This window comes from Netta rufina (assembly GCF_964035555.1).
Source record: "Netta rufina genome assembly, chromosome: 2".
Lineage (NCBI taxonomy): Eukaryota > Metazoa > Chordata > Aves > Anseriformes > Anatidae > Netta > Netta rufina.
In genome coordinates, this window is record NC_140124.1 from 5,226,231 (window position 1) to 5,281,931 (window position 55,701).

A 55,701-nucleotide genomic window follows, 5' to 3' on the forward strand; every position below is an offset into this window, starting at 1 on the left:
TAGAGATGACACATTCCTGCTTGTATCTGTGGTGGATCTGCTTTCTGTTGAGATCAAAGGTAAAAAGGGCTGCTCAGCCAAAGCAGGAGACAACCCAACAAACCAGCTTTGGCTGCTTATTGAACTGTTTCACTTAAAAGTGTTGCAATCATGGTGTCTCAGCACAAGAGCATGCCAGTTGGACGTGACAAGGCACGTTCTCATTGTCTCACACCATATAGTCTTCAATCCCAATGAGGGATGCAGACCTGATGCTTTTCATTGCAAGGTGCCAGCTACAGCCCAGGTTGAAATGAGCTTTTGAAGGATTTTGCTCACTTTCTAATGCATCAGGGATAATTCTGGCCTGAACTTTGGACATAAAAGGCCATATAGTTTTAAAGGAAAGTGCAATTAAGGAAAAATCACCCTTTCTGCTGAATATCAAAAATATCAAAAATAGAGGCATTTCTTCTTGACTAGGAAACTGGTTGCTTTCAGATCAAAATCAGCACTTTAATTCCGAACTAGGATGTAGCACTGAAGGTCAGGCCATATTTTGGTTGTTCACGTGTTGCTGATACTCTCAGGGTGCTTCTGTGTTCCTTGAAATTTTTGATTGTAAAAGCAGTATTTGGATGCTTAAAAAGTGAAGTTTTAGTGTCAATTTAAGTGCAGTGGGATGTCCCATCTGCTCCAGAAGGTTGCCAATCCCCAGTAGATCTTGTGTCAATGTCTGCCACTCCCTGGCAAACATATTATGTATCCTTGGGCATCTTACATGACCGGCACCTAAATGTAGACAATTGTAGGCAAAGCTTTCCTAGAAATAAAAGCTTCCTTTAGACATTTCCTTGCCTAGAACAGTAAGGAAGATCTCCTGTTAGAAATAACCCTTGCAATGTTAAGAGATCATATAACTAGCTCCTAGAATAGCTTGCCTAGAGACATTTTATAATGGAAATGCAGGTACTAAGTTTGACAGAGAAGTTATCAGGTGCAGTTTACAGCAGGGCATAATGGGGAGACCAGCAGTCATTCCAGGACCTCCCCACTGGGGCAATTTGTTGCCCTTGTCTTGGTGCTGTAGTTGAAGACCAGTTAGATGGCAGCAACTGAAGGTAAATGGAAACAAGCCTTGCTTGCCTCATGATTTCCTGGGTGCAGTTAAGGATGGTACTGAATCTGTCCTGCTTGCCTGGGCAGAAATGAAGATGCTGAATTTGTAGACAGGGAACATTTTTCTGGCTGATGAATCCAGCTACCTTCTCTTTTTCTGTGACTGCAAGGCTCACTTGGAAAAGTGTATGCAAGCCAGCTGGTTTGGATGGGCTGGTTCTGTCTTTCCCTACCAGCAAAAATGAGATAACACCCTGGGAAAGCAAGGTGCTAACACAGCTGTACATGTTTCTGTACATGTGGGCAAGACCCTGCATGCCCACAGGACACCACCACCTCTCACTGTCCCACTGGGATGCATTTTCGTTCTTTTCTACTGTGTTGCCCTGACCGTACTCCAGCAACCACTATTTCCAGTGAGATTCTTCCCAGTCTGCCAGCGCCAAAGCACAGTTTGGAGCTAACCTGGGCAGCAAGAATAGAAAATGAAGCCAGAAATCCAAGCCTCTTCCTTTTCATTTCCACTGCCAGGGCCAGATTGCAGCACCCATGAGCCTACAGATGACAGCAGTCACTGACCTCTCTCCAGCAGCATGGCCTATGTCTTGTGCTTGCACTCCAATTCTTCGCAGCAGGAGAAACTGTGTTGCCTATGACCAATTTACTTACATCTCATCCAACCCTTTCAAGGGTTCTGGAGATAGCTCTGGTGGTCCCATATTCATGATGTCCCAAAGTGAGCGCTTGCCTTGAGATGATCTTTTCAGATTAGGACATGATGTTCTTGTTCAGGCCTAACTCAGCAGGTCTTCTGGGTCATTTGTGTGTGCCTGAGTTCCTGAGGATAGAAGGATATCAATACATTTAAGCCCACATCTTTCACCATCCCAAAACACCGCAAGCCAGGAAAGATACAGTTTGGGGTTTGGCCTAAATTAGTAAGTTTCAGGGAGGTGAAAATAACTCAATGCAAAGGTAAAATTTAAAAAGCACTTCTCCCGAGTTTCAGCTTAGAAACTTCCTTCTCACCTGGCCTGACATCCCTATAAGCTTCATTCCTGGTGCTCTTGAGTGCCTGTTTCTAGCCCCTAACATGTCTACCAAGAGGGGACACTGGATTAAACAGGTTACGTTAAATGTGAGCTGTTTGGATCTGAGCCTGTCAGGATTTACATCTACTTCAAAACCGTTTTTGCTTATGCTCTTATTAAAGCAGAATCAAGAACTAAGGACAAATCCAGATGAAAAATCCTAAATGTAGAAGTGTTTGGGTTTCTTTTCCTCCTGAATTAGACAGCAGATCTTCATTGTATCTTACTGTACTAGAGGTGCATGGTGCGTCTTTTCCATCTTCTGCTCCAAACATGCAGATCTCATCCCATTGTTTACCAGGGCAGGGTCTTGCTCAGCACATTTTCAAATTACAGATGTCTAGAGTACAGACAGGCATGGAGGAATAATTTGTATTTTTCCCTTTAATTAATCCAGCCAATACACAAATCAAAGGAGCAAAGGAACATCTGCAAACACATCATGTCTGAAAGCTTGCTAGCAGGAGGCTGAGAAAAATCTTACCAGGTAAGAGAAATGTTTTCAAATTACTTGTGCAAAAAAATTCAAGGTGAGGAGGGAAAGCCTGGTAAAGGATCAAGACACTGGGATAGCAAGAGACATGTCCAAGCCATGGTTTTCTAAGAGCCGAGGCTTGACTGAATGAGCCTGGCCAGATGAGTCACAAAGGGGTAAAAAGTAGTGCTGTGATCTTATGCAGGTGCTCCAAAGGGTAGGGAGAATAGAAGGAACAGACATAAATGTTCTCCTCTTCCAAGGTTGCTTTGCATCTATAGAAATCCTGGCTGATGGAAAGGATTTTCAGGAAGGAAAAGGAGACTCTTCAAAAGAAAGTCAAGCCCAGAAGTGAATCAGAGGAAGAAAGAAACACATTTCATACTAATAAACGTCAACCAGTGGGTTATTCTCAGGATTGTAAATAAGCTGTTGTGGAGTTCTGCCATGCCGTACTAGATCAGTTCCAGGACAGAAGAGGCTCACACAAAGCTAGCCCATGCATGTCTGTGCAATTTCTTTCCAGAATCAGCAGTGTAGTTATGGGGTGTGGACATATCCCTAGTGACGTCCCTGAAGTGTAGAAGGACAATATTAAGCATCAGTTGAATCTTGTTGTATCTGAAAAGGCTTTAAGACCTGACAGATCAACTCTGGTCCATCCCTGGAAGTCTTTAAAAGACGTTTAGATGTAGAGCTTAGGGATATGGTTTAGTGGGGACTGTTAGTGTTAGGTCAGAGGTTGGACTCGATGATCTTGAGGTCTCTTCCAACCTAGAAAAATTCTGTGATTCTGTGATTCTGTGATCTCCATGTAGATGATGTGCAATGAAATTGATTCATTTATCAATCCTAGCAATGAGAAGAGCCTTTCATGACCACACAAAAGACTATTCCTTTGGGGAACAAAGGCATATTTGGAAGCAGATGGCAGAATTTGGGTGGTAAATTTATCTATTATCTTTCATAGACTCCTTGCAAATAATCAACGGACCCCCAGCTATTAATGAAAAACAGAATGAAGCCCACTAATTTTAACATATTACAGGGTAAACCCTTTGGGGTTAAATGGAATAACTTGTGACAAAAGAAGGTCACACTCCAGTCAAGTAAACCTCTTTGAGCCCAGGGACATGTGAATGTGGAATATGAGCCCCTTGTTCTGCTCTGCTTGAGAGTCCAGTGTCACCCCAGCACTGCACACTCAGCTGGATCCCTGCATAGAGGCGTAGCCCATTTTCAGCTTAATTAGAGAGTGATGTATCTGCCCAGACACTGTCAGAAAGGAATGACTGACTCCTTTGTGTATGCATTTTCCACATGCTTCTCCTACATGCTGGGTGTGTCTGGTTTGTAAAACCCCATGTGGCTTGAGTGAAATTACAGCGCAAGTATTCCGGCAGAAGGCTAGCAATAGCCACTGACATGTGTTAGTGAAGGACAGACTTGTAGATACATGAGAGAGGTGTGGGAAACAGACAAAAAAGCTCAAAGTCAAGAAAGGTGTAAACAGGAAGCAAGTGAAAGGGCTGACTCACGTCGGGAGACAGCCACAAAATAACATCACGCAAGATGTTACGGGAGAAAATTATGGAAAGAATATCCAGGTGGAACTGCCTGGAAGAGAATTGGAGATGAGCTAAGTACAGCCAGCAAGGCAAGACCTGTAAGAAATGGATGGTCTTTAAACTAACTGGGGCATCTGAGGAAAAACAAACAAACAGAAGGACAGGGAAGCAGTACAATGAAAGAAGCCAGCTTTCAGAAGCTGAGCGGTTTGGCATTTTTCACCTGAAACTGAAAGGTTATTTTTCCATCCTCTGTGTCTGCAAGATTCACTTTGTTTTTAAAGTCAAGCTATTGCTGCTGGTTTTAGTTCATCTTCAAGATACACAAGGTAACATGCACAGGAGACCTGCATTCCAGTGATACCTGTCTGATGGTGTTTGGCTCTGCAATAATTATGGGATAATTTATAGTTATATAGTTTTGCCAGGGTAGAGAATAAACACACAGTTACCCAATACGAATATATCAGACTGAGACAGAAGTATTTTTACCTGCTCAGTAAAGAACAGAGATTAGGTACAGTATTTTTAAAGGCTTTCTTGGATACATGGAAACCTTAACAAGACCACTGGAGGGCAGCAATGTCCAAGTGAATCATTCATCAGAGTAGTTCAGGAACTGTTCTGTAAGACCCCAAACCCAAGAAGACCTTAATAAACGAATAGAAATAATTGGATTTTTATATATATATATATATATTTTTTGTTGTTTACAGTATGAAAAATGGGGCAATTCTTCCCGTGCAAAAGGTAGTGCTGCAATATCATTTCTCATACTTTCCCATATCTAAAAAATTCCACCCGAAGCCTGTCTGACTTGTTTTGTTTTCAGAAAATCCTGGAAACATCCAAACGGTTGATCTTTTAAGGGTTCTGGTGGAATAACAAGAACATGTGGGGACCACCTGGGGAGTTTGAACAAAATAAATATAAAAAAGCAATATCATCCTGACAAGACACCAAGACTACTTTTAAGGGTGGAATAATCCAGTACTTATGGTTCCTCAAAGGTCTATGATTTAGGCGCTGTCTACCTTAGAAGGAGGTATGGTGCAACGGAGGCAGAACCACGGTGCAAAAAAGTTGGTGCTCAGGAGATGATATCCACTCTATATCTATTTGCAGATGTTTTACTTAAGGTTAGCTTTAGCCTGGCCCTGTAGATTAAGCACTATTTAGCTGATAAGCACATGAGGTGAACAACTGGAGAACTTCAGTTTCAGGTTGGTTTCCTCCTAGAGAAATGCTGTTGTGCTCCATGCTGCACACAGAAGCATATAAACCAGAAGTTTTCTGGTGGACAAAGGTTTTGACATGAGCCAGCAGTGCTCTCTTGAAGCCCAGAAGGCCAACTACATACATCCTGGGCTGCATCAAAAGAGATGTGACCAGCAGGTTGACGGAGGTGATTGTCCTCTTCTACTCTACTCTCGTGAGGTCCCACCTGGAGTACTGTGTCCAGGTTTTGGGCCCCCAGCACAAGAAGGATGTGGAGTTGTTAGAGTGAGTCCAGAGTAGGGCTACAAAGATGGTCAGAGGGCTGGAGCACCTCTGCTATGTAGAAAGGCTGAGAGAGCTGGGGATGTTCAGCCTGGGGTAGAGAAGGCTCCAGGGAGACCTCATTGAGACCTTTCATTACATAAAGGGGTCTCATAAAAAAGATGGAGAAGGACTATTTACTCAGATAGATAATGATAGGACAAAGAGGAATGGTCTGAAACTAAGAGGATAGATTTACATTAGACATTAAGAGGAAATTCTTCACTGTAAGGGTGGCACCGGTTGCCCAGAGAAGCTGTGGTGCCCCATCCCTGGAGGAGTTCAGGGCCACGCTGAACAGGGTCTTGGCCAACCTGGTCTAGTGGGTGGCACCCCTGCCTATGGCAGGGGGCTTGGAGTTAGATGATCTTTAACATCCCTTCCAACCCAAGCCATTCTTGGATTCTGTGATTCTATGATATGAAATGAGTACCTCAGGAGTCTCTTCCAAAACATCAGCATTACATCCAATCCTATGTGATACAGAGGGAAAACACTAGATAAAATGTCTGGTAGAAGTCACGCATGGCAGTTACAGAAAGTGTCTATATTTGGACAAGTCACATTTATAAATGTAGCCTAAAGCTTCTTTTTGATTGTGCTTTTAATATTTTATACAAGCACAAGTCTCTCTTCAGCCTTTGGAAGTTAAGCATCTTGTAACAGTGATAAGTAGAATGATATATATGCAAATTGTTCTTAATTTTTAAAGTATTCATATGGAAACATAAATATATATGTGAATGAAACAGCTTTACAACAGGAACAGTGGCATGTCTTTTTTAATGTTATATGAGTAAATGATGACGGCTTAAAAACAGAGATCTAATAAAAAATGCACCAGTATCATATAGGAAGATACTATGTATAGCTCTGGACCAGACTGTAGGAACTCCCTTCTGATCTTGTGTTTGACTACTGGGCAGACAGAGCTCACCTTCACTTCCAGATTCCATGGTGGATTTCTGGACTGCAGCTGGAAAAAAGCATCCAGCTTCGAAAAGTGAGATGATCTGCTTGGCAATTTTACTGAAAGACAGTAAAGATGAAAGTACAGAAAGCTTTTTCCACGGTCAGTTTTCATGCACATGTATATACTATTTTAAACAAAAACATCTGCTTTACTGCCACTGCTCTGAGGCTTTCTGCAAGGCTAGGAATGAATTCCTTAAGAAATGCTGGATTTTATTAACATTCCAGCTAGCAAACAGATGTTACAATTAATTGTAATAGCACATGACAAGAAAGCTTGGAATTCTGATATGGAAACATGTCAAAATGTGGATGCTCCAACCTACTTTTAAAGGCAAGCACACACCTACGTGCCTTCACAGCCACCAGAAACAAAGATGTGAACTTTTCCTATGTGAAAACACACGTACCTGGTCTTACCATTGTCAGATTACAATTTTTCTAACTTTCCTTAACCTTTGGAACAGGATATCACAGACTTGCTGAGTTTTCCCTTGGGAAAGTTTCTGTTTTCACAGGGAAACTAAAAACACGACATTCCTCAGAGTCTAATTTGATGTCGTATTCCAGTGGTGAAATGCAGATTGTGTTTAAGTGACGAACTACAGCGTGTGACACTTACCGTGTAGTCACAAACCCATGTGTCTCATGCCGACAAACACCATTTTGGGGCTTGCAGCTGATGCTTCTTGCTTATCTGCTCATGGAGAAGAAGGGTTGGAAAACTGTAATTATTTTTTGGGATGGTTATTTCCCGTGCAGTGCCATCAGAGGGCAGTAACACACAAGCACAGTGCCTATCATTCCCTCCATGTCCAACCCTTGCAAACCCCCTTGGCAGGAGCTACCAGCATAGTGAGGGAGAAGCCCCACGACCCACCAGCTGGCTCCTTCCCTCTCAGCAAGATGCAGGGGGAAAGAAGAAAAATATATATATATATAAAAGAAAGCAGGCAAGACAAACACAAAAAGCTGTGCAAGGATGGTTTCTAAGGAAAATATCACCCACTCCAGCAGCTGTTGTTAGCAACCGGTGTACACAGCCGCGGTGCTATAGCAGGTCGAGAGGGAAGATTGATAGTTTTTCGGGTTGATAATGAACTACACAGCTTTTCTCCCCTCACAGCCCAGCCGCAGGGACAAAGACTGCCTCTTCAGGCGGCTGGGGAAGCTTTAGGAAAAGGAAAGGCTTTGCCTCATTTCCTTGGCTGCAAAACTCGGGATTTGTACCGGGGCCTGCTGATGGTGGAGGGGCAATGTGAAAAGCTCATAACAACTCAGAAGGTTCAAATCAACATTTTGTTTCTATTTTATTATTATTATGAATGTATACCACTCCGTTGCTTTAAAAGAGGGCAGAAACTACCCATTCTGTCAGGGCAGAAGGACTGTATGGGTGCCTCACAGAGACACAAGCTGCCGCCCTCAACCAGCCGCTCCTGTTACCGTGACAATTTACACAAACAGAGCTGCTGTGGCGGCAGGAATGGCGTTGTGTGAGGGGTGAGGAAGAGCCAGGGCTGGGTTAATCCCTGGTATTGGGGTCCAGGGCTCCCCCCAGCACCCTCCACTCCACCCCATGAGGTGGGCCTGGCCCTTGCACCCCGTCAGGTCGTTGGGCAACGGGCGGCCAGAGGCTGAGGGCAGCCAGGGGGATCCTGGCACCATGGCTGGGCACAGCTTCCCCAACTGCTCACAGGTAAGGGCACAGGGCATACAACCCTTTCTTTCATTCTCCCCATCTTTCCCCAGCAGTTTTCCACCACTTTTCCTCCTCCCTCCTTCAGTCCCAGTTGGTTGCACGCATGCGCTGGAGCTCGGTGGTGCAGTATGAAATCCCTAAATCTCCACTGCCCATGAGGGAATAAGTGTGTGTGTGTCTACATGAGGTTCTGCAGGCCTACGTAATTACTTAATCACTGCGTAATTACTTAATCATTACTTAATCACTGTTCTCTTTCATAATCCCTGTCTCCCTCCCATGATATTCTCTGTTCCTATCTCAGGCCTTGAGCGTTAATCGCCTAATTTCCTTTCCTCAGGACATCTCCCCCCTGTTGGCCAGCACCTTTAAGGATCTGTACACTGGAGATGTTATAGGGTCAGACATAGTGGCAAACTGGATCAAGTCCCGAGGAGGAGAGGATGTTTATCATGAGGCTTTCACAGAGGAGCTACAGAAGGTACAAGTAAAAACCAAGCCAGAGTTAGGAGCTCTGTTTGGGTTTCATTGCTACCTCTTAATTCCTAGGTCTTCCATAAAATAAAAGAAGGCAAATATGAATGCATAAGCAAACAGATTTGTTTCACCTGAAAGTGCATGTCTCTTACTTGTATGTTACATCTAAACTAATCACCCAAGGCTCTCTATATCCTCAGAAAAGAAAAAAAAAAAAAAAAAGGCAACTTTAAGGGGGCACAGTCTGTCTGATCCATTTTAGGTACCTTTTTTGGTACAGGGTGGAATTGTACCTGTATTCCATTGATGGTGGAAGGATACTAGAATGAGCAGGCAGGAGGAAGCATCTCATTTTAGCTGAATGCATCCTGCCCTTTCTATTAAAAACAAGCAAACAAACAAGCGAAAAAAAGACAAATGGTTAAACCTTGTGATGTGATAGGCTACTGGTGTTGTGAAACCAATGCTTCTCAGTTTTACTTGGTGTTCATCTTGTACGTCCTTGTGCCTCCACTGCTATTCTTTCTTTAAAAACTTTTTTGAGGCTGGTTCTTTCTTTCTGATGTGTGCATTTACCACATGAACAGTGATCCAAAATACCTAGGGAGAAGTAAATTATCACTGCTGGCATGTATTTGGGGACCTTCCTAATAACTAGGAGGGAACATTCACTTTAAACTTAATCCTACACTTTTAAGGCAAAATGTGTTACAGTAGCTAGTGTTCCACAGAAGGTAAAAGAGACATTTCTCTCCTCCTGAGAGGGTGTCATTATATTTCACGCATTTTTGTTGATATATGGGTAGCTGGATAGTGCTTCTCACCCAGCACAAGTTAAATGATGGAAGTGAAGGTGTTTTAGCAAGCCTATTTATTGATGTAAATTAATGATGTTTTATTAAGCTATTTACCTCTCATAGGCAAATATTTATCTGTAAGGCAATCTTTAATAATTTGTGACAGCTTAAACTACAGTCATTTCATCCTTGCCTGTAACAGCTTGTAGCAGAGTATAATTGCCGACTTACAGAAGCTGATAGAGTAGAAGAGAACATCATTCAAGCCCAGGCTCGAGCAAGAGCTGAAGAAGAAAGGGCTCTAAATGTGCTGAAGGTAGATGCTGGGGAAGAATTCCACAAAATGGGATTACCACCAGGTGAGAATTCAGGAAACCCTGTACGGGGTCTCTCCTCAGTACATGCCTATAGTTCTGGGAGACTAACACAATGTTGGTCTGAATCGCTGGTAGGTCTGACACTATATTCAGTGAAGTTTTAGTTTGGCTTTACATCAACAGAGCAACTTTGATAGATTTCGTGCAGACCTTCAAGAATGGTAACATCTGCTTAACATTGAAAGAAACAAAACAACCAAGTCATTTTCAAGGTATTAGACTTGCTATTAATTGCTTTCCCACCTAGCTTTATAACAAACATATGCACTTTGCTGTGTAGCAGCAACTAACAAAGATCAGATGTTTCTCTGATGACTGCATAGCTGAGTTTGAACTGAATTTAAAATTGTGGAGATAGATGCCCATGTCCTGGGATTAAAATACCAGACAGTTTATCTATCCAAAAATATTACCTGACAGTGATGGGTTAAAAAGAGAACATAACTTTGAGTTGATCAAGATCGTTGTATCTTAAGCTTTTGCACTTATCTTTGATTTTCTGTTTTACTGTTGTAGTGGCATCCTCTTTTAGGTGGATTGTGGATAATGAACTTCTTAGAAAAAATCATTTAACCTGCCCTGATGATTACATCACTGATAAATTACCTGTTACTAGAGCACCAAAAGGTAACTTTTACAGCAGAAAATAATTAGACTTTTTAGAACAGTCACATTTAGTCACAAAGTCCGTGATTTAGATTGTTTATCAATAGTAATTAAAAAGAAAGCCATAAATCTAGAATCTTGGAGTTTCCTCTAAGGTGGTAATTTCATTGTCCAAGTGTAAAAGCATGGGGCTGGATTGCACATCTTGTTTATGTGAATTTTCTGGCTATCATAGGTCCATCATATAGATCTTTTTGTAAATCAGACAGGACATTCTAAATCCCACTCGTAGGATTAATACAGCTTTCTGGCAGTAATATAACTTTCTATATAGCTTGTTTGACTAATACTTACAAAAGTTTTGCTATTACTTTTCTTCAGTTTTGCAAAATAAACTATAAATATAAATGAAATTCTAGAGGATGTAAAGTGTGATTTTTACCTTTGATGAGACTAAAACAAGTTCTTATGCTTAGAATAAATGCTTTTAACTCATGTTTTTCTGTTACAGAATTATATTTTTCTTTGACTTACAGGGAAAACAGAACCTGGTTACATGAAGGAGACATTTAGTTTTAAACAGCGAATTTCTTCAGACTTGCAGGACCAGATGACTACGCAAATTGCACACCTCCAGAAAATATCTGGTAGCCTGTCAAATGTGTCTTTATCCACATTAACTCTACTTTCAACGCCAGATTCTAGCCACCAGACCAAAAAGACAAGTAAGGTAAGTTTTACAGATTTGCTGGTTTTAGTCTGTCAGAACTGCGGGGCCTGTTGTTAATTCTAAAACAAAGGGTGAATCTGACTGTATTACTAATTTGGCTGCAGTGTTTTTCTTTGGTCTGTTAAGAGAAATGCAATATTTTCATATGAATTTTCAATGCTGTATAGCTTCAGTTAGTCATGTACAGATAGCTTTTTCATCATCCTCAAAGCTGCAGTGTTTAATTTTGCACCGTGGTCTCTGTTTTTCAAAGAAATCTAATGCCTCACAGGAGGCAGCCTGGAAAAGCAGTAAGTGCAAAGCAGAGGGAGAAAGAGAATGTGCTTATCTTGCCAAACTTGAGAAAAGACAGAACTATCTGAAGAACCCCCGCTTTTTCCCACCAAATACTCTTCATGGAGGCAAATCTCTTGTCATTTCCCAAGAAAAGATGGAAAAAATCATAGCGGAAGCTAATAAAGGGTAAGCAGTATATGTAATTCTTTGCTTCTGAACTAGAGCCCACAAAGAGCTCCACTATAGAACTACTATGGATTTACACATAGGTATTTTGAGCTAAATGTCTGTATGGCCTCCTGAAATTGAGTATGTCTGTATGACATTTTGATTTTTGCTAAAGGATACGCTTTGAAATTTGTTATTTTGTCAGTATGTAAAGAGCCAGGCAGTAAGAAAATGTCTTTCCTTTTTTTTTTTTCTCCTTTCTTTCAGTGATACCTCATTTGTTCCTGTGTTTCATGTCAATCCACCTATTGTTTTATTTTCTGATTATGAAGTTGGACACGTGTATGAGGTGAGAATTTCTTTGCAGGGATTCAATTTTGCCACTGGAAACAGTACATCCTGCCGTGATTTCACCCAATCTTTTGGTTTTCCACAATTTAACAGAAGTCTGAGTTTCTTTTTTATATTGATTTAATGACCCTTTAGTTTCCTTCAAGATACTCTTTCACACATACCACTGACACTCTAATCAATGCAAACTAAAGGGAACCTTTTTCAATATCTACTTGGTTTTGCTAGTATTTCATTAAGACTTTACACAAACTGAGAAGAATGAACAGTTTCAGCAACTTTGGTATTCCTAATTTTGATTTTTAGGCCTGTCTTCATGTTAAATTAGCACCTACTAGCAAAGTACTAGGGAATAGCAAACATGATGATAAACAGTAATAAATACAATATACTATTATATTTCCTTCTTAAATGAAGATGACTGTAGAGATACAGAACGTCACTTCAACATGTCACCATGTAAGACTTATTCCTCCCTCTACTTCAGCATTTTCCATTGGACCAGGTAAGTGTTTTTTTTTTTTTTTTCTTTTACTGCCTTTAAGATAGTAACACCTAAAAGATCTAATTTATCTGCTTGAACTAATATTTTTCAGAGACTTTTTGCTTTGTTCTGGTCTCCGTAGTGCTCTGGGTAGCAGATTACAACAATTACAACAATTTCTTCAGTAAAAGAAACTGAAGGTCGTTGAAACTGAAGGTTGTTTTACATCTCTAAAACTATTCATATGCAACTCATAACCAGTTTCCAATGGCGTAATGAGGAATTCAAGAAGACTAACATTACAGATGCTAGTCTTCTTAGTATACTAACTATGACTAGACTATGTTAGTAGATGTAACATTATTGATGTCAGACTGATACGTATCTGTGGAATACCTAGACTGAGTCTTACCCAGAACTGAGCTAGGAACAGACTTCCTATTGAAATCAGCGTGGGGAGAGGGCAAGAAATAACAAACTAGCAAGGAAGATTAGGTTTGAGGATATTTAGAAGTTAGATGTGCACATGTAAATCATATTTTGTAGCAGAGGAAAACTGGGTTACATCTCCAGGTTTCTCTCCTGTAGTTTTCTGTAGTTATGAGAAACACATTTCAGACACAAAAAATCTTTTGAGTTCAGTGAAGGATAGGCATATACACAGATTGCACTGGCAGGCCCTTTGTGGTTTTTTATCAGCTTGACCGAAGGCAATACATGGTGAGAGTTTACAGGCACCTTTCCAGATGGAGCTATGATCATAAAAATCTATGTCAACTTTGTGAGGTTTCAATTTTTTAATTACTTGCATTTTTTTTTTCCAAGGAAAATTTCCAGGAAAGGGAGGAATGATTGCTCCTGGGATGTCATGCCAGTATGTAGTCCAATTTATTCCTGAATATCTAGCAGATTATGAAGATTATATATTAGTGGAGACTCAAGTATCAGAACCGCTTCAGATCCAGATCCAAGCAAAAAGACCAGCTCCAGTGCTAACATGTGAGCAATATCCAATTCTTAAGTTTCTCTTACGTTAAATGGATTTTTTTTTTAACTTGACGCTCTCTAATTTTATGTTACAAAACAAACATGGAGAAATGTGGCAGTGCATTTTCTACATTTTGATGCCAATCTCATTTTCACTCCTAATAGATTTGTTAGCTATTAAAGTGTAATCTCCTCAAATTTTTCCTCTATTATTTGCATATGATGCATGGAGCTCTTTATTTTCACTGTGTTAGAGGAATGAACAGGAACTACTTTTCTAGGTTTGTATCTCATCAATTACTAAACGACTAACTGTAAATATTAATCTTAAATATTAAGGAATTATGATTTAGTTGTAAATATTTGCTGCTATTGATTAATATAGATTCATGCTACATTCATTATATATTGATATAATCTATCTGCAGAATTCACCTCTTGAATATTTAGCCTCAGCTGTAGCAATCAGGACTACTTTTGCACAAACTTGCTTTCATTTAAAATTCATCTTTTGGAAAAATTGTCTTACTTAACTGTCATTATTCAATGGAGTTCTTAAGTAGGAAGCACCATTCAACTGTAAGATGAATGCAGAAATATGCAACTCACATAGTTTGATATTCAAATGGAAAGAATTCAAGGCTTTTAGGATGACAGGACCTAGCATGTTTATTTGCAGCAGTGTTGTCATAAAAAAAAAAAAACACGGTTATTTAAGAACTAACTGGCTTTGCCAGCTGCTAACCTTCACTGGATTTGTAGCTGATTTTCTTTGTTGCTCATTGCAGTGCCTCGTGTTATAGACTGTGGTTCTTGCCTTGTTGGGGGAATTAAAGTAACACTGATTTTGTGCAGAAATGAGGGATTTAGCACTGGGAAGTTCTGTATAATGCCAAAAAAAGCCTGGCCACCTCCTAATTTCATGGTGAGTGATCGCTGGACATGGTATAGATGCCCTGATGTGAAGAGTTTTTGAAGTAATTGTGGTTAACTAGTACAGAATTCATGAGACCTTGCTGGATGCATCTGTACTGACCCATTCCCTCAGAGATTTACATTTATCCTTCAGTCCAGTCTCCCCAACTGTCTGTACTTCCTGCATGTGCTCTGGCTTACCTGTGGAAGGAGTTGCCTATTTATTACACATAAAAGAAGCAAAGTTTAAATTGGTTCTAGCACACTTGAGCTGGTTTCCTCCCCTTCCCTGCCAAAGCCATCAAATACTAACCTTGCTGCACCCGCAGACCCTAGAAATCCACTGCAGTACTGCTCTTTCTTCAGCCTGCCATCATAGAACAGGGTATAAGTGGTAGGGACAAAGATGAAATGTGACTGGTAGATTGCTCTTATGTGTTGGAGGAAAAGCTATTGGAATAGCTTACATGCTAGGTTGTTCCTCCTGAAATATTTCAGATCCCATTCAGTCATAAACATACAGAGACAGACACAGCTCCTGTGCTCAGGCATAGCTGTTGCACCTGTGAAGGTGAGCATTAGGGCACCTGACATGATCATTTATCTCTGGAGACAGCACCTTCCCTCTTTCAGCTTTCACCAAGGTAATTATAAAGCACAGAGCACTTCTTCTAACTAAGCCGTATAAATAAGCCACATGCTTTTGAGGTGTGATAAAACAATTATGGGAAGGTGTAGAACAGTGATATTTTAGTATGCCGCCTGTTTTAGGTAATCCTGTGTTATGAAAACAGTAAGCCAATAGGCTGATTGATTTAATTTAATAATAATTTTTATTTTATTTTTATTTTTTAAATCTTAGGCTGTTGCCACTGTTGGCTTTGTGACGCAAGATCCGTTTGGGATCTATCCTGCTGTTTTTGAGCTAGCTCCAGGGCAGAGTACAACAGTAGAGGTTAGTAACTACTGCTATAGAAAGTATTTGTACTTTACCAAGTACATTAGCAAAACAACATCAGTTTAGGAAGTCCTGGCTGGACCCTACAAATTTGAGTTTCTGTGAAGAAAAGAGCTCAAGTCCTTTTGTAGAATGATTTGGGAAGAAATGCAGCTATAAGCCTTACTGAAGGGTCTTTCATTGTAGCTTCCAAGTTCTACTTACCTAGCAGAGACCAGTCACATTTTACCCATGCAAAGAATCCTGTTAGAAAAAATAGAAATCTGAGAAGACAAGAGTCCTTATTTCATTCCAGCTGGGGCACCAAGTCCAACAAACTTTTCCTTTGTGAGTTTTATTGGAAAGAGACATTTTGGGAAGCAAATTATAACAGTATAGAGCAGCAGGTACAAATCCTTATTTCTGTTCTGCTGTTTACTGAAAAAGATCCTGCAGTAGGTGTGCAGTACTGGCTGCAACCACTGCTTTCTCTGATCTGGGCTGCATTTTATCACAGCATCACGATGGGGAGAGGAAGAATGATACTGGGAGCACAGCCAGCCTCCAACCTGTTTTTTTTCTCTGCAGTAACTCCTAGCTGCCACCAAATCAATGAATCACGCAGGTGTGAGTAAAGGAGAAGAGTTTCCCTTTCTCTCTTCCCAGCTGCGTTACTTCAGGAGGGTCACCCATTTGTGGGAGAGAAAGAGGAGGTGGATTTAGCACAGGTTGGGCTTGCAGGCAGTAATGGAGAGCAGGCAGGAGAATCATGGTGCACGTTACTGGAGCCAAAGGTTGCACAGTTTGGGCCCTGAATCATTTTTGTTGTAATGGAGCTTGGGGAAGGCACGCAGCATCTGACCCTGCTCATACTGCTGCAGCTTTACAGGCAGCAGTGGTGTTGCTCAAGAAGTGACTGAGGACAGACCTGATCCTGAGGGTGCAATTTGTCTGACTAACCTAGAGAACTGTCCCCAGCTCCAGTGACTACAAAGGCAGCTTGTGGTGACCAGCCAAGTGCACTCATGTAGGTTTAGTCACCCAGAAAGCACCTGTTTCTTTCTGGGCTATGTTAAGGGAATATGACTCTGTTCCTTGTAAATGTAAGATTACTTAATTTTCATTCTTGTAAATGTAACATTATTTAATTATTAACCATTAGAACTGTCCTTTAGTGAACACTTATGGATTGAAGTTTATGACTTCCTGGAGAAAAATCAGTTACAAACGTTATTATTTTGCTTCTCTCTTTCAGGTAGTGTTTTTTCCTTCCTCTCCAGAAGTCTCACAGCAGATATACACCATTGTTTGTGACAATTGCCAGGTCAATGATGTTACAGTCACAGGTTTGTTCCTAAGACTTTCCAGCGATCATGTTTCTAACACTGCAGATACTCAGTTAATGTGAGTGGTGGTTGAGGCGCATTTGGGTATGAAGCAGATTTGGGACATATCTTGGATTAGGGTATTCAAGAGAGGCAGGCAGTCTTTAGGTTATCTAATTAAAGAAGTTGAAATTATTGTAATTGTTAGTGCTTGTCCTGTATTGTGAGTACTATGACATGAGGCTTAATGTGAAATTCATACAAGCACTTTATTACACGTATTTCATTTGGGAATTTTTAAGAGCACTTTTGCTGCTTATTTTTTATTTTCATTATACTGCTCAACATGTCTGGAAGCCACAGCATCAACCATTGCAAACATTCTGCTGGCTTCAGTGAAACAATGCTAATGTAGGTGGGCTGAAGTTGTGGCCCTGAAAGCCAAATCTGTTAAATTCTTAAAGAGGGGATCTCTGCTGATATGTATTGATAATCAATGAACATCAGGAAAATACTGTGCTGTTAACACAGTGGAGCTCTGAAACCTGAGGAAACACCAGACATAATCAGTAATCACCATTGCTGGTCTTTGGTGTTAAAGAGCAATATGAACAAAGTTAATAACAAGGTGGAAAACAGTAATACCTACTTATTTCTTCAAGGGGTTGGCCAGCTGATAGCTCTGGAGCTTTTGCACGTTACGGGTGGAGAAAGCAGCCCTGCACCTGGTGAAGTTACTGATGTCACAGCACAGCACCTCATACGATTTGACCCCCAAAACCCACACACCACTGAGGAGAAGAATTTGGTTATAAGAAACTCCACGTACGTAGCTACTATTAGTAGGGTAATGCTCTGAAGTTTAAACACACTGCTAGGGACCTTAATTGTAACACCATACTCTCTCAGACTGGCAAAATCTTCATGCTCTTGTTAAGCTTTGTGCAGAAGCTTTATGCTTCTTTTTGCTCTGTTGTTTAGTAATTAGGGTTCAAGGATTATGCTTGGAAGAACAGGATGGTTGCAGAAAGTGTTTAACAGGGTCAACTAGCTGGGATTTACCTCATCTAACTTTACATGTCTACAAGGTATATTTGTACAGCTGAGCTAAGTGCCTTATATACCTTTCCTTTCATAGTGAAGGGAGATAGATGGTTTTTAGGGTACAATTCTGACCTGACTGTAGGCATCTCCTACAGAATAGGACATAATGCATCCTGGACTATACTGGATCTCCCCTGATTAAAAGGGAGCTCAGTGTTACTAGCTCAGCTTTAAACTTTCACATGATTCCCACTATTGTTCCATAAAAGATTAGAATATAAATTCTATTTGAAGTCAAGGAATATGTCCCTCCATAATTATCTTGTACTGAACATGGTGGAATCCTGATTTTGATCAAACTCACTTAGACAATAATAGAATTATACTAATTTGCACAGTTGCAGTAGTTACAAGCTGCAGACCCCCAAAACAGTGAGGAGATCAGTGCTGTATCTAGATACATGCAAGTAAATTGCTACAGTGAATTTCTGGAAGTTTGTTATCAGTCTGGCCTGCAAACCACAGATGCACAATGCCACAACAGAATGTTGTTTGGGTGTAGGAAAGTGGGAGTCAGTGAACTGCGCTATCATCGTGACAGCAGTCCACGTGCTTCTGGTGTCAGCATAAGGGTGAAGCAGAACTGGGCAGGCTGAGACTGAACTTCATGGAAACAGTCAAGAGAAAACTTTATAAAGCTAGGGAAAGTGATACAAGACATTGTCCTTGTTCAGGTTTATGTCATTAATTTCACTTTGAAACTCCAGTGTCCTTTCTCCATTTTCTAAGGCAAAGTTTTTGAGGTCAAAATGAACAAAGTTTTAAAACCCATGAACAGATTCCATGGAATACTTCTGCTGAAGCAACCCAGTTTAGCAACATTTTCTGGATTACAAATAGTATTGCAGAGCCACTGCTATCATCCTAGCTGGAGCCACTGTTTGTTGATTTGTTAAAGACCAGAGCTTGCATTTGGATTAAATTCAGAACGTTACATAGATTATTAGCAGCGATCCAATGCAAACACTGATATCAGCAGGAATGGTCCTGTTGATCTCAAATTCTTGAAAAAAGAATTTTAGAGTTTCTTAAAAGTTGCATTAACATTACAAGTTAAATAAGGCAAGAAAGTAACATCTCTTGTGCATATATATATATATAGCTTATTTCAATGTATTTGCATATTCTTTGTAGAATTTGCATACTCTGACTCTTTCTATGCTGTCTCATCAGCTCTGTAGCTCACGAGCACTGATAAGCCTAACCCCCTTTAATCTATAAGGAGAGGAATTTGCTGCATGGAAAAAAGAGCTGAAAAATTTCTCCCAATATCTTGCTTAAAAATGTCTAATTTTTTAATCATAATTTCTTTTTGTTTATTGATCACTTTGCAGCCATGTAGAACTTCCTTTCTACTGGCAGATAATAAAGCCTAATCTGCAGCCATCAGTGCCAGAAGAAGCTGCAGACTTCACAAAGATTGAATACAAAAGAGACACGGAGTCAGCCTTCTCCCTGAATCCTGAGCAGGGAGTTTTGCTTCCCCATGCTGATCATGAGTTTACTCTCACTTATGCTCCACAGGAGGTATGGCTTGTGATTCCTTCCTATCTACAAACTCCAGCTGCGTATTTTTATGCAAGTCATAAAACCCATGCTGCGCAGCTTTCTGAATTAAATGTAATTGGCTGGTAGTATGCTCTAATAAACAGTATTCAAAATATAGAAAGTTACTGAAAAGAAAACATGTTTTGACTGCAAAATATGAGGCAGCTTCTGATCTCATGGCATTTCTGGTACTGATTGGACACCATTAACTTCACACTGGAGCTGTGGACACGTCCTCTTAGCTGCAGCTGTGCTGGCTGATAAAGTTGCCATCCTTACTGTGCTACTAGCCCCTTCGCAATCCCCTGACCATCAGGATCTGCTAACTGAGCTCCTTTGGGGGAATCTACCCCATACCCACATTATAGCTCAACAGTCTTGGTTAGCAAGCTGATTATTTAAACCGTTTCCAACTGTAGCTTGTTTGGGCTGAAAAGGGACCTATGAACAGCTCTGCAGTAAATAAGAGGGGTAGTAGTAGATTTTGGCAGAGGAATGATGACATGCAGCTGTTGTAAAGAGGGGGGTGCAGTGATGTTTGAGCGCAGCTGTACCAGTGGATGGCTGACTGTTGTCTTAGTTTCTGCTCTCCCGTCCATGTAAATAGGGAGTATGAGCTCACTGTATTTAAAGAAACTTGATCCAGAGTAAACCCAAGAGTGAAAATGTCCCATGGCGTGTTGATTGACAGACATAGGAATGCCTCAAGTAAATGTGGAAGAGAAATTTACTTAAAAAATACTTTAATATGAAAGTATATTAATGATGTTTTAAAGATTTCAATTCATTAACAAAAATATGTTGAGTTAACATACACACTTAGATAAATGTCTCATTGTAAACAAAGGAATCATTTGCAAAGCCCTTCTGATTTAAGGCCTGCTTCCGTGGGTGTTTTATTTGCTGTTGGTGTTTGTTTTTTTTTTTTTGCCATTAGTATATAGAAGGCATCCTCCTTCCTCATCATGGCAAAACAGTGCTTTCTATTCAAAATTAGATGGATGGTCAGTTAAATACCCTGGAGTGGCTAAAAAAACCTTAAGTTAGTACAGCCATACTAATCTTAATTTGCAGAGTATTTGCAGATGCTTGCTGTAGTATGCAATATACAAGGGAAATAATAACAGGCATGTCAAAAATGAGTATTTTTCTTGGAACCATAAACCATGAGATCAGAATCTGGCTTAATGTTTTGCAGTCCAATATGTTTTCTTTTAGTAACTCTATTTTGAATATGTTTTTTCAGAGTTTAGTACTTCAGTGATGATTGTTCATAATTTAAATGTAAACTACGTTTTCATCTCTATTTTTGAATTCTCAATGTAACTGCCTACTTGACGATAAAAGCCTTTCCTTATCTGTACAGCTGAAGACATATCACAGTGTGATTCACATGGTTCTGAGGGACATCCCAGAATCACCTAGGTAAGCTGAGAAACGAGATTTCCACGTAACATGTGTAGCCATGGTGTTTAGCTATGGTGTTTCATTAAGTTAACAGAATTTTTATCTTTCTGGTTATGATGGACCGAGAGTTATAAAGGATTTAATGTGCACAACTAAACTAATAAAGGATTTTATGTGCACAACTAAACAGTGGTATGAAATGTCTTTGTGAGCTTCCATCATGTCTTATGGCCTTAGCCATAGCTGGGGCTGCACCTCTCTTGGAAAAAGATAATTCTGACATTTTGTCTGTTTATTTCCCATGCTTTCTGCTGAGATTTCCAGCAGTTCTTTCTGTTATAGACTGCTGTGACAAACAGTAACGACTTAGATACTTATTCCATGAATGTGCTGGGACAACCAGAGCATGTTAAAAGACCAATGGGATTTTTCCAGTTTTTAACTGCACTCCAGCAGTCTGTAGCGGAGAAACTTTTGACGTTTCTTACTTTTTATCTGGCAATTAAAAGATGGCATCCAGTTTAAGCAAAAGTTTAAAAATGTTTAATAATTCTACTACATTTCTTCCTGTAGTTTAGTGAAAGAGGGAATGCTTCAAAACATCCCACAGTACAAGGCAGAGGATGTAATAGCACTGGAAATAGAAGTTAAAGGATCAACAGAACCATTTCAGCTGCTTCTGGAGCCATACGCCATTATCATCCCTGGAGAAAGCTTTATTAGTGTAAATGTCAGAAAGACATTTAAGGTTTGTTTGCTTTTTACTTCATTGTTATCATGTGCTTTGTGTCACTCGATCATGGGTGTTAGAAGCTATCAGATGGTCCATGTTATTTTAGTTTTTCTTAAATATTTTTAAAGGAGGCCATGACTACTGTACTGAAATCCCCTAGCAGGCCTCCTTTGCCCTGCACTCCAGGCAGCAGGCTTTGTTCTTTTTTCATCTCTCAGGTTTGATATCATGGAGCGTTACGCTTCCAAATGTTTTTCTGGGTCACAAACCTGTTGCTTATCAATCTGTCACTCCTGTAGTGCAAGATTTTTCCAGCTAGAAGGAATAGCCAATGGATGATTAAATGACTTTGTAACAGAGGCACTCTTTGTTTGAAGGACTACTGCAAGCACAGAAAAGCTGAAGTCACTTAGACTGTAGCTTTCTAGACCTTATTCTATTCTTGCATGTCCTGGTAATTTCTGTTTGACTGTTATGGGACAGGTTCCTGCTGCAACTGTCCACTCATTCCACATCCTTTTCTCTATAGATCGAGATCCTTTTGATCTTAGTCTCACGTAAATATAAATAAATCTGTTAGCTATGGCCAGGCAGGAAGAGGTTTCCCTGTTAATGGTCTTCACGTTTTTTCTTAGAGTGTCCTAACTGGCATTTAGTTCTCTGCTCACTCTTCCCACCAGTTCTTTTTCAACTTAAGGCAGCCATTTCATACTTTCCAGCAATCCAGTATAGTTAAACATGATATAGGTAATTAGAGTATGGTCTGAATAGATCTGAAGAACAGGCTAAAGATTTCAGGAGCTTACATCTCCCTCACAAACAGATCCTTTGGCAAAAAAGGCTGTTCTCAAAAGAAGGATTTCAAGTTTAAGCTTTGAAGTTCTGTTACAGTTTTGAAAAAACTTAACAGGCTTCAAATATTTCCAGATAATATTCCATAAAAGTTAATGGATTTTCTTCAAGTTTCAGAAAACATCAAACACCAATGTGAAAGTAGCCACCAAGTTCATCAAATACAGTCCTTTGGCATAGATCTCCCCATTTGAGCTACCTGCTCTAAGGTTTTCTTATAGGCCTTGGAGTCTATATGACAGCATCCAGAGGGTGATTCATAACATCTTATAGGCTAAAACATATGGGAGGAATTGCTCTCAGCACTATCAAATTGGCTTTATTGACTGTAAAGGGAATCCTAGGAGATGAGATCAGATATAGAGCTCTCAGCTGTTTTAAAGACATCCGAAATCCAGTCAGATGAATTCTACATCTTGTTGTGCTCATTTTACATGACAGAGGAGGAAAGCAAAGGGAGGTTACAGCACATGATGAAAATAACAGTAGTTAGTGCATGATACTGGGTCAGTACTGTTCAAGTCAGAGGTTAGATGAAGTTCTGTGTCTTTACACTTTTAGTTTGCTCAGTTTATTTCAAGATTCAGGTGAAGGTGCTGTATGTTGGAGCTAGATTCAAGCAACATCAGTAGGTTTTAACATTTATTGGTGATCAGGACATTGCTAAAGTTTGCAAAGATAAGTATGTGATGTGAGGCTTGCAATACCTAGTTTGCAGTGCATCACTGCTGTCAGCAAATTGACTTGTTATTATGAAATCTTAAAGTACATTAATTATCTTATTGTTTTTGATTGTTCTAGATGTGGAATAACAGCAAATCGTTGATCAAGTACACATGGGAGAAAATCACAGCCTGTGACATTGTGGAAGTTGAGCCTCACACAGGTGTCATAGGTAAAGTTGCTGTGACTTGCAGGTATCAATTAATGATAGAAATATTTAAAATGGTACTCATGGAAGAGAAAAGTCTTAGAGCATCATAATGCAAGCAGGGCCTGATCCCCAGCCTACTGGAGCCAGTAGGAGACTTAAGTTGGTTCCAGGAGCTTCAGTACTAGGCTTACAGTGGGTTATTTCAGTTCAAGAGGGTGATTTTATTTATTTGTTTGTTAATTTTTCTTCTCTAGATATGAATGAATGCTGTGAATTTGAACTGACAATTACTGGAGGCAAACCTGGGCGTGTCAGCCATAACCTGCCGTGTAAAATTGAACATTCTCCAGAGCCAGTCGTGCTGCACGTTGAGGCTGCTTTCAAGGTGAGGACCAGTTCAGTGGTGCACTATGACTAGATGCACAGCCTGGCTGTTGACTGTAAAAAGCCTTTTGCTTCTTGAAGGCCTGACAAATCTAGGGTAGTTACAAATAGCAGGCATTTTTACTGTCTAGTAACAGCTGTGTAAACGCTGATACTCCCATGACAGTAAGATTTTTTCTGTATTACATGCAAGGCATTTGCTTTCTGCTATTCTCTGAGAAGCTCAACATTAATCTTAGCTAATAATGTTTTTTAATTAGGCAGTTTTGGCAGAAATGTCCATTTTAACATCTGTTTCTTGGTGTCCTAGGGTCCTCTTCTTTGCATTGATGTTCCATCACTCCAGTTAGGCTTGATTAAGTGGGGCGAGAGTGTGTTAAGAACCTTTGAGATTAAAAATCTGTGTCAGCTGCCAGCACGGTGGAGAATGCAAGAAAGCCAGGCTTCTCTAGCTGAAAGGAATGAAGAGGTAAGTCACTGCTGTAACTTGCCATGCTCCCTCTTTAGCTATTTCTTTCCCAGGCTGTACTATTCATTCCAGATATCAAAAGTTCTGATTTCAATGACCCCTTATCAAACGGGTTATGCACAGTTACATCAGTGCACAAGTTCTTTTTGAAATAAAAAGCATCTGCACTTTTTTCACTTCTGTTTATTTCAACCCCCCTCGCCAGTCTGATCCAAAGAGACATGGAGTATCTCCTGTACGCCAGGGATTTCAGCTGCTGCTAATGTACATACAGTTACATACTTGTACGTACATAATGTACATACAAGGGGGTAAGGCTTCATTAGAGTGGAGGCTGCTCAGTTCTCCTCCCACACACCCACATCAGCATCAGTTACAAGAGTCTCAGCACCTACCAAATTGGTTTTTGTGGCTTCAAATGATGGCTTTGAAACATGCAGGTGTGTCCCAAAATGGCTTCTTCCCACAGTGAATACTAAAACTACTGTTCAGTATTATCTAGGCTGTGATATGTCAAGGACTGGAATGGACTCTATTTGATTTCAGAGCTCATTCCACCATTTCATGTGAAATAACTAGAGGAGCTTGGAGATGATACAAAGAATTGAGTGAGAGCTGCTAACTGCAGACCATTGCATATTCTGAAATTATAAAAAACGATAATAAAAAAAAAAAAAAGCAAAATGTTTATTTTGATTATTTCTGGCACACAGTGGACTTTGTAGATAGATTTCTCCTTGGTGTTAAGCATTAAAGGGAAGTGAGGAAATCCGGACTCAAGGATAAGTGCTTTTCCTAGCAACAAAAGGCCAGACTCTGCCTGCAGGTCTCTTTACATAATTGACCATGCATGGAATTGAGTTTGCTAGTTTCATAGTAAAATTAATCTAAACACTGTTCAGAAGTTTTGTTTTTCTGGACAGTTTTTGTCAGTTTTGCAACTGAAAGAGCAGCTTATTAAGCAGGAGCTTTCTGTTGACCATCACAGGAGATGGAAGGCTGTGGCAAGTTGCTCCCATGAGTTCTGCAGCTTTGTTGTGTTGTTTTGTTGTTTTTTTTTTTTTTCCCTTATGATGCAGATGTATCACCAACTTTGGGTGAAAGTTGATGGCAAAAAAAAGAAGGCTTTCTGAATGGTGGCTATGTCAGCCTTTCAAAACAGTTGTGTGTGTGCCAGTCCCTTTTCCACAAAACAATTATAATCAGAAGTACCTGAATCACGGTGACCTGGGGGAGACCCTGTCCTCACAGTCCTCAAACTCTTCCTTCTCACTTTGTTATTACTTTGTCCCCTGGCATTCCCAACACTTCCCAGGACCTCAGAGAGATTGTAGAGCCTTAATCTTTTGAATTTATCTTCCCAGAGTCCATTCATATCACAGTGAAGATCGAAGATCAAGTTCTCACTTCCTCCTGCATAAAAGCTGCCTCTTTCCTTTTCCCAAACTTCTCCAGCCCACATCCTGCACTCGTGCTTTTTCTATCTGTGCTCCTCCAGTCCTCTTTTATTGACTCTGTGTTCAGGAATCTCCCCTGACTGCTGACTGCTACTGCTGACTGCTGCATGCTCCCCCTCACCCTATGCACAGCTATCCCTGTTAAGCCATTATCGTTTTACTGGCAGTCCCTATAGAAGCAAAGTCCCTCCTCCTTGGTTTTCACAAAGCTAGCATTGCACTTACTAAAATGCAACTGGATGAGAATCCAGAGGCAGAGAAAAAGGACATGTCTGAGGAAAAACTAGACACACACAAATCCTAATTGGAGTGTGCAGGTACAACGTTTTACACTTGCGTTGCAGGCATCAAAAAAATTCCTGCGTCCTCTTTCCTTTCACAGGTATCTCCCTTTACCATTCAACCATCTGCTGGAGAAATACCTCCTTTGGGTTCATGCAGTGTGTCCGTTCAGTTCACATCACTGCTGTGCCAGCGTCTCCAGACAATATTAGAACTGGAGGTAGAAAACGGAGAAGGGAGGTAAGGGGAAAAAGTCACATTCTGCTTTATTTTTTCCTGAGAGTCACATGTGATTTTCACTGCAGGTAGTTTTCTCTCCTAAAACAAAAATATATGTAGCAGAAACTCAGAAATGGGCTTGTGTAACCTATCAAAGAGCCATCCAATCACTAATATTGCTAAATAAACATAATCATCATTCTTTCCAGCATGCTGTTGTATGTCTAGCACATTTCATTAGCGATAACAATAGACCATCTGTGTGTTTATTTCCAGTCATCTTCCTGTTTTTGTTGAAGTTCAGACCCCCCAAGCGTGCCTGATGTCTAGCCATCTAGCACTCACTGAAATTTATACTGGAATTCCTGTCAAAGCAACCAGCAAACTTTTTAACCAGACGCGGCTGCCAGCAAAATACCTGTGGGGAAAGGTAAGTGTGTTTCTGATGGATGGAGAATAAAGGGCGGATGGAAACTGTAATTTCTATCAAAAATACAAACAATAATTAACAGCTTTTCTGACGTGCCCTTTGAATAATGATTGCTGTTTACTGGCTTAGGAACAGGACTTCAGCTTGAGACCAGACTTTATGAAAAGATTAAACTCCCCGTTGTTGCTAATATGTTTTTCTGTCTGTCAATCATTTATTGGAGAATGGGTGGATGGAGTGGAAGGGGAAAATAGGATCCAAGCTACCAGGGTGTTAAAGTGTCATGGCAGTTTAGGGTCTGCGTTTAATTCAGCAGAGCAAAGAGACAATGCTGCTTTTGAATTGTGTCTAAACTTAAATTCCACGTTCTGGGTGGGATTCAGTTCACAGTTTAGGACAGATAAATTTAATGTCAGTATGTGGGCTGCTTTCTGAACCCTCTTTTCAGTGAGGGGAAATTTGGGCAGGAAGTCAGTCACTAGAATATAGATGTTAGTGTCATTTTGGGTGCCACCAAATGTTTTTTGTGACCTTCAGGTGTCACTCAAGAAACTCTCTTGTAAGTCCTGTCACACCAGCCAGCAGCTGTTCTGTGTACCTGTGTTTAGGTAACTGAATCCTACCACATCCATACAGTCAATGGCTTGTGACTGTGAAAGGGTCTACAGCAACTCTGCTCCCACTCCAGAGCCCTCAGATGAGCACCTGAAGATATTTAAAATTAATCTAAGCACAGGTGAATCTTAACAGCCATGGGGGAATTGTAAAGCAAGCTTTGTCTCAGCAAACCGTGTTGCTACCTGAAAGTGTTCTAAGCCTTAAAATAACTCTGCTTTTATAGTCCTGTGTGATCTGGAAACAAAATCCAGAAGAAACAAAGTTAATTAATTAACAAAGTTAACTGTTTGTCCTGTCTGTTTGGCAGCTCGTTGGAAGTCAGGCAGCTTTCTGTTCTGCCACTGTGTCTCCAGCCAGTGGCACCTTAGGTCCAAATGAAGAAAAAGAATTCTGCATAGAACTGACAACCAACATCACGGTAAGTTTAAAAACAGATGAAATTTTATCAAATCAGCAATGCTGGCATTCTCATCTCGCCTCCATCTGGCAAAAGGAAGGATTATTATATACAAAATATAATGTTCCTTTTTTTACATACAATGTCTCTGAAATTGCTTTGCTTTAGAGGTAACCATGGTTGAAGGCAACCATTAAAGCAGTCCACATGGTGTGCAATTTTCTACCCTGCCTGTTTGTTTCCCAACTATATTTGTTTTATTTCTTTTTTTTAAATGCTTATTCAATTACTCTTAGTGCTTTATCTCTTTTCATGGAGCATACAGATCCACACTTATGATTATCCCAAATAAAATATAGCAGACTGATGTACATAGCACGTACTTGGTTTTCTGAATGCAGCTGGGCTCACGACATTTTGGTGTTTGGAAACAAATTAAAAGAGACTGCTGGGACTGAGAGTCTGCAAAATTAAAAAGCCCTGCAGGGTGTAGACTGCAGAGTTCACAAACTTCGTGAATTCAGCCATGGACTTCATGGGAGGGATTCAGACATCTGATTTAAAGCGTCTAAATAAAGAAACTCCCTGTTCTTGAGGTGTATTAGTTCCCACTAGAGTCACAGGAGACCTAAGTCACAGTTACTTGCTTTAAAGTAGGTGCTCAGGACCACTAGAGCTGCCCTAACATGTCTCTGATACACAGATGTGATACCAAACATGTGCATTTGGTATGTGTGGCATGGGATTCCAGTAGAGTTGAGCCTTTTTCATTCAAAGCTGGAAGCTCAGCAGGGCACACTGGCCATCTGAAAGGGCACTTCTGGTTATGGCTGGGGAGCTGAATCCCATCTGAGCCACCTACAAGAAAGATTGCATTGTGAGTGAGCTAGATGGAGAAGTACCCTTACTGAATCAGTGGAGGTCTAGAACTCATATTTGGAAATCACCTTTGTAGATGAACTCCAGGTCTCACACTTGCAGAGCTATGTTTAGAAGTCTAGATCTTGAGATGAATCCCAGTTTATTATTTTATGCAGGATGCACTGATTCATGTATTGGTAAGGCCAAAAAGGATGGTTGTATTGAATTAGCTAGAGTACTGGTGTATTGGCCACGTTTTTCATCCTACAAGTCCTGCTTTAGACCCAGGTGGAAATGAAACTTGTTTCTGGAAAATTATTTTAGTATGATTGAAAGTGATTAATGCTTAGAACTTCAAAACTTGCAACACAACAAGCATATCAAAAATCACTAATGGAGCAGTTTTAACATTACAGACAGATACAGATGCAAAGATATGAAACAGCCACAAATTTTTTACCTTGTTATGTCCTTCTAAGCAAATCTGATGCTAGCAGGAAGTACACTCAAATCAATTCAATAAAAATTTCAGGATTCTGTTGTTCTATGTGTGTTTGTTTGTTGCTTTGTTTTATTTTTGTCCAGTATGGTTTATACACATTTTCTAACTAGTTTTCTTAATGAAGCTGTCTTTCCTCTGATCTTTGTTTCACAAGCAAATTTGACTCTTCTCCTTTCAGGGTGAGCTGAAAGACCTTGTCCTTTCCTGTAGCATAGAAGACATGACTGAACCCCTCTTTCTGAGTATTTCTGGAGATGTGAAAGGACTGCACGTCACCTACTCAGTACCTTGTGAAAGTGGAGCTGCCAGGTAAACCAAGGCATCATTTAAAGTCACCTTCCAGTTGTGTTTGTTGAACAGTTTTAATAGGTTCAAAACCCTTGTCTGTCTGTAGAATACTTATACCCAAGTGTTTGATAGTATTAAAAACATCTAAAGAATGTCATGGCACGAGTAATGTTTGATAAACCTTTGCAGTTTTGTTGTAGCCAGATACAATATAGATCACCTGTATACCAAAGACTGTTTTGGGGGAAAAAAAATAATCTTTTAACAATAGAAGATGTTGAACAATAATTTACATATCTCTTTGCAAGGTTTTAGTGCTGTCATTTCATAAACTGGACAAAACATCCATGGTACCAGACCTTAAGGCAGATCATAATGACACAGTCAAACTTTATTTCCAAACTAAATGTTCCCGCATGCGAGTGCAGTGCAGAATTTTACAGTACCACCCTATAAGACTGAAGATCTCTGTGTATCTTGGGCTCCCAAATTAACACCACATAAATTACTTCTTTCCAGAGCAAAAGAACAATAGAGGAGAGAAAAAAAAAAAAAAAGTTATTTATATAAGCTTTATTCTTCCTCCTGCTTTATGTAGACAGCAAGGACAGTAAAATGTGCTGGGACTATTCACTGAAGGGGGCGGAGTGAAGAAAAGGTACTGGGTTTGCACCATACCCAAATTCAGCATCCTTGTAAACCCAAGAGAAGAGATTTTGAGCTCTTAAAGCACTATTCCACTCCCACCATTGTTTAGCTGAAACAAACTGAATTAACAACTCTGAATTAATTAATTTGTGAATAATAAACTGGTGTGAAGTTAACTGCATATAGTGAAACTCATGGTTGTGTTATGTCTGTTCTCACATGTGCTCCTGGCACTTGTCACCTGCCAGCTGTCACGACACTTCTGTGTGGAGAGAGCATGAAAATTCCCTTTCTGCCTGCTAACTGAAGTGTGGGGCCTCTGTAGTCCATAACATGTTTGTGAGCTATCTTCTGCAGTGCCAAAAATGTGCAAATTCAGCTCTTACAGAACTAAACCCAATATCCAGTAGTTTGGACCATTAAGATTTCTTATTGCACTGCCAGAGTTCTCTATAACTTGGTATATCTGACTGATATATATTTTTTTTTTTAATATATGTAGCATAATTATTCTCTTGTTGAATGTGATTGTCTTTATCCATTTCCTCATGCATATCTTAAATCCTGAAATTGTCTGTGGCATAAGAAAATAGGACTGATGTTTTAATACTTACTTTTTTTCTGACAGTGATGGAAGACAAATATTACAAAGCCCCTGTGATCTTCTCTTGGACTTTGGATCTGAAGTTACATTCAAAGACATAGTAAAACGTCAGCTGATTCTTACCAATCACACTGCAATCAGTGCACCATTCAAACTAGAAGCTGAGTATTTTACTGGCTACTCACCTACTCCAGAAGAAATCTGCCTGTAAGTCTTAACCTTTCTGTATAATAACTCAAATACTAATAGAGATCTGGATTAAAAATGAAATCAAGACACAGAGCTGTTTCCTGTGTCACAAGATGTACTTTCTGCTATTCTCCAGTGTTGGTTGATTATTATTTTTTTTAAAGCTCTCTGACTCTGGTAATGAAAAGTGCTGATGATATTTCCTGCAGGAACAGATCGCTTGCAGTGCCAGGACAGAAGTTTTAGCTGGCATAAATGGCAAAACACTATTGTTGCCAATGGATGTAAGCTGGTTTGTATCTGCCAAGGCTCTGTTGTGCTGGGTTGTACACAGCCTTACAACTCTTTTAAGTTAATTCTCACTTAAGGATGTTACTTCCAAAAGATACTTTGCAGGCAGTCCTTCTTTAAGTAATAATGGCCACTAAATGATTAGTCAGCTGGAGCTGTTATTTTAGCAGAGACAAGCTCATTTCACAGAATTGTCATGTGTTTTTTTTTTTTATTATTTTTTTTCAAGCTCTCCAGGCCACCTGGTGAAAAGGAGAGGGCCCATCACAAAACATGCAGCCAAAAGAGCGCAGTCAGGTATGAGAAATAATTGTTATCCCACTCAGTGGAGAGAAGGCAAAAACCAGCTGACTACCACATTCAGCATTAAATCTGCCAGTCAGGCACATCATTTTTTTTTTTTTTTCCTTGGAATGTTTGGCTAAGTCTACACTGTTAAACAGCTTGGTTCCTCGCTTCATTCTTGAGGCTGAAACTCCACATTGCATAAGCATTAGGTCATTTTTTTATTATTTTTTTTTAAAAAGAAACCAACGGTCTTAAACAAAGATGGGTGATTCTACTTATAGTTAATTCCCAGTATGGACAAGATGTATAACCTTTGGCCATTTCCTTTCTGTGCTGTCTTCCGATACCATTGCAGCAGGCCTTTCTCCCTCAAACCCTTTTATTTATCTCCCCGCTGTAGAAAACTGCCCCACAGCACATCCATCATTTCTGATGCCTTGCACTGAAAACAATAATACTTGGAGCCACAGGGGACCGAGGGGGGGGGGGAAGTGGGATCAAAATGCTATAAAGTGTGGATGCGTCTTCTGTATCCAAAATAAAACTTGGATATATTGGTAGCTTGCCATAGTGTTTGGTATTTGTTAAAAAGACAAAGCTTTTCAGCTGTTGAATTAGCCCTTAAGATTAGAAAAAAAGGCTGTTCTGACAGATTCCATGCAAGCGTATTGATTTAGAAGACTAAGTGACTCAGAACGTGGAAGGGCTCTGCTCTTTGTAATTCACATTCTTTGTGTTGAACAGCATACAGAGGTAAACAGGCAGCTGCTGCTAATAGAAAGATAACCAGTTAGCACAAATTCCAGCTTATTTTTCCTCAAACTGAGGGTGTGTTTTTATGTAACCAATCGTTGCCTTGCATATCTCAGAGGCCTGGAACAGGTTGTTCGAAGGGAGACTATGAAATAATCTCTGCAAGAACTGACTCACTTAAACTGCCCTTTTTTTTTTTTAAGGCCCACTGCAGAAGGGAGTAAAGTGGTAAAAATATGGGCTATGTAAGTGATCCCGTTTTCTTTGAAGCCAATGAGGTTATCCTGATTAACACCAGCTAAAGATCAGCCCTCTGTTTTCTTTGAAAGGCTGACTTTGTTCCATTTCCTCAAAACTTATCAAATACTTCTTTGCTGTGCTCCTTCAGCATTTGCAGCAGCGCTGCTGTCTCATGGGAAGGGAGTAGCTTTCCATGTACAACCTTCCTCAGGAACTCTGAAAGCCTTCCAGCAGCTAATCATAGAAATAACAGCTTACAACAACATGTGGGGAGAATACCGCGATGATCTTGTCTGTAAGGTAGGTGGGGCTTGGTTTCAAATGAAATATTGCTTTGGCAGATTTGACACCAATTATATTTCCCAGATTCCTTTCTGTTAAAAATTCTTTTTCGGGTAATTAGCATATCTGTAAAAGTTCAGGGTAGTTATTGCTACCATTACCTCCAACAACATGTAAGGAACAATTCCTTGCTCTTGCAGTTCTTGGTGTAGTTCTGGGGTAACGTGTCCCTGGGGAGTTTTCCATGTGTCTTTAAAGTAACTGGAGCAATTTTGACAAATAAAATCTGTTTGGTAGCTGGCCAGTGCACTGCTCTGCTCTACCGATACAATTATTAATTATGTTGTACGGAAAGGCCTCAGGGAAGCTGATTAATGTATGAGCTTTTGTATTCTCCTGCTGAGAAAAACTTTAGCTTATGAATTAGATGCATATGAATTAGGTGCTTTTAAAAGATACAAGTCAAAACATACGAAAATCCAAACCGGTTTTCAAAACATAATTTTATAGCCAAGGTACTAGAGTTATATCTTGATTCTAATAGCAAAAAATCATTTTTAATAGGTGGGAGACTTACAAACTAAATTAATTCCTATGCAAATGACTGTGAAAGGCTGTCCAATCTTCCTGCAGATGACAGGACCACAAACACAGCAACCCATCATCAGGTACAGCCCAAAATACCGTCTCTCAGAGAAGTCAGACAATTAAGCACCACTGGGCAGTAGCCAACATATGTACCTGTTCCCGTCTTCCTGTGATATAATGAGCAGGTCAGCACAGTGACTGCAGAAGTACAATAACTGCTTCTGTAACACCAATGCGTTTGTCTCTGCCAGCATAGTTAAAAAAGAATATGCAAACAAATCTTCCTGACTTCACATGTTCACCCTGAAATGTCCAAGAGACAACTAAGACTGGAAGAAAAACTGATTAAAGAAAGTAATGTTGTATTTTGCAGCATTGGCCATGTGTTACCTGCTGGCCAAACTTAACAGGCTGCCAGTGCAGCCAGATATGCTCCAATTTAAATGAATTTTTATCGAAAAATTGTTTGGGACATTTGCTTATTCTCTGCATGTTCTAACAGCAGGTTTCCCCCCTTAGGTTTGGCACTCACGTTTCTGGAGGGTGTCCTGTCCTACGGAGTGTGCAGCTCAACAATCCCACTCCCTTTGGTAACACTAACTTTTGTAAAACAAACATCAACACTTGCATTGTGCTCCCTGTAATAATAAAAATAGAACAACCCATTAACATGTTAACTAACTGGCCTTGTTTCCTTATCAGGATGTTTTCTGTAAAGACATTGACAGTCTTACAGACGATATCTAAGCTGTTTTCTAACTTGGCTAGTACTGAAAAATAGTACGAGTTGTCTGGTCTTTATTTGAATGGTAGTATTCATTATTAGGGCACTATTGCCATGAGTATTAGTTTGCTGTCTGCAACAGTAAATCATCTGAGCTCCAGACAGAGGACAGGAAAATGTGTTACTGACTCAATGTGTTATTACTCTGAAACAGCACATCCCATCCTAGTGCATCTGGGCTTTCATTCCTCACTGAAATGATGCAAATTCAGGATTTTCCATACTGTTTTTGTGAAATTCTCACCTGCTTCTTAGTGGCATCTGTGGCATCAGGCTCTTCCGTGTTTAGTCTTTTTATCTCAAGTGAGATTTTAAGCTCTTCAAAGCAATGCTCAATCACCTTTTTTTTTTTTCCTGAATGCCATCAAAAATGTTTGCTTAACAAAGTCCTTACCGTTTATTTTAATGTTTACTTATCTTTTATGTTGATGTTATTGAAATTATAGTTTGGGATCTAGAGAGCTGTAATAAGCTGTAATAAGGGTATGCACACATGCTCTTAAATCAATATCGTTTGTTTACAGCAAACATGGCAAAGCTTAACATGTACTCTAATACAAATCCAGTTGCTAGACAACAAATTCTTTACTTGATCTTCTTGTTCCATAGAGCCAACTAAGCTGTGAGTCTTCTGAATGACCAGAAACAACTGTCCTTTCTCCTTTCAATTCAGACATCCGCCTGGACTGGGAAACTTACAACCAAGTAGAAGATGATAAAAAGCTGGTGGACCTGTTGATGTTCTTTGGAGACCCTTTCCCTCCTAAGGACGTGGATAAAAATGAGACTGCATCAACTGGTAGCAACTCGGAGTTGGAGATCAAGTTAGAATTGGATCAACCCCCCATTCCCTGTGGAAGCGTTTATCCAGCCTTGCAAACCACCGATGAGGTCAGCTGTTAGTCTGTTTTTTATACTGCTGCTGAGATACATGATGGGTTTCTTGGCGTGAAAGGTTGAAAACAAGAGCATGCATTTAACCAAGGCCTGGATTATTAAATGTCAGCTCCTCTCACAGTCAAAAAAGCAATACATGGGTAGGTGGCTATAGGTATCAGTAATCGGTTTCCAAAACAGACTATAAATAAAAAGCTCTTCATCTTCTCCTTCTCTTTAGGAAAGCTTAAAACAGTTCTTAAAACAGTCTTTGACAAACAAATCAATTTGGATCTACTTTTCTCATGGCTACTTTAAGTGCTGCAGTCAGAGAGCAGAATCTACAGTGCAGAGTTCAAATCACAGCTAATGTCTTGGAGGCATTTTTCCCAGTGCCAAACCAGACTGGTTCTGTTAGATGTTACCATGTTATAACAGACTCTAATATGTAAAGTTTTATTATAATATGGCAACTTACTGCTGTGAAAGACTGGGAACAACAGGGAGAAGGTGTTATGCAGGATCTAGCAAAAGCTTCACAGAAAGCACCTTTTCTCTGTTTCAGCTCAGGAGGCATAGTTGTTCTGAAAACACCTCCAATGTTCCACGTGCAGCAAGGGAAAGTTGTTTCCCTAGAGTGCTGGGTTATATAATGGGCCTGGGATGTTTCAGCTGAGTGCTGCTCTTTGCTGAACAGGACCCAAGCATGCACATTTTTCAAGAGGTTTTGGTTTGGGGAGAGCAAACCTATGCATGAAAAAATGTATGTGCAGGACACATCCATGTGTCCAGCTTTTGTGCCAGAAAGAAACTGGAGCTGGCCATACTTACGGACAGTTCCCTGTACACTTCACTTGCATTCCTGCTTTGCAGCGTAACCGTTTTAACCATTCCCCACCCTTGTGTCCTTGCAGTCCTCAGACACAGACAGCAAAGAGATCGCTCAAGGACCTGCAAGGCAGAAGATTGTCTCTGTACTCATACGGCCTCATGAAGGGGTTCCTGCCAACAACCCCTACTCCGTCACTCCAAGACAGATAGTAAGCTGTACATTTTCTTTGTGCTTAGATTTAGCATGTTTTCTGTAGGATAGCAGAGACAAAGGAAAAGGAAGCTTGGGGTTGGGGCAGAGACTACTAAACAGTAGGCCTGGGGGGCGAGAACAACTTCTCCCTTGGGTTGCCTCAGTGAAGTGTGTGGCGTGAAGTGGGAGGCATCCAGCCTGATGCTCTAGAAGCACATTATTTAATCAGTGCAGATTTGCTAAGTAAAACTGGCAGGATTAGAAAGCAGGCTGCTGGGAAAGGGGTTTTCTGTAGACAACATTTCTGAATAAACAGTTGTAACCCGCTGTATGTCAAAAAAAAAAAAAAACAAAACTGCTACAAATAGGGGCCACCTTGTCACAATTCCTTAGAAATAAGCTAAAGCTCTTGAAACATCTAACTGTGAGTGATAGGGTTGCCCAAAACACCAGTGTGTCCGTTTTGATTAGCAAGTTTTTTGCTGAAGAGTTTCAGTTACAAGTTATAATAAGCTAAAGAATACATTAAAAATAAAATAATATATGGAAATGGCTTCTGAAAGCAATGAAGCCTACGGTCAGCTCTGAGGTGATTTGATACTGAGATAGCTAAGATAACACAATATATCTAAGATAATACAATATATCTTAGCTGAGATAGCTAAGATAACACAAGAGACTCTCCCCTTTGTGGAGAGTCTCTATTCAGCGTAGCTAGCAGAGATCTTGGCCCACATGGAATGTAATTGATGCCTATAGAGCCATTCAGGTATTTTTTTTTCAGAAATGTCCTCAATATTTCCATTATTGATCCAAGAAGGTCTGGTAGCTCAGGTGATGTGCAGCACAGCTACCCAGACCTGCCTCAAGTCCGTGTCTGTGAGCAAATAAACTCGACGTGACCAGACCCTGAAGCATTTTAGTACGTGGCAGAGCTTTCTAGCTGCAGCCCTTCTAGACCTCAGGCAGAGCTTCCTTATGTCCTGACTGCTCTGAGTGGGGGAACACGGTGCAAGGAGAGCTGAGCTAGCTCTGCTGCTTCTGAACATAAGTCCAGCAGGGCCAAACAGCTCACCCTGTGATCCCATGAACTCAGGGAGGCTGCTTTTGCACAGCACTAGCCTGACAGCAGCACACACCACACAGCCCAAGCTCACAAACTTGGCTAGACCTGGGCTGGTTCTGCAGGAGAAATTGCAGGCAAACGTGTTTTTGCAGCAATAACAAGGTTTAATCATGCAGAACCTATTTAACCTGTACATCACAGGAAATCCCCTGTAGCTGGTTAGTACATTCCCTGCTGTTAGTAAAGTAAAAAATGGCTAACTGAATTGTAAAAAATCTCATAATTCACACTTGTACATCTTCAGAAAAGGTTTCTTATGTCTCTGAATACTGTCAGTTGTAGGAGTAACAGCTGAGTTAGCCTTGGAGGAAGAGTGGGAAGAACTGGGTAGAATTAGGTATTATTTCTAAAACCAGACAGGGATGTATGTGTGCTCAGGGGAGCTGTTCTGTGGCTGTGCTTACACTGTTAATAAAATGGCCAGACTGATATTTGCAGCTGAAATAATTAAACCAGTTTTGTTGCCACATGTTGTCATTTCACTGTGTGCCCTGAGCTTAGCCCATTCCCAGGGGATTTCAGGCTCCTTGTGCAACTCTGTTTTAGCAGCTGAGCGCTGAGGGTGCTTGTGCAATCCCCTGCTCAGCAGGCGTCTCTCGATTGCAGGTGGTTCCAGGAGGTGGCAGCATCTCCGTTCGCATCTCCTTCACCCCGCATGTCCTCCCGGAGACCGTCACTGAAGTGCACTGTGAAGGGTTTGCGCTGGGATTCATGAGCCTAGACGACAAGGTAAACTGATATCCCAGCAGAGCTAAAGACGACTAGGAAATAATCGTTTCCATTCCTGTAATTTCACGTGCGGGCTGCTGTGTACTTGGCCAGTCTGTGCAAACAGTCCTCTTCCTGCAACCCCGAACATCCTTCCATAATTTCATTAGCTGCGTTTACCTTTTAGCTTGGAAGCTTTCTGGGGTGGGAATGTCAACGTCTTGTTACGTCGTCTGGAGCAGTAGACCCCAGGCAATAAGCCCAGGATTTGAATTGCTATCACAACATCAGGTTTTATTGATAACAAGAGCTAACAATGCAACTGAGACTCAGAACCCTGAGTTCTGTTCCTGGCTCTGCACCAACCTTCCTGTGAGCTCTCGGACAGCACCTCTCTCCTCTGGGAAGCTTCCTCTTCAAAAACTGCAAGTGCAGCTCGTGGGCTGATGTGAGGCTTGAGCAGTGCTTTATGATTTGCTCTGAGATTCTCTGAGCTGAATCATTGCAAAGGTGCAAGGTAGAATGAATGAATAACAGAATATTTAGTAAAAACATCCCTAATGTTCCTTACTCCTGTAGGAAGCACTGTCTGTGTGTGTATTAAACACAGTCATGAGAGTCCAAATACTGCTCAACTTCTGCCATTCCTTGCACGTTGCCATCACATCTTACAAACAGGCAATACATTGCCAAGCAGAATCCCCTTTTAGCTACCAGCCTCTCAAGCTAAAAGCAGGGCTTTAGGTTTTAGTGCTGTCATTTATCCAAAAATTCTGTTTGGGTTTTGTTGTCAGCTCGCAAAGACAGTGCCTGACAAGGTTCTCCGCAAACACGGCTACGATGCCCCACCGTTACGAATAGACCTGAGAGCCTCCGTAAGGCATGCTCTGTAAGTACCTTCACACTGACACCTGACACACTGACACCTCACACACTCACAGAATAAATCAGCCTGGAGGGAAGGGCTCTGACCAGCTCTGATTCTTTACACACAGGTTAAAAGTAGACATGGATCATGATGGAGAAATGATGTTTTACTCTGTGGCAAGTGATCTCATACCGGATCAGCCTCTGTTAGGAGTAAGTACTTCACACACAGATGTATTCTCTTGGACTGAGCTACTGTGAAAATTCACAGCTGCATGCAATGGTTTTTAAAACACATCTTTACCAGTGTCCTCATGTTGCCATCTTCAGTGTTGCACATAGTTATATGTAAACTAAAATGACTATAAGTACTTATTAGCCAGGAATAATCATAGCTGAGCTCAGACAATGCCTATTTTATACATCTTCCTCTATTATTATTTTATTTGTAGAGGATTTCTTAAGTAGAAAAATAAGTACTTCTTTTCAATACATAAAGGTCTGATAGCAGAATGAGTCACTTAGAGCAACGTAGTCTGTTTCTGTGACCTTTGACATTCAAAGACTCTAACCTTATTACATTATTTGTATTTGGGGTTTTTACTCAAGAAATTTTGAAAAACACAAGTGAAAAATAATGGGCTTCTTTGGGATAGAGTCCTTCAGATCCCTGGTGCTGTTGAAAGACCAGACTAACACAAAGCTCTCAAGGGAGTTTAAACTAACCAGTTTTGAATAATTTTTCTACCAGGTTTTGACAGATTCAGTAATGACTCAGAGTTTGAAACTCATCAATTGCACTAAGGTTCCTCTGTACTTCAGGCTCCTTCTGTCTACGCCCTTCAGCCTGGCCAGCACAGATCTCCAGAAGAGCACCAAAACATCCCACAGCAAGAAGGAAGAAACAGAACAGCAACCGCAACTTGTACTTTATCCCCAGCAAAACATGCTGGTAGGCTCAAAAAAAATAATCCTCTGCCAAAATAGATAGTTTAGTAATTGGTATGTTAGCATGGCCCAGATGAACCACAAGAAAAACACAACCAATATAGAAATCTCCCGATGTCAGGGGAAATAGTGGTGTATTAGCAAATGCTAATAACTGCAATTTTGCCTGCTATATTGCAGGTACAAAGTATTTTTCCACAGCGGCTCTGCTGTGCTTTTCTCATCAACTCTGACCTATTACAAACTCTTGCAGAAAGCCCTGTGTCATTTCTGGACCTGACCTAAATCAATAGTCAAATACATGCTGGACTAATTAAAAGACTTGCAAAACCTACATTCCCTCATTTCCTTATATTAGATGCAGGCAGTTCAGAGAGAATAAATTTGGTTAGTTTGGGGTGTACACAGTGACATTAAAGGAAGCAAAGTCTTGGATTCAAGAATTACCTAGGGTGCAAAAATGAATAACCCTCAGCTGCATTTTGAAGTGTGCTTCTCATTTTTCAGTGTTCATTTTGACTTAGAGGCACACAGGTCTTAATTGCACATGTGCCAGAAGAAAGACTTACATTTTTAAGACATCTTTGGGAATATGGTATTTGTAACCTCAGGAACTGAGCGCTTTTGTCTTGCTAGAGAATGTTTCTCTCCTGTGGTTCAGCAATTAGCTGTTCACCTTTACACTCCAGCTCTGTGTACTGGATTTATAGGAAATAGCTGTGCTTTTTCCTTAATGTCCATTAAAGCACTTTATTCCAGTGGGAATTTGGTTGCTGGCACAACACTTTTGGGTTCCAGTGGGAAAATGTGCACTCGGGCCTTTGAGCAGTGTTTACTTTGGATTTCCTGCACACAGTGCCATCTTATGTGACAGTCATCTGAATTCCTCTTCCCACAGGTGAAAGTGTCATTCCACACAACTCTGGAGTTGCTTACCTATCAACATTTGCCAGATACCCAGATGCTTCCTGGATTCCAAGTGCTCCAGTTTGAGAACGGGGAGAGAAAGCTGAAGTTCAGTCAAAATCTGGTCATCGAATACAGTAACCACAGCACCCAGGTAAGAGGAGGATGGCAGCACTGGGCTATCAGCATCTTTGATTCAGAATGAACATGTCTTGGGGTTCACTGAGCTGTGAAATACAGCCACCTCTGGAGTAAACCTGTAGCGTACAGTCAAAGCGAGTGGCCAGAGATTAGCAAAAGGAGATTGCGGTCTGTTGAGCCTGCAGGTGACTCTCCAGTTGGCAAAGAGGTTCTGGGTCAGCAGCCTAGTGTTCGTACCCCGTTTTCCTGCAAGAGCACTGTTTGCACAGCAGGAAGGCCTGGGTGATATGTCTCAATCAGAAGGGCAGCATGCCCAGTCACAGTATGACTCTGTGTCCTGAGACACTGCAGGAAGCAGGACAGGCTCAATCAACATGCCAGCAACTGAGTCACCAAGCGCTGCCTCCTGCAGTACCCAAGCGCTTCTTGAAAATCTCCTAAGCCTGCCCAGCTCATGTGGTGTGGTCGTAGCCCACACACATTTAAAGACTGATCTCTTCCAGATGGAAAGCTATAACCCCCACCCAAATCTTCAGCAGTTCCAGTACGCTGCATTGTCTTCACACCAGGTATTTCTGAGGGCTGATCTGTAAGATCCGAGCACCGTATCTAAGATGCAGTCAACTTAATAATAATAATCTTGGGCAATCTGCAGCAATTGAATGACTCACAGTGGGCCATATAAAGTCCTTGGGGACAACAAGATGTTGTAATGTCTGCATCTCCACAGAAAATCCTAATAACAAATCAGAATGTTCACTCTGTGTTACTTCATTAAGACCACAAAGATGAAAACCTGTCTCAAAGCAATGAAACAAGCAACAACTTCATTCATTCAAAGCTGTAGAATGGGGAACTGACTCTGTTACAGAAAGAACACAAAACAAGTACTCTTGATTCAGTGCCTGAGGTAGGAATGATCCAGCTGCAGCAGATACAAAACAATACAAAAAAAAAAAAAAGTGTTTTCTTGTTTTTCCTTTCCTCTCTTTTGTAGCTGGTCCCAGTGACTGCACACCTTACTGTCCCAGTTCTGGAGCTGTCTTGCGACATGGTTGATTTCAAGACCTGCTTTGTTGCACAGACCAAGACTGAACATGTCTTCCTGTCTAACAGGGGCGGCTGCAGAAGCTACTGGACTGCTTTGCTGGGTATTTGGGTTTTGCAACTGGGTTTCCTTGCTCTGTAGTTTCACTGTTCATTTTTTTTTGGTTGTTTTGGTTTTGTTAAGACTGCGTGCATTCACTCATATGATGATGTTTAGTCCAAACGTACCAGGTCTGCTTCTGTTCCCACATATGTGCGGTGGTGGTGGCTGTTGGTTTTTGTTTTCATTTACATCAGTGTATCTCTGCTGGTTTCAGCCTTTACTCCAGATTTAACCAAAGGATGAAACCACAACCCTCACTGCTGGTGGACATGCTTTGTTCATTTATATCACAATCCCAGGAGGCAACAAGCAGCAGCACCTCCTCACGAGGGCTGTTTGAGCTTGTGCCTAATGAGATCAACAACAGATGGACTTCAAAGGAAAGAAGATAAGGGTCTCATTATTCTGACACAAGGACATTGATCACTCCCCTTGATTAAAGGATGAAAATAGAATCTGGCCACATGCACAGAAAGCTTGTGACAGTGCAAAATATGATTTATTAGTTGGCACGAAAGGAGGTGCATTGTTTTGAGAGCTATATGCTGTACAAACCGATACAGAAGGTCTCATACTGCTTTGTTTGATATTTGCCCTCTTTGCTGCAGATGAACAAGAAAAGCATAATAACGACCTGGAATTATTTTCTGTCTCCCCTCCTAATGGCATTTTGGAGGCACGCGAAGGGGACCAACCTACCAAAGATGTTTTGCAGATCACCTTTACTGCCAGGTATGGTTAACACAACTGAAATTTTGCTGTTACTCCCTGTCGAGCCCAGACTCATTGTGAGTAGTCACTGAAAGCAGAGTTCTGCTCTGTTCTTGTGTTATCACGCCTTTGACACCTGTCAGTCTTGTGCTTCCAATCTCTTTCCCTCCACTGCTGCCACATATGGGATTTCTTTTACAATTCTCACCCTGAATTTCAGCCTTCAGTTTACCTACTTCAAATCACACCGTTAAAACAGTTGGCATGGCACACTGCCTGCGTATGACTGGATAAAATCGCTTTCTTTAGGGTCCTCAACAGAGTAAATCTCAGGCTCTGTCAAGTCAGTGCAGAAGCCGATTCAACAGTTAGCTCCTTTATGCATCTAGCACTTTATTAGGACAAAAAGAGAAATGTGTATGGAGTATTTCAAAATTCCAGTAAGAATCTGTCATGCCTGAAAGAGCAGTGTCTTTTGCAGTCAGTCTCAGGGATACTTCATTATAGTTTGTGCTCTAAAAGTTAAGTTTTTGAATTCCTTTACCTCAGAATATCTCCTGAGGAAGCAAATAGTGCAGAATGTTACTCGAATGCACTGAGACAATTTGTTTTACTCCTGCTTAGCTTGGTGCAATGTTTAGACTGAGTCGTGTTGATGTTTGGTGGAAAAAAAATCGATGCATTTTTGTTGTCTCTAGTCCAAAGGTTTTCTGTACAACAAAGATAGCGTGAGCTGCAGGCAGACAACAGCAAAGAGCACAAGAGATCAGATGCAAATAATTGTCTTTGTCCTATAAACAGCTGATATTGTTCTAATTACGTTTATGGCCAGCTTACCATAACCTTTTGTCAAGGCTGAGGATTACTTCTGAGTAGCAGAGGCACTGACCCAAAACCTTTCATTTCTTTGCTGTAATTAATGAGAGGCAAATCCTGAAGGAAAACAGCTTTTGTTACAAATGATGTTTTTTTGCTGAGATGGCCAGAGGAAAGGCCCCATGATATTCCTTCACACCTCCCAGAGACGACAAGTAGGTTTGTTTTTTTTTTAAGCTTCACTCATTACTTGGAAATTTTAACATCTTGGCAGAAAGTTTAGGATGAGCCTATCCCGGGGATTTCAGTGAACTCTGAACACTGCCGAGAGGGAAGTTTCAAGAAGCAACCTACAGGTGACAGCTATTGCTGGAACTTCGGGTCCCCTGGGCCAGGCCGTGAGCTCTCCACGCCTGGAGCTCCTGCAGTCTCAGCAGGATGAGGCCTGTTAGGCCTCGCTCTGATCAGTGCCTTGGACCAGGGACAAACTTGGGCCAGACTCTCAGCTCCTTAAATCTTTCAGCAGAGCCCTTTGAATCTGCCTGAAGCGCTTCCTTTTGTCTGAGAACAGGTACCACAATAATCAGCCTGCCAGAGAATTCCCAGCACTGCCGAGCTCAGCACCAGCATGGCAGTAGGAAATGATGATATGGGAGGTGATTTTAGTGACTCACCTCCCTAAACCAGTGGTCTTCCTGCAGAATTTTGTACTATGAGAAATAAGAGCTGCCTGTCAGACAAGACTCTTGCAGGCCTTTACAAGGGCAATCTCTGAGAGAGGTGCTTCAGCTGGAGGAGCCCAAGGGCGTTGGGTAGCACCAGCCTTAGGCAAATTACGCTGTAAGGCTTCCACTTAGCACAAGTGCTAAAACTCCACTTGCTGTAAGCCCTTTGATGTTCATTTACAATGTGGACTCGGTCAATTATCCCTTGACTTATTGGCATTGACAAACTTGTTTCAAACCTGTCAGAGGGGAGGAGCTGTCACAGCAAAGTGGTGCAGGCAGGCGTTTGTTCCCAAGCGATGCTAATCCCTTAGGAGAGGTTGATTTTATTTATTTAAACTCAAATTGACTTTCACAGATAGGAAGGCACTAGAGGTCTTCTTTCAACAATGAAATTAATAATGCAGTGTCTTTAGCTGAGGCAGAGACTGTAGCATAGTTTTAAACCCCCATACGTATGAAACCGAAGCCACGTCTCTCCTTTTTCTTCCACAAAGTAACTAATATCATCCTAAACCATGGAGATAGGTCCAGCTATAACTGAAATGTCATCTTTTCCCTCTGCACTTTAGGAAGGCCATTGAGTACGAAGCAGTCGTGACCATTACTGGGATGCTGGGAGAGAAGGCTTGCACGCTGCACATCAGGGGACGTGGATCATACGATGGGAAGTACGAAGACCCACATTTGATTTAAGCAGGACGGATGGCAAGGTAATAAGTCAGCTACAAAAGTATTGTCATCTGTATTGTCATCTACTTCAGCTTTTAAATGTGTACTGGAGTTTTAGCAGAATAAAGTTTATAGGTTACGGGTGATAAAAGTCACAGTAATTTGAAAACAGTCGTAATCTCATCCTGTGGTATTTTATTGCTCTGATAAGCTTAGCGTTACCCACAGAGCCAGGCTCTGCAACAGCATGTTTTAAATTGCAAGCCAGCTATGGTAACTGTTAGGTCAAAAAACTTTTGCATAGTACACTGTGCTTCAAATTACAATCAAGGCTGTTGGTATAGTAAAAAGAAGCTTTTGCTTTGCAATTTTTCTGCTTGTTTGATATTAAAATGGCCACTGATACATAATGAAACCAAGAATTAGTGAATAGACCAGCATTTCCCTGGCTGTCTTCTCAATGTTTCACGTGAATATGGGAAAGCCAACATTTCCTGGACTCTGCGTGTTTCATCATGCTTGGGTATTGAGAACAGCCCCTTCAGCTACGGAGGGAAGAAACCCTTCTTCCTCTTGATTCCTTCCTCCCACATGGTTCCCATTTACTCACACATCCCTTCAACTGTTTTTAAAATTGCTTTAGCAAAAGGTCACTGAAATTCCCACTGCTGAGACTGTTCAATTTTCCACTCCCATCGCATAAAGTTTTTGTTAGAGGCACTGTGTGTGGGGAGGAAGGGCTGGGAAGAGAACAAAAGATGATGCTATCTGCCTTCTGCCTGCATGAAAGCAGAGCCGTACTGGCACTGAGAACTCATTCTATGCACAGGAACCTTAGTGTGCAAAGAGGACCCTTGAGTTACAGTTAAAGAATGCTATCTTTTTGCTCTGAAATATGTGGGTGTAAGCGAGACCAGCTACAGAACAGGAACATGAGAAAATAAAATAGCTCTCGCTAATCGTGACCTTCAAATATCACAATAAAAAGAATACAAAGATATTGCAGGAGCCCAATTGTATTAAGTGCAAAATAAGAGCTGGGACAAAAAAGTTCAGTCTGTGTTACAAATTTAAACTTCCTAACAGTCAAAGATCATTAATGCATTTCTTTTTCAAGCCATTAGCTCTTAGCAGAAAGATCACTGAAGCTAACGAGAACAGGTAAGGGAGAATTTCCTAAGATGAAATGTAAACATTTGTATTAGTGCTGAAATCTCCTTTATATCTAATTATTAAGCAGAAGCTTGTCTCCTGTGTTAGTCATACAAGCTAATAATTAGAAACATGTTGTAAAAAAATGGAATGGCTACTTTCAAACACCTTGTTTCTAGCAATTCCTCAGAACCCTTCCTTGCAGGCACGCCAACCGTTTGTTTATATTTTGCTGCTGTGTAAACTACTTCCTAGCAGCCCTTCCACCTTGCCCCTGTGGTTGTTTCAGAGCAGCTTGGTTAAAAAAGAAAAATCTCTCTATAGATAGACAGAAAGTTAAAGCACATCCTCTAGCATATGGATGATTTAAGACACAGCCAATTTGTGACTTGGGTAGGACAAACATAAAGGAAATATTAAGTCTTTGCACTGCTTTCAAAAGAAACCTTTTTAGACTTCCCATGAGTTTTTTTTAAGAAAACCCTGGAAAAGCCATTTCATGTGCACTGACATTTTCATTTAGAGCCATGGTTTTAGGTGATTTGTCATACAATGTACAACGTAAATATAATTAGAGAGGAGGAGTTCAGAGTAAAGGGATCAGTTACAAGTGTTCATTCACAATCACCACACGAGGGCCTGTCTTTGAACTTCAGCTGAACTCGTTTCTTTTCTCATCCTAGGATGCTTTGCAGCACTGAAGTGAACGTCAATCTTGCTTTTTTCCACCTCAGTTCATCTGTAGGATTGGTTCTGCTTCTCAATTTGAGCCTGTAATTTGTAGAGTTAGTAACGGATCCCTGAATCCACTTGATTCCACAGTGCAAATCACTTGCTATTACTAGAGAAGGCAGAGAATTAGCAGCTGTGTTGATTTGTCAGTACGCTGGAGGTTAGTTCCCTGGGTATTCAAATACTGCTGCAGCTCCCATACCAGTTCCAATGCACATTGACACAACACCATACGCTCTGGAACGAAAGAAGATGTGAAATTAAGAAAAACATCACGTTTATATCACACCTGACCAGGGGAAAAAAATCCAATAAAAGTGATGGTTATTTCTGAGCCTGATTTACCCAAACACACCTAAGGTTAATACCATTGTTCAGTGCTCACCTTTTCCCTCTACGCTTCAATTCATTGAGCAAAGTGACCACTTGCCGGGCGCCCGTACAGCCCAGGGGGTGCCCCAGGGCTATTGCTCCTCCCAGGGGGTTGACCTTCTCCATGGGAATGCCCAGCTTTTCAACGCAGTACACAGCCTGGAAAGACACGGGAAATGTTTCACAGGATGCTCTCACCTCTGTACCTCTGTTAGTTCTCAGCTCTCCTGCAATACAGAACCAGGAGGGCTGCAGAGAAGGCTGGTGATCTGATCTCCACATACAAAGGAAGACAGCAAACAGCCAGGCCGATAATCCTAGGCAGGTCTAGGGGCTTCAGAAGATTTGTGCTCAAAATGAATTGAGCTCAAGTTATGTTTTCTATTACGTAAAATCCACACTGTTATGTCAGCTGCTCTGAAAGTATTAAAGTATTACAATAATTAGTATTTATGGGCCTGACTAGCTAGACCGTTTTCCAGTGGAAAGCAGCAGAACTACATTACAAATCCAAAGCACATGAAGCAAGCAAAATCTATCAACTTCATCTCAAGCTGAGCCCACATACTTTCTGACTGGCAAGTCACAGATTTGTGGCCAACAAGTGACATTTCTGCATTTCATTAAGGATACGCAAATTGTTAAGTGCAATACATTCACACGGACACCACCCTGTAACGAGTTACAGCCTTGTGAAACAGCAATTTTGCAAGTGAGTATGAGGATACAACAAAGTAATCATTATTATTTAGTGAAGATCTTTTTTTTTTTTTTAATCTTATGCTACATAAGCAATGCCCTGCTTGTTTTTATTTCAAGAAAATAGTCTGTATGTTTTTAACATTTGGCCAGAAATGAAGTCAAATCTTCGTTTTGAGACCAAGTTGAAATATATTTCTAGTTTCTAAGCAATGTAACAACTCAACCAGAATGATCACTCACCTGGCTTGCAAAGGCTTCGTTGATTTCAAATATATCAATGTCATTTAGTGTCAGACCTATGGTTCAGAAAAATCAGGATTTAAAAGGAGATATTATTGCCTTATAAGTACATTAAAGAGAACAACTCGCTTAAAGTCTTCCTTTATGAATTCTACCCTGCTAACAACAACAAAGGGAGGACCTTGGCTCCCCGTTGGGTATCTACGTTTTTATGTCTTTATGTGTACAAGTATCTGAAGACTGCAAAACCTCACAGTCCGTGGCATCACGTCACTGAGTGTGCACAGTTTCCTTGGATTAAATGTGGTTTCTTTGCGGAGGGGTTAAAGACCGAAGGGTATTTTGAGACAAAGATAAAACTATAGGCAAATGTGTAACCACAGTGCCGACAGCTGACCGCAATAATAATCGTGAGCCATAAAAGCTGCTCGACCCTGTGAGTGTGATAACACCGAGGAAAGCCCGTTCCACTGGTCAGATGCCAAAATTGTAAAGAAAACCAAAACACAAACAAGAAAACCACATACCCACAGCCTCCTCACATTACGCGACAAGAGAACTAAACGAACTCTAAATCATTTGCCACACGCTGGCAGCTTGTTGAGGCCGTGCAGGGCGTTAGTCCTGAGCTTCTCACAGGCGAGTGAGGGGTAATTTGTACCTCAGAAGCGAGCAGCATTACACCACCACCAGGCAGCATCTCTTTCAGGGCTCTAGCTGCACGTGCTGGAATAATCACCTCAAATTTCAGTCCACAGGGAGCGATTCTGCCCCGTGCTGAGCAGCGTGGTCCTTACCTGCCTTCTCCACAGCAGCAGGGATGGCGTAGGCTGGCCCAATGCCCATAACATCGGGCGGGACTCCGACCACAGCAAAGGACTTGAGCACCCCCAGCACCGGCAGCCCCAGCTGTGCTGCTTTGGAGCGTTTTGCCAGCAGAACTGCAGCTGCTCCGTCACTGACCTGGCTGGCGTTGCCTGTTGGAAGAGATCTATCACCACCCCTTCTGCCTGAGCGCATGGTGCGACGGGGCAGGCGAGCCACGGGAAGGGCAGAAAATCGTGTCATTGAAGGCAGAGCTGACCTGCTGTGGTGCTGCCGTTCTCCTTGAAGGCAGGCTTCAGCTTTGCCAAGCCTTCCAGGGTGGTGGAGGGCCTAATCCCTTCGTCTTGGTGCACGGTGATTGTTTGTTGGTTGCCCTCCTTATCTTGGACGGTGGTCTTGACCGGGACAATCTCGGCTTTAAACAGTCCCATTTGCTGAGCTTTTGCTGCTCTGTTAAAGGAAAACACAAAAATTAAAATAACCTGGAAGGGAACTGCAAGAAGTGATGCCAACAAGAGCAGTCAGAGGATGAATTCAGATGTGACTTGGTACCAGGTGCATCAGCGGATGGGAAGAAGACAAATACTGCTTTCTGTTAACGGGAAGACAGACTTCTGACCTCTGTCACAGGAAATACATTGCTTATATGTTGGGCATTCCTACCCAAACCTGGGTCACAGGAGCACTAGGTGCTGAGCAAGATCCTGTTCTGTCCCCACTAATACCTTAGTGACTGACTGACCACCAGCAGCCCACAGCCATCAGGCTGTACTTGTCCAGTGGTACAGCCACACCACAACTGGGAGAAAATAATCCCGATGCCCAAACATCAATTCCTATTTCTGAAAGTTTAAAACAGGGCGAGGCAGCTAAGCTTCTATGCAATACTAATGATCTGTGAGAAGTTACAGAACAGCTAGAGTTTCACCCATTCCAGATTTTGTCCTACAAAAAACAAGCTGACTTTTAGACTGCAGACTTGAAGTATCATCTTCTGGCATTTAAATGTCATCTTTCAAACGATTCCAATTTGTGTTGCATAATTTATTGACTACACAGAAGGGAACCAGAAGTAAAGGTGCACAGAGGATCTGGTCTGGTCCAACCAGCAGGGAACAACTGACACAAGCAGACTGATGGAAGTGTGGAGAAGGCAAGCGGATAAATTATAATTAACTCCGAGCACATAATTTTAATCTTTCATACTAACAAGGTATTTAAAAGCCTCTGCAGCAGAGACAATTTAGAAGATTTACCTTCCAGCAGCAAAGTGCCCTTTTCAGGTAATGCAAATTGGAGACAAAGCTTGTTCTACTCCTTTATGCTTTTATTCATAAAATATAAATATTTAATATTGCCAAGAGAGATTAAGAGCCGAAGGAGAGATCAGTAACTCCACAGACATCCTGAGCCTGCAGCCAGAAAATCAACCCTTTCCTCATGTGAGAGGTGAGGATCGTGTTCACATACCCTTCTGCGCTATCAGGCAGTGAGAAAGCCTGGCATGCCAAGTTCCCTCCGAGCAGGGCCAGAATTTAAAGGTTAACTGCCTTGTCCAGCAGCTTCCTGCATTAGATAAATAATTGGACCGGGGCGATGCTTAAACACAGTTCTGAAAGTTTAACTCCTTGATGCCAGCAACTTCAACATCTCGCCCACTGCCCCTGGACTGCTGGTACCGCCCCGGGGATTCCAGGGGTCAGCTCACCCTGGCAATTATTTCACCTAAAGGAAGGGTTTTAGAGGTAGGATTGGGCTCACTTGGAGCCAAGCACCTGCAGCAAAGACACGCCGCTCCTCTTACAAGCGCGGCAACTCTCTGGAAGTGCCTCCTTTGAAATGCTCCCCCTTGGGGAAGCTCACTCCTGCTGTGACGCCCACGGTGGGTTTAAAATGACACCGAGCCAAAGCCACTGGGAAAACACTGAGCTGTCCGCCGGCTTCGGGAACCTCGTGGCAATGGTGTCCTTCACTCCATGGCACACACAGCTGCACCCGGTGCTCAAAGCCTGCACGGCTGGCGGTGAGCGTGTAAAACCACACAGCTCCGGGCTCAGGCTGCCTCACCACGCCGCTGGGCTTTGCTCTGACCACCTCAGGCTTCTTTACTCACCGCTCAGTTGTGAAAGGCAAGATGAAGGCTGCATGTAACCACTCATGCAAAGTGCGATGTTGTGTTTTTTCCCCCCTATCTCTATGTATTCCCTACCCAAAAAGGTGAAAATGAGCATTTACTTTTGTTGGGAAGCCAAGGCAAAGGCATCTTGCTTCTTGCGGGAAACTCCAAACTTCTCTGCCACGTTCTCTGAGGTTATTCTGGGAAAAACAACATCAGAAAATTAAACCAATAATGTACCTAATCAAGCTGGAATTGTCTTTTATTGAGAACACGAGCTACAAGCAGTGGCTTCGGTCTCAAAGCTCACTGCTGACTGCTCAACCTGGACCTACTCACCCCATGGGAATAAGGCAATCTCGAGCTTTGCTGTTCTCCATCATACTGGAGCTGATATCGCCAGGGTTACTGGCACTTCTGAGGGACATCGTTTCCACGCTAAACATGGGGGAAAAAAATGAAGTTACTGCCACTGCTTCCGTGCTACACTCATGGTGATTGCTCAGCTAGGAGTGATCAATGTCTTGACAACATTATTCCCTATCAACCTACAGAAGTGCAGCTGGTAATTAAAAACTGGCTGAGGAAGAAGCTCTTCAGGCGTCAGTACAAAAATTAGCACAAAATTACACCGGGTTGTTAGCCTAAGCGGGTCCTTGTTCCATTAGGACAGGACACCAATGTCAGCAGTTAATTTCTTGTGTTTCCACAGCAAGGAAGGAGCTGCTAACTATTCTGGCACTTCTGCCTTCAGACGTAACGAAAAACCCAAGGTTCTTGGACTAGAGCTGTCAACAGCCAGAAAAAGGCCAGTTCCAGCTTAAAAACTGGTTGGCAGTGGAACAACATCGAGTGTGAAGCAACCTACGACAAAGAGACTTCAGTGAGCTATGCCACTGGCATTTTGCAACACGAGGAGTTTCAGATGTAGGTCCCAGAGGCTGCAGCCTTTGACCTACAGATGGGTTAACAGATCGAAGGAACCCAAATTTTACTGCACGAATACAAAGCCACCACTTAGGACTTGCGAGCTTTTGTCCAGTCTTAGGCCACGAAGCTGAAGATGCTTCACGGTCTGCTGCCTTCTGGGAACACAGAGCTGCTTGGAAGGGATTTCTGACGCCCCATCCAAGACCTGCTGCAGGAGGCCATAAAAGTGCCATAAAAAGATGTTCTTACCCACAGGCCAGGCCAATGTCATACGACCCATTTCGGATGCCACCTGTAACAGCAGGGCACAAACATTCTGATTATCGTTAGGAGCCCAAGCGCTTGGATCCCAGCTGCAGTTTTGTGACCACCTGATGTGTTCACTGCCCCTGGAAGGGGCTTTCCCTCCGCACTCCAATGTAAGCCAAGGAGCTGACGTGGCTGAAACTAAGCACGACCTGACCTGCCAGCAGGGAGGACGGGATTGACCCTCAGAGAAAGAGCCTGACGTGGAAGTGGTGGTAGAAAGAACTCATCCTCAGATGACCAAGGTATTTCTCTAAGGGTATCTTACATATCTCAAGGGTACGAGGTGTATCTGTAAGGGTATCTTCATATCTCAAGGATATGGAAGCATTCAAGTCAACACCACGCTGAGAATTCCCAGCAGCAGAAGGCTTTATCACTGTTTTTACTGCTTGGAGGGACTGGAGAACAAATGACCAGGATAAAGGAGCACTCGTAGCAGGGCAGGCATCAACACCAGCCCGAGTGCCTGTGCACGCTTACCAGCTATATTGATAATGGCCTGCAGCCCGGAGGAGCACTGCCGGTTGACACTCGAGCACGGCACCGTCTCTGGGATCCCACTAGGACATGAGAGAGCGTTAAAGACCATGCAACAAACCAAACTGCTACAGAGAACATGAAGCCTCTCGATTAAACTGTAACCCTCACGCTCAACTGATCCCAATAAACGTCTGTTGACCTATTTGGACCTGCACCAAGACAAAGCAAAATTCACGGATCATTTCCAAATGGAATTGCAGGTGGCTCCGTGTGCTGTTTCCCCACAGGTCTACCTTGGGAAGCCCTCTGTAAGCAGGGCCCTCTGACAAGCCTAGCTCCTGAGCTCTGACCAGGGCCAGAAACAGTCAAAAGCTCTGCAATGTTGCTAACTGCTGCCTGTGCCCCTCCAAAGTGGCATCTGTAAACTGCTTTAGCAGAAGGAAACATCAGGGGCAGCCCGCAGAGCGATGTCTGCGTGGAAGGGGAGGCCGCTCCCCGCAGCACCGCCCGGTCCCTGCCAACAGGGCCGGCTGCTCCCAGCAGGGCTCTCCAAACGCTCGATCAAAGTCTGATTTCTGGGCAAAAGGCGACCTGCTGGAAACTCCTACGAGCTCACGAGCCTCATCACGACCTCTCACCCAGTGCTGCTCCGTAGCCGAGGTTCAAAATTAGAAGAAACTTTGATATGGTTGAGGGTTTACCTTAGAAATTGTGCAACTCTCGCGACCAAAGCGCCAGCTCCCGGCTGCAGCACGTTCCCTGTGTGCAAATATAGGATTGGCATCAGTCGACTGCACTGCCCCCACTACCTGCTGCAGACACCGAAGGGACAGAGCCCAGCCAATTCATGGGATGGTCATCAAGGATGTGTTAATTTCACGAGCATAACACCACCACGCATCAACCCCTTCCGACCGCCACAACACCCACGAGGCCCCCGTGGGCCTGTCCCAGAGTCTGAGGGCGACCACTCACCCACACAGATGTCTCCCAGCGCCTCTGGCCGAAGCCCGACGTCCTGCAGGACAGCGGTCATAACGGCAGACAGCAGCTCATCAGGTGTGGTATCCTGCAGGCACACAAATATGTGTTGTAGGGCCTTAAAAGTGACTAGGATGAGTTATATGGCATGAGCATGCCATATAACTGTTCCTTCATCCCAAAATGAACCCAAAGGGCAGCAGCCAGACCCTACCACCCACATCCAGCTGAGTTACTGCAGGGATTTCTGCCCCAGCAGCGTGAGGCACACGCCTGGAGCGGGTTTTGCACAACTCGGTGACTCCAGTCACATAACACTAGAGTTTTGTGGGCCGTTATCGACCCCAAATTCAACACAGCCCCTTGAAAACCTACAAAAACACAGGCAGCTTGGCAACACCTCATGTCCCACCACCACCACCTCCGCTTGCAGGTGCCGTGCCTGTCCCGGGGCTGGGTTTGGGGGAACGTGGGGCGAGGAGAACAGGCTGAGGAGGACAAAAAGCGATTAGATTATGCTTGGGGTTCCCTCAAACCCCAAAATGCTGCTCCTGAGGCTCGGCAAGGCGCAGGCAGGTCCAGGATCTCCACACCAGGAGCTCCACAGCAGGGCAGGAAGGTGAGGGAGATGTTTCCTCACCACAGTACCTCAGGGAACCGGGGCTGTTGGGCTCAGTGTGGGGCAGGACACAGTGGGATCAGGCACCCCACAGCAGCCTGTGGGGTTGGGGGGGGCTCTGGGTGGCCGCTCCGCACCCCAAAAATTGATTTTATTTCCCTGGTGGTTGGCGAGTGGTGTGGGGGCAACCCCTGAGGGCTCGGTATTTAGGGGAAAGGCAGCTCCCCGAGGGACGAGTAAGGATTGGGGGGGGGATCCGGAGGCGCCCTGCGGATTTAGGGCATGAGGAACACCCCAAAAAAAAAAAAAAATAAAGCAAATCCCTACCTTGAACCCCCCGCGCTTGGCTCGGCCGATGGCCGTCCTCCTGCCGTGCACCACCACCACATCCTCGGGACACGAAGCTCCTCCGGGCCGGCTCCCGCACGGCGCTGCCCTGACGGCGGCCGGGGGCTGCCCCGCCAGGTGCCCCAGCACCGCCCGCACCCGCCTCAGCGCCCCGCTGCCGCTCCCCGCCGCCATCTTGGCTTCCCCGCCCGCCGCCGCCGCCATTTTCGCACCTCCCCCGCCGCGGGGAGGGAGGGGGCGGGGTTTGGCGCGGACACGCCCGTCTCGTTTGCATAACCACGCCCACTTGGCTCGTTGGCCCCGCCCCCGGGTTGGGCTCGGGGGGGAGGAGGAAAAAGGGGGGAAGGGATTGGGATAAGGGAGCGAAAATGAAAGGGAATTAAAATTAACAGGTTAAAGAAAGAGTTAAAATTAAAAATTAAATTAAAATAAAAATTAAATTAAAATTAAAAATTAGGGGTAAATTCTGTGAGATACTCCGTTGAAAGGAGAAAATGCAAATGAATGGGAATAGGAATAAATGAATGAAATGAATGAAATGAGTAAAATAAATGAATGAAATGAATGGAACTGAAGAAGGCAGAAATAAAAGAGCCCACCCTACACCTTCTGCCATGGTGTAACACCAGGCCAATGTGACTGCAGAGATCACAGAATCACCGAATTTCTAGGTTGGAAGAGACCTCAAGATCCTCGAGTCCAACCTCTGACCTAATGCTAGCAGTCCCCACTAAACCATATCCCTAAGCTCTACATCTAAACGTCTTTTAAAGACTTCCAGGGATGGTGACGCCACCACTTCCCTGGGCAGCCTGTTCCAGTGTCCAACAACCCTTTCAGTGAAGAAGTTCTTCCTAACATCTAACCTAAAACTCCCCTGGCTCAACTTAAGCCCATTCCCCCTCGTCCTGTCACCAGGCACGTGGGAGAACAGGCCAACCCCCACCTCGCTACAGCCTCCCTTGAGGTACCTAAAAAGAGCGATAAGGTCGCCCCTGAGCCTCCTCTTCTCCAGGCTGAACAAGCCCAGCTCCCTCAGCCGCTCCTCGTAGGACTTGTTCTCCAGGCCCCTCACCAGCTTCGTCGCCCTTCTCTGCACCCGCTCAAGCACCTCCATGTCCTTCTTGTAGCGAGGGGCCCAAAACTGAACCCAGTACTCGAGGTGCGGCCTCAGCAGAGCCGAGTACAGCAGCTGGGGAGTGCCACGCGTGGCGGGGGTCCCAGTCTCAGGGCAGAGCCCCCGAGGAGGGAAGGACAC

The 55,701-nt window shown here is 42.3% G+C and overlaps 2 protein-coding genes across 2 annotated transcripts; one reads left to right on the plus strand and one right to left on the minus strand.

The window, feature by feature from the left end:
* Positions 1 to 8,409: 8,409 nt before the first annotated feature.
* Positions 8,410 to 46,050, plus strand: DLEC1 (DLEC1 cilia and flagella associated protein; the record flags this gene model as incomplete). The annotated part of the gene is made up of 38 exons (XM_084283023.1): positions 8,410 to 8,442; positions 8,786 to 8,926; positions 9,922 to 10,078; positions 10,613 to 10,723; positions 11,239 to 11,432; positions 11,686 to 11,894; positions 12,144 to 12,225; positions 12,645 to 12,732; positions 13,537 to 13,710; positions 14,487 to 14,623; positions 15,476 to 15,572; positions 16,810 to 16,896; positions 17,538 to 17,700; positions 19,314 to 19,506; positions 20,894 to 20,952; positions 21,508 to 21,682; positions 23,321 to 23,414; positions 23,648 to 23,778; positions 24,088 to 24,246; positions 26,086 to 26,225; positions 26,481 to 26,634; positions 27,560 to 27,670; positions 29,191 to 29,321; positions 30,577 to 30,759; positions 31,262 to 31,329; positions 32,462 to 32,613; positions 33,160 to 33,263; positions 33,703 to 33,773; positions 34,641 to 34,858; positions 35,758 to 35,883; positions 37,600 to 37,722; positions 38,496 to 38,590; positions 38,697 to 38,781; positions 39,320 to 39,520; positions 40,415 to 40,576; positions 41,561 to 41,714; positions 42,322 to 42,445; positions 44,538 to 46,050. The coding sequence occupies 38 exons, from the start codon at positions 8,410 to 8,412 to the stop codon at positions 44,659 to 44,661; spliced, it is 5,010 nt and encodes a 1,669-aa protein (XP_084139149.1). The 3' UTR covers positions 44,662 to 46,050.
* A 144-nt stretch (positions 46,051 to 46,194) lies between these two features.
* On the minus strand, positions 46,195 to 54,635 carry ACAA1 (acetyl-CoA acyltransferase 1). Its single transcript, XM_084281269.1, has 12 exons — positions 54,423 to 54,635; positions 53,471 to 53,564; positions 53,197 to 53,254; positions 52,496 to 52,575; positions 51,956 to 51,998; positions 51,116 to 51,214; positions 50,896 to 50,976; positions 48,920 to 49,110; positions 48,633 to 48,812; positions 47,836 to 47,891; positions 46,907 to 47,052; positions 46,195 to 46,758 (listed from the first exon to the last, which is right to left on the minus strand). Exons 1-12 carry the CDS (start codon positions 54,615 to 54,617, stop codon positions 46,683 to 46,685), a joined length of 1,299 nt encoding a protein of 432 aa, XP_084137395.1. The 5' UTR covers positions 54,618 to 54,635; the 3' UTR covers positions 46,195 to 46,682.
* Positions 54,636 to 55,701: the final 1,066 nt, after the last annotated feature.

Coding starts and splice junctions, on each gene's coding strand:
- ACAA1 (XM_084281269.1), bottom strand. CDS start 54,617: ATGGCGGCGGGGAGCGGCAGCGGGGCGCTGAGGCGGGTGCGGGCGGTG. Junction 53,255..53,470: donor GCTGGGAGACATCTGTGTGG/GTGAGTGGTCGC, acceptor ATTTGCACACAG/GGAACGTGCTGCAGCCGGGA. Junction 46,759..46,906: donor TTGAAGCGTAGAGGGAAAAG/GTGAGCACTGAA, acceptor CTTTCGTTCCAG/AGCGTATGGTGTTGTGTCAA.